Here is a 72,089-nt window from a genome sequence, read left to right on the forward strand (position 1 = left end):
ATAAATGTAAATGATTGAAAATAATATTTTCAAAAAAGACAAATAGAAAAAACAGTCATTTAATGATTTTATTTGCTTTATAAATTCATTTTTGGTTAGTTTAAGTATTTGAATCTGTGTTATGTTCCTGTGTCAATACCAAAGCACCTGAATTCATATTTTATTTCTTTTTTATTAAGTTTTATGAGTAAAATATTCTTGAGATAGTAAAATTAATGTGACATATCATTATATGGTTTATGCTATTTCATATTTTATTTCTCATCTGAGAGTTAACCAATAAATGTATTTAATTACTTGAAAGATTAAGTTTCTAGAAGGTGCTAATTTACCAATGACATAAAATTAATGCTTAAAATATAAATTCATAAAAAATGTTCTTTGTCCAGATATCTTTGCATTTACTCTTTTTATTTTATAATAGTAGATCCAATTATATGATATTAGTGAAGTCTTAATTTTGAATTAACTAATTCACATTGAGCACTAATTATGATTTGTGTCAAAAGATTATAAGGATTGTATAGGGATGGCATATAAACCAATGATTTAAAAAAATGTTTATATCAATATTAATCCCAGTATAACTTTGAAATTTGTTTATAGAAGCAAGTGACCTTAACTATAATTTCAAATTTAGACAGTTTCAGTAGTTATTTTTTTATATATGTGTGAGATGGAAGAAAATGACTTAATTTGTTTATAATAAAAGGGTGAAGTTCTTCATGCTTATGAAATAAAGGAGCCACCCAAAACTTAACTACATTAAGAAACTGAAGTGGCTTAACTGTTATTTATTATATGAAATTTTGTAAAGACTGACCTGATGCCAGAATTTTGAGTGACTGAAGGCATATTGTAAAATATTGTAGTGATAACTTGCGTAATTGTGCGTAATGTGTTTTGTAACTTTAACAATGTACTTTAACAAAGTCATTTGAATTTATGCCAAAATGTATTTAGCTTTAGTTTGTGATTAAGTGTGATTAATGTTTTGTAGTCATTTAAAATCACAATGGATTTTTTAATTTATTTTGATCTTGGAACTTTCAGTATTTTCTGCCACAGTCAAATCCATAATAGATCTTACTTTATTAAATGAAGCAGTAATTAATTAATTTTCCAGACCAAGTGAAGTTGAGACCAGGAATGAAAGCTTTACAGCAATTAAAAAAGTATTACTCATATTAATAAATATTAAAGCTAATATTTATTACTGAAATCGGAACTTTATGTATAGAATGGAATTTAAATTATTAGTCATCTATCATTAATATAATTCACCTGTAACTTTTTTTATGGTCTCATTTTCACTTTTCTGGAATTATATACTTATTAAATTGAAAGACATATATTTTGATGCATTTATCTTTTCTATGAGAATCTCACTGTTTAGTTTAATTAATTCATATAAAAAATTTTTAGAACTTAGTCTTTCATTTTATAATTTTTCAGCTAATAATGATGCTATTAATTTGTGGCTTGCTTAAAAGTTTTTGAGACTTAAATTTAATTGATTTTTAATGTGTGTTGCTACAGCTTATTTTAAATGACATATTTTATTTTAAGACATTTGAGTGAAAATCATTTTGACTTTATTATTATTTAAAATTAGAATACTTCTTAATTCTTTTAGAATTTGTTTTCTCTGTGTAACTGATGTATTTAAGAAAGAAAATTGACATGCACCTTAACTTATATATATATATACTGTAGCTTTATAACTTGTGCCATATTTCACAATGATTATTTTTCATGTATGTATCAAGTTTTAAATTGTGTCTGTGTTATTGTGAAGACATTAAACATTTTTTGAGAAATTTAGTTGACATTTTATTTGGCTACTTGCATTCCCACAAAGGAATATAAATTTTTGTGTTAGGCACAAAAGTACAAAATATTGTCACTTATTATTTCAGGTTATAGCATAAATTAAATTCAAACCCTTGGCAGAAAATTTGCCTCATATCTGTATTTGTTTACCCTGATTATTTACTATAACTCAATTTTTTTTAATTATTTATTTTCACATATTCTCATGAACGCTTTGAGAAAAAGTAAATATAAGAATTTTGCTGTGGTGTGTTATTTGTTTGTATTCCATCTAAAACAATCAATATTGTTTTAAAAAAAAAATGCCTCTTAATATTTAGGACATTTTATAACATAAGCTAGTTTCAAAAGTTCAACGTAAGAAATTATTTCTCTGAAAATTCACTTTAATAAGATTTTTTTTATACTAAATATTGATTCATTAAATGTTTGTTTTGAAATTTTAGAATGCAACCACTTTATTTTGGTATGGAATTTCAAAGTGGGGGGGGGGATCAATTTTTAACTTTCATCCTATGTAGTATTCCTTTATTGAAATGATGGGCATATAAATTTTCTAATTCCTTAATATTAATTTCTGATATTTTGAAATTTTTAATCAAACTAAAAGATTTTAATATTTTATAACATAATTTATATAATTTTAAAACTGTGTAACATTAATGCACATAAATAATAATAATAAATATATGTAATGTTTTATTTAAATCGAAAAAAATTGAATAACAATATGCATGAAAGATCTGTGTTTTAAATGGTGTTTTACTGTGAAATAGCATTTCAGTAATTGTGATACAGTAATTAGTGTTTAAAATTTCTCCTGGTTTTTGTAGTTAAGTGAACATTATCCATTAGGTGATCTTTAAATTTAAAGTCAATTTTTTTAAATGATGCAATATAAAATGTTTAATCTATTTATAAGTTTTTATGTTTATATTGGAACATAATTCATGTAATTTTGGAATAATGTATGTGTAAAGGGGAGTATTTATATTCTGGATTATTTGAAATTGATGTAGATATCTTGAAAATATAATTCTATTGATTCATATAAACATTTATTATTATTATTATTATTATTATTATAAGTAGGTTTTACATAAAATTTTTCATAATGCATAAAAATAAATTATTTCTTTTAAAAAATGCATATCTAAACAATTCTCAACTTTTCAATTCAACCTTCAAACAATTTTTTTTAATGGTTGCCTTGGTTTCTATTTTATGGTGATTTTAAATATTTAACAAATTAAAGAAAAATCTACTGTTAACTGTGATGCAAGATAATTACTATCAAATATAAAGAATTATAATTTATATTTAGCCTAAAAGAAATGGATAATTATTAGCAGAATCAATTATATGCATTATGTTGAGATAGAAATAAAATAAGAACAATAAATCTTTCAAACTGTATTTTAAATTTAGCTTTGTGTGTGTGTGGGGGGGGGGGGGGAATGGAATTAGTCTTGTTCTGTTCTTCCAATTTTTATTTCCTGAAATTTGAAATATGTAAAGGAATATATATAAATATATATATATATATATTTAATCATCAGAAAAATACAACTTCTACATTTTTGGTGAATCTGTTTTTAAATCTTCCTAAATAAATAAAGTTGATTTATCAAGTAAAAAACAACCTCAATACCCGACTGCTGTTTTGGGAAGAGGGGGGGGGGGAGTGTGTCATTTTTAGGGTAATTTAATTTTGTCCTGGACTTCTGCCTTGTAAGAAACATGTATTTGAACATAATCAAATTAAAATTGAACATTTAATTTTCTGTATGTTTTCTAATTCAACTAAAAATCATCGCAGTCCTGATTTCTTTATTTAAATAGTTGTCTGATTGATTGGCAAATCATTATCTTTGACTAAATAATTTTAATAAAAATTTGCCAATCTTTTAAAAGGGTTTTACTTATATTTATTTATTATTTTTTTTTCCCGGCTGTCTGGTTTCAAATTGCACTGAATTTTTTTTAAATGTATTTTTTATGCATGATATTGAAATCGAATCAGAGTAACCGACAATTAAATATTAATCCTGGATATGGTAATTGTTAGTTAAAAACTGCTCAAAAATTAAATAAATTAAAATCGTTATAAAATATGATTTTGAAAGGAGAGGGGACTTAACCGATGACTTACAATTTAATTCTGTTCTGTTGATGAATTATGTATATCTGTGAATATTAAATTGGAATCGGCTGATAAATAAAATTGGTTGTGCGTAGGCCAAAACAAAGAGGAACATCTAAGAAAGATTGTAAACTTTGTATTGAGTTGAAATGAATCCGCAGCTATTTTAGTGTAATATTGCTTCGAATTCAGGTAGTGGAAAGGAAACCGAATGCGAAATAAGTTCATTAAAAAAAAATCATGTTGAGATAAGAAAACTGAGGACAGACGCCACATGAGATGTTTCATATGTTTATCTGCGCATTTTGACTTCAGCGAACCATGCGCACAGGTATATTGCATCGCGGCGTTTGCTCAGAAGCTAGTAGAATTGGTCAACGAGTCATATAGTCTCGGTTAGTCTGCACATAGTGTTAAGTTAGTCTTATAGTCGAGTATTGAGTCGCGTGCTGAGTAGTTAGTCTGCAATAATTTAAGCGATGAGCTGTATAGTCGGAAGTAGCAGAGTCAAGAGAGTAGTTGAGTTCTCTCTGTGCACTTTGTGCTGTTACGGTTTCTTAATATCGATTTGCTGCACTTGTGTATGCTTCGACTGTGATTTGTTGTCCTGTTGAATAATTCACATTTTTTTTATTATTATTTTTATTGAATATATCAGGGGTGTTTGTGCTCCGGGGAAACCCCGGAATTCCGGGGATTTTGAACTTCGATACCCGGAAATTCCGGGGATCGTCGTTCAAAAGGAAGTAGTAATAATAATGAATTATTTATTTTGATCTGGGCGATTTTGTTTGCTTTGAAAGCAGAAAACGCAATGTCAGCGTGTGTGGTGAAAACTTTTCCTTTCTTTCTCCAAAGGCAGTGATAATGCGTGAAAAGGGGGAAAAAACTTCTTTTTTGTTCTTTCCTTATTGCGAGTTATGACTCATTCCCCCGTTTCTCGGACATTCTCTTCTGGATTCTTTTCGGCAAGTAGGCGCGGCAGAAAAAAAAAGGGAGAGACTTCGCGACCAGATGTGCGATCACGTGACTCTGGGTTCAAAGGTCTTATCTCTCCTGGCGTGGCGCCAATTAGTAGAGAAGGGGGATTTTTCGCCATATTAGCTATTTGTCATTGATCGCTTCGCAACTTTTTTTTCTCCGCTGTGTAAAATTTTCGTTTCTCTTATTGAAATATTTTTTTATTTATGTACGCAAGAGAATTTCACTTTGAAATTTCAGCATACGAAACAGAAATTACCCCTTAAAAATTCATATCTAATTAGTTTTACAGCATTAGATTCAGAGCTAAGAGGTAAAACCAGTACAATATTAGCTTTTGAAAAATTATCATCTTTTATGTCCCATATTTTTAGTGATAATGAAAAGTCAAAAGTAGAAGCTGAAATAAGGTTATACCAGAGTGATATTGATATCACCAAAGAAATGCTCTACACATCTAATGAAAGTGGAAATCAAGTCAAGTGTACAATTGATAAATATTGGTCTAAAGTTTTTAATTTAAAAGATGATTTCACAAATGATTATAAGTATCCTACGTTGGCTAAATTGGTCAAAGCCTGCCTTAGCTGCTTCCATGGCCCATTAGTGGAAAGTGCATTCAACTTAATAGATACACTTGTCACTGACTATAGAACCTCTCTTAAGATTGATTCCCTAGATGCAGTGCAGACTATTAAATATGATTTAATGGCTTCTAAAGAAACCTCATGTGAAAAATATGGCTCAAAAAATCCAATGACTGATCCAATTCACAAAGATCTCTTACTGAATATGTACAGAAGTTGGAAAACATATCAAGAGGACTTAAAAACATGTATTTCAGATGAGTCACCTATAAAAGTCTCTGAAAAACCTTCTACATTAGCAGAAAAGCAAACTGCTTCTACCTCTGCATGTGCAGTTCTCGAGGAAATTTCTTCAACTGTAAATGAGGAAAATAAAAGTCAATCTTCCTGCAATTATGAAGTTCACCACAAAAGAAAGACAAGCCCACAAACATCAGAAAATAAAAAAAAGCAGCAGAAATTAGATAATTTTTTTAAAGAATTAATTCAGGTAATTTAAAATATTTGCATAAAATGTAGTAGTTTATATGTTTGAAAATTTATGGTTATTAATTTTGCAAAAAAAGTAATTCATTGAACTTTTATAATTAGGTCATTCAATATTTCATAATTGTAATTTTTCATTTCTCTCCCCCCCCCCTTCTCGAAACTCCAAAATGCCGGTAGTAAGTCCGTAAAAGTTTCAGGGGATTTTTTGGGGTCCCACAAACACCCCTGATATATTGAATTTTTTTCACCATATACTCGTTATCTTGGACTTATTGATTTTGGAGGATTTTTTTAGAAATTGTCATAATGATGTTGAAATTTCACAAACTTAAAGTAGACTTATTGGCAGTCTCGATATTTAGACCAGTGGGTAACATTTTCAAAACCCCGTTCCATCCAGAATATTCAAATGTTCCTCATTATTACTACGAGTATTTTATTCTCAGTTTTTTTCTTCCGATGTTAATAATCAAGTATTGAGATTTTGCTTTTTATTTTCACGCATACGTAGTACAGAGAAAGTATAGTAATAGTCAAAAAATTCGAACTCGAAATTTTGATGAATCTCCATGTTTTAGATATCCCTGAGTTCAAAAAACACATTTTTGGAAAATGCCCGTCTGTCTGTTCTGTGACAAAGATAAATCAAAAACGCTTTCATTTAGACAGAGGAAATTCGGTGTACGGTCTTTACACCAAATTTGCAGATTTCTATCGCCTTTTGTGTAAAATCTGTTCAGAGGAAATCCGGCTGTTAGAATATAAATTAACATGATAATTATTAAACAAAGAGAGCTAGATAGATGAAATTCAGTACGCAGATGTAACCTCTATAGTGCAGACTTCAGTCAAATTGTGAGCCAAATACAACGAGTTGACCTTCTGTCGGTCTGTACTTTTCAAAAATAAGAAAATGCGTTAATTCAAAAACGCAATGACAAATTTATCAAATTTGGAATGAGAATTTGAGACCAAATGCGGTTTTGTATCAAATTTTTGTTTCAATCGGTTTTGTAAAACGTGTCTGAAACACAAATTCTATTTTCAGATACTATTAATGCATGTCTGGGGTTAATTGCCAAAGATCTCAAAATAATTTCAATAAAAATGCCATCTCAAATCCTACTAATTCACTACAAAAGTTAATATTTTAAAACTATTATATGCCAATGCCATTCAAGGCGTTCTCTGTTATAATAAGTTTATTCGAGAGTATGTGAGAAGTTTTGGGAAGATGACTCTCGCTATTTTTTCTTAATTTGGCGTATTATATGGTTTTTTTTTTTTTTTTTTTGAAATTCTGATTTAATAAAGTTTTTTTTTTTCCCGGTTAATGATTATTACAGATAATGTTAGAAATAGTGTGAGTGTTAGGGATGCAATTTTTGTTTTCCTATATCTTACTGATATTGAAGATTGCTTGGTAATTCAAATTAATTGCGTAGTCATAATGAGAAACTTTCTATTAAAATTTTTTCGATAGCTGCAAGCCTTTAAAAAGTAAAGGTTAAAAATTATTTTCAATCCTCTAAATTCGACTGAGTATGTGATATCTCCTTGAGAAGCTATCATCAATTGCATTTTTTTTTCAGTTTTATATCTGAGATAAGATGTGAAAATCGATGAGGGGATCGAAATTTTTTTCCCCTTTTGTATTTCGTGATTTTCCAACTAGCCGATAGGAGTTTGTTAGTAGATTCTCAATAAGAATTCTACCTGCTACAATAATTCTCATGGCAAGATTTTTGAAAATTTCTATATTTTTTCGCCAATTATGGTCCTTAGAACTCGTGTTGTGAACACGATAATTAGATAATTTTGATAGATATGGATTGATGAATTTGAGTTTGGCGAAGGATATGTTGGTGGTAAAGTGAAAATACTTATCGAGACCGAGAATTGGAACCTCCAACACAAAATTGGGCGAATGATGAGGAATTGAAATCTTTTAATAATGAAACAGTTCCTAAGGTTAGGTTCTTAAGCCAAAATCGAAATCAAATACTAAAAGTCGAAAATTAGTAATCATTCGGTTTCGAATATAGCTATTCGATTGTGATCTAATATTAATGAATTAACCATCTTTTGTGACAACTAGTTCGCCGTGAAAATTTGTGTGCTCAATTTTATTTAAATTTCTTATGCATAACTTAATGTTTATAATTATCTTAGCAAAGTGTTTTTTAACTTCAAATTGTGACAGGCATTAAAGTTGTTAAAATGGCACAGCTTCATACCAGTTCCATTTATTATGTACATAAACCTTCCTAATGGAGTTGAGTTACATAACATCATAGTGCCTTTAAAAATTTAAATTGTGTGGGTAATATATATCAAACTGGACATAGTCTTTAACCTGGCCAATTGTTAGCCACTTCGACCAATTATTCCCATTTGAGCCCTGCTATTAAAGGGCTTTGCATCGAAGTGCAATCTATGCTTCCTTCAGTTTAATAAGATTTCTGAAATGAGATAGATAAAACACGTATTCTGAGCACAGTTTGAAAGAGGGTTTAAAACTGTTATGAATTTAAGAAAACTATTCATTTTTTCCCCTTCAAATCACAGTCTTCGGAATCTTATTAAAACTGTTATGAATTTAAAAAAACTATTCTTTTTTTTTTTTTTTTTCAAATCACAGACTTCGGAATTTTTAAAAAATGTTTCTAGTTAAATCTGGGGGAAATTAAGGCATATAACCTGATCTTCGGCCTTCTTTAAAGATCCAAGATCATTTTTTAAAATTTAAATTCAAATTTACTCTCTGATTATTGATAAATAGAAAAATTCAAAGTTCTGTATGGACACATTACATTAAAAAATAATGCCCGGCCTTATTTTTTTAAAAAATATATATAAATAGGTATATCAAAAGATTTCATTTCGCGTGATCTTTCTTTACAAACCCAAAACGGGTTTTTTTTTTTTTTTTTTTCGTTTTTTAAAAAATTTATCCTTAATTTAAAGCATGGGTAGGGGAAAAAAAAAAAGCCGTGCAAGTTGTTTGAAAACCAGAGTGGCTAATATTGTTCGCACATGGACCAAGTGTCTCATAATTCAAGCTCTGGTCTTTACAAGTAATATAATTTCACGTAGTGATTCCTCACAAATGACACAGGTATTTAGCGGGATCCAGTCTTGGACAACAATATTATTCTGAATTATCACGGAAAACCGCTAGATTATTATTATTATTATTTAAGATAAAAAAAAAATGTTCATAGTAGAAATGTAAACTATGAAGGTAATTCGCTACCATAAGCTGCAATTTGCTTGAGGTTTCATTAAAATTAAATTCACTTATTCTCTGCCATAATATCCAGATTTCGGAAGATTTGAAATAGCGTTAATTAATTAGTTTTCATTCATTTTTCAGACAATTTATCAAACCACTAACGGTGCTCACAATGAATTATTTTAAATTGCAAAACAATTGATTAGAAATTGAAAAAAATTGAAAATTGATTGATTAATTTTGATTAGTTTATATATTATTATTAATAATGCGTAATAATGTAAATATTGATATAATAATTAAATTAATAGCCAAAATCTTTGTCCTTGCTTTTGGATAATTTTACACTTTTATTTAATTTGACTTGTTTCATCTTATAAAGATAGAATTTTATAATCTATTTTTCATTCATTTTCTGTTGAGTATTAAAATGAAGTATTAATATTTTGAGCATTTATGTATTCTTCATAATCAAACACTATTTTAATATTTCAATTGATTAATTTAATTCAGTTGTTTTGATTTTTATATGTGGCGCCATCTAGTATCATATATTCGAAAGAAAAAAAATGGATTTTAAGATCCCATAATGTTTAATAATAAATTATAAATTAAAGACTAAAAAAAATTAAATAATATTTTTTATTGCTTTAATAAAAGTGTCTTAAAAATGTTTTCAAAATTTGTTTGACATATTAACGAATGTGCATTTATAGAAAGATCGCATAAATTTAATAACCAGTTAATATGTATGCACGTCAATCCGAATTTTCGTATTAGCGCAGTTATGCAATTGTTTTTTATTTAATAAAAATTAAACCTTATTCCCTGCATTATGATTTTTTTTTATAAAATTTACTATGCAAACATGTGTACTGCGTTCAGTGTGTATATACGTCGTCACTGGACTTAAAAAATTAAATTCCGAAATTAAACGGTGAAAAAAAGATTCATAAAATAATTTGGGTAAATAAAAAAAAAAAGAATCCTCCCCGGCGGGGAATCGAACCCCGGTCTCCCGCGTGACAGGCGGGGATACTGACCACTATACTACCGAGGATGAGACGCTTGCCGAAACCCGGGATCGAACCAGGGACCTTTAGATCTTCAGTCTAACGCTCTCCCAACTGAGCTATTTCGGCACGTCTTGCGATTCAGAGATAAGCTCCAAGCACTCAAAGCCCTTTGTACAAAATCGATAATGGTAGGTTCAACGAGAGAATGTTGAATTTTCAGGTATGGAACTTTCCACATTCAGTGATAGTTAATGGAAATTAAAGAATAATAATTCGTTTTTCTTCTCTTTATTTTTTTAAAATTCTTAATATCAAATTTTAGAAAGATCGCATTGATGATCTTAGGAATTCTTTGTTCGAATATTCTTTATACATTATTGATTATTAATTAATATCTTTTATTCATTTAAATTATTTTTATTATAAAAATAATTTTAAAAATGCCTTGAACTTTCAAAACACTATTCATAAAATAACAATTCAGGTGTGAATTATCTTCTTAAATAATATTTGAATTAATCACTAAAAATAATGTAATTATCACTTATTGTAAAATGTAAGAATATAAAATATGTTTCTGAAGATGATTAAGCTTGTTAGCGCTGCATTCATGGGCTTTAGGAAAACATTATTCATATAAACCACGATTTAACTTCTTAGCACTTAAAAACTATGTAAACCATTCCACATATGTATACCTGTAATTCGTTAATAATTGTAAGCTAACTGTAATAATGTTTTTATTAACCGCTGGCTTATATACACATCATTGATCAAAATTGAAATATTTTCGTATTTAATATTTTTAATGTAAAAGTAGTACATAAAATTTCTGTATTGTCTGACTTATTTTTTTGACAGTGAAATGAGAATATCAATTGAACCAAACAATTTTTGAACACTACCAATAACTACTTTTCTCCGAGTGTTATTTATATTTATTATATTAGTACTTCAAATTTAGTTCACCAGTACCACCTGTGACAATGCTGAAATTTAAGAATGATTTAAAAATATTTATATTAGGTAGATAATATTTCATTAATAAAAAACATGAAAAGTAATTAAAATACTGGTTGTGCCTGATAAAAACTAATAATCGTCTGGTTTTATACTTTTGTTTTCTTTTACTTATCACTTCAAATTTTTAACTAGTAGAAGTAATTTTTTGATCGAATTAAATAAGATTTTAACTTTTTTTAAAACCATGAAAAATCATTGCCAAACTTAATGATTAAAAACATTTAAAAAATAATTTTGTATGAAAAGAATGAATAAACAGAAATGCCAAAAATAGAGTAGTCTGTATTTTGATAGTCTCATTGTTACCTAGCAAAAGAGTATCTGTACATTTATTTCAAAATTGTGTGCCTATGTATAATTATTAAACCTTGAAAAAATATTAAAAATTGAATAACAAATTGCACAAAAGATAAGTTTAATTAAAAAAGAATTCTAACATGCTATAAAAATATTTGTTGCGGGAAAATTGTAAATATTTTTTCTGTTGTTTTAACTAAGTATGTAAAATTTTCCTGAATTCGATCAGCTGCTTAGAATATACGGAATTGATAAATGGCCATGATAATTTTTATTTATGCTAATTTTATTTTATTATTGCATATTATTTATTTCTTATTAAATTAATTAATCCTTTTTTAATAACTGATATGTTTTCATTTCAATAATTCAATCATTTTATCTGAATTCACCGCATAAATACTTATATAAGAATAATCGAAAGAAATCAGAATTCGTTCTAAAAGAATGTAACTGTAATTTCTCTAAATATTACTATTGAACAAATAACTATTACATTCTATATAAACCAATAAGCGTAATAGGAGAATTAATTTAATATAAACATTGAAATATGATTAGGAATGAATGAAATAAAAAAGGAATACAATATTAAATATTTATAATATAACCAAAATACTTCATTTTCCCCCGTTTTGTCTCTTCTTGAAAAATCTTACTTTGTGATAAATTATTTTATTTCCCTTTCCTTTTCTTTAATTATTTAAAATATCTTAGAGGCATGACCTTTGCGTGAAAGAGGTTTTCAAAAAAATTGTTCTGCGAAGTATTTTTAAATTAAAGATTAATATCAAATTCCAAACATTCTAAAACAATTTTTTATTGTTTTAAATATTTCATTCTAATTTCTGCCTTTCTAATTCTTTTATTTTATTCTAATTTCTGCCTTTTTAATTCTTTTATTTCATTCTAATTTCTGCCCGATCTCGATAAAATTTGCCATACATGCTCTTCAAGACAAAAAGTTTGCTGTCAACTTTTCAAAGTCGAAAAGTTTATTAAAAATTAGGCACATATGTTTGGTGTTTTCAAAATATGTTTTCGGAAAATATTTCCATAAAAATAAATTTTACTGTATTTTAAAAATTAAAAAATTGCATTTCTTCGCCATTTTTTTCTCCAATTTAATATTTTTAAAGAATTTTATTGGATATATAATCTTTAATAATTTTATTTATTGTTATGATGAAATCTCTTTGCCCCATCAAACCATTCTTTAATGGAATGCAAATCAGGTCCGTTTGAAAATTTTAAAACTAATATTAAAAAAAAAAAAATCTTTCTTTGGGCATTATTTTCGATGCTGAGTTTTCATTTTCATTTTTAATTTGTAGTATATGCACTTTTTTATACGTACAGTAACTGATAGAAGACTGACTCTCTTAAATTCTTTTTTTCTTTCTTATTAAATAACAAAATGAAATTTTAAAAATAAATACATTTCATATTAATAGTTTAGCACCAAGAAATCCAATATTTCGGTGAACAACCTGGTCACCATAGACGGCTAATTCCGTAATAAAACAAAGATTTGGTGGCAGATTACTTTAATTAATCACGAATGATCAGCTAAAAATTTATTTTCGATATTTATAAGTTCCGTTAATGTTTAAAAAAAATTTAACGGAACATGAACTTGATTTTCCGAAAAATGCACGACTTTTAAATACATATAAATTGAGAAAATTTCGACTATTTTCTTTCGTAATTAACATGTTTCTTTAATAAAATTAGTAAAAAATATAAAGACATTGTATTAATTATGTAAAAAACACCAGTTATTTTTCAATGTTTGAAATATTTTTCGTATTTTTTGAAAATTATGCATTTTTATAAAAGGAAATATTTATAAGCGTCGGCCCTCTACAGGAAAAACCCTTATATCTAGAACTACCGAATTTCACACATATATAATATAGAAAGTTAGAATGTATGCAGTATGTATATTTAAAAATTATATATATAAATTAAGCAAAATTTGACTAGAAATGTTTTTTCGCCATAACTTTCAAAAATATTATACCATATTGATTATGTGTGATTTTTACACTATTTTAAAAAATGTCTTTTAATGGTATCAATTTTAAATGGTGTTTATCAATTTTTGATGAAATCCATTTAGAGGAAGTCTGAATGTCCGAATATTAGTAAACTCAATAACTTATAAACGTGAAGAGCTAGATAAATAAAAAACAGGTTTAGCTTCTAAAATGTACATTCTTATCAAATTTTGAAGCAAATCTGCTCAGAATTAAATGTCTGTTAAATGTAAAATTAAATGTTAAATTAAATGTCAGCATTTTTACATGCATGTAAACAAAATTATTTAAATCAACGAAATTTAGTATGTCCTCTTATAACAATAATTGTAATTCCATTTCAAATTTTGGCTCTAATCGATGAGAAAAAGTGCATCTAAAATATATATTCATGCAGTTGATTAACTGAATATGCTACTAAATTCAAGCCAAAGACTTATTTCACAATGCCATGCTGTGGCCAATTTTTAAAATTTTAAGCGGAAGGAAAGAGAAGAATAAAACCTTTATTTGTGAAAAAATATATGGGTGAACTATTTCTGTTGATTTGTAACATAAAATATACAAGATGATTCGAAAATGACATAAAATATCAATAAATTTTAAAGGAACAAATGCAGAAAGATGTTATTGGTACAAAAGAATAGATACGAACCCCATTTAGATACAGAGTTGGAATTTACATTTCAATTGGTTTATTGATAAATTTCATTGGTTTATTGATGTTCCGGGTATTAAGCATTTTGATAGGTATCCATACATAATTGAATATGTATTTTCTATTGCTATTGTTCGCAGTATTTTTTTTATTTCAGTATCTCTACAACCACACGCAACAGATATAGTCAGGAGACTAAAATAGATATGCATGACAGAAATATTGAATACATTTCAATTACATTCAATCGATGGAGAACGAAATTCTCCATCGATATAAAATTAATGCTATGACCCATGCATTAAGCTACAAACTATCTACTAACTTAGACAAATTTTGTTAGAGAAATACAGTTTGGATCCAAGAAACTGTGATCATTTATTTATTATTGCACTTGAACCCCATCCCCATTTATAATTCATAAGAAAAATATCTATTAATTAACTGGCAGCATTACAATTCCTAGTTCTGCTCATTCAAAAATAAAGCATTTGGAATTCTTTAAGATATTCTTACTTCAATGTCAAGTTTTTTTTTAATACTTTGCCAGCAAAAAAGTTGCTATTATTCTTATTTATATTAAATAAAAAAATTTTTTTGTTTGTTTCTTAAGGATTCATTTATATCCATAGATAAGTATTGTATTAGGAATGCATTTTTATAAAATATTTTGAAACAATGGTGAGGTATTTTGATACTCTGGGGAAAATATACATAAAATATTTTATTGTTATTAGTATATACATAAACTATACACAGTGTTCAGTCATCTTTATCATCCACTTCTGTTTGGAACACTTCATTTGCTGGATCTATAGGATATGATTTCTCAGGTCTTCTCATTGCTAATAATTTCTTAGCATCAAATTTGTTTTTATATCGATTCACTGCCTCAACCTTCAGATTTCTTCGATGCTAGGAAGGAAAAGCAAAAGCATGTTTTAATGCATATATAATAATACGCATACTATACATATATAATAACAATGCTTAAGCTTTAAGGCATTTAAAAGAAAATATTAAATGCTATCATTTATAAAATATATTTTAAAATGTGATTTTTGTTTGAAAATATATGCCATTGCATTTCAATTCAGTTTTAAATTCTAATGCATATAATGAGCATACAAGAATAAATAAATACAAAGCCTCTGATTATTTATTATATTATAGTTTATTTGCACAACTTTAATGTTATTATGATGAGTCAAAATAAATTTATAAATATTATTAAACTATTGAAAATTAAAATTCATTTAAATCTTATAAAATTTGTAAACCCTTTAGATTGTCTTTACATAATGTTTGCATTTACAATTTTCTTTTTCTCACTCACCACCACCAATTTATTTTTGTATTTATATAGCATAAAAATTGGCATACATTCAAAAGAATTATTATTCACATTCCAAGTTCTAGAATTTGTTCAATATTCATAAGATTTAGATTTATTAATAAATGCCAAAATGTATAGTACTATGCACTAGTAAAATATGCTCACATATGGCTAATGTATCATAAAATATAATCAAATCAGTAAAGATTGCTCATGAAAAAGAAATATTTCTATAGTTAAAAAAAAAAAAAAAAAAAACACCTACATTTCAGGGTTTTTTTGTTTTGTTTTTTTAAATATAAAGTTCACAAATGTAACCATATTTTAAAGACAGTTGTGATGTGAACTGATTTTTGAATCAAATATCCTCAGAAAACATTTAATTCTTGAAAGTTGTTTGTGGTAAAAAATCAAAAACATTTTAAGATAGACTAGACACATTTTAAGATAGACTATCTCCTATTTTCTTTCCTATTTTTCTGCACTCCTATTTTCTTTTTGGATAACATAAATACACCATCAAGATCAACAATTTATGAATGACACAAAAAAATTTATGACAAACATTTTACCAAAATTCAAATCTGACAGAATCTTGGAAAATGCAGAACAAATTCACAAAATTTTCAGATTAGTCCTTGTAAACTGATTCTTGCAACAATGCAATTAATGGTGCTTGACCAACTTTATATGATGTGGACACAAAAAATACAACTTCCTGCAAACAACTTGATATTAAACTTCTACAGAAATTTAATATCAAGAATTTACAGGAAAGTGATAAAAAAAAAAAGTTAAAAATGTCCAAAATATGTAATATTTTTATAAGAGTCTGAAAAGACAGTTGTAATATGGGTTACAGAATTACTCAGTTATAGGTTTCCCCCCCCCCCTTTTCTCATGACTGTTAGATATCCTTGTACATTTTGTATTTCCACAAACAGGAGATTAGCCGCATAATATTGTTTTCAAGTAAAATAAAGCAAAGCTGCTCAAAAGCTTCGAAGTCACAGCTATCTAATATTCCAGATAACATGTCTCTTTGCTGTTAATTTGTTCTTAAAAGCATAAAGATACTTTAAAACTTTTAACAAATTACAGAATTATAAAAATATATATTATTGTGCATCAAAATACTCACCATACTTGGTGTTACATAATTTGTATTGGTATATAAAACAGAACCACAAAAACTTCCATCAAATATCTTTATCAGATTCATAGTAAATCTTGGGCCTAAAATAATAAAATAAGCAATATATTACAACTGGCAGTTAAAAGAGAAGATTTTTTCCCTTTCAGTATCCTATTCTTATTAATAGAAGAATTTAAAAAAGTTAAAAGCAAATAAAATTCCACATTTTTCATACAAATTCTACTTTATTATGATTTAAATTAATTCCAGTAACTGTAATGTTACATCATGAGTTTTCCTGTAACTGAAGAAAACTGAGATTTCTTTTTTCAACTTCTATAATACCATGAAATAAAAAGCCACAAGCAATAATGAAAATAGACACTCTAAATATAGTGAGCATTGTCAAAGCATATTCAACAAAAGAATTCAAATTGCTGTTCTACACACACAAAATATCACAGATAAACTTATTGATATTTCCATTAAAAGAAAAGAAAAGAAAAGAAAAAACATAATATCAAAAATAGAATCAAGACTTCTAAACACCACAAGATTTTAAGTACATTATGCAGATGATATTACAGTTATAAATTCTATAAAATTATAGAATGGTCATGTTTAAATTAAACACAATCTACATTTAATACGAACAAAATATTTACATTATAACCACGTTTAGAGGAGTAATCCTTTTAATGATTACTACTATTATGAAAATAGCAGTCTAAAAAGCTGATTATAAAGACAAAAACTATAAATAATAGAAATATATTTATTGAAAATACTTAATTCATATGCAATACAAGGGAAAGATTATGAACTCAGTTTAAAAATCACTTATATTAAATCAAATTTAGAATTCTGGCAGAAATTTTAAATTAGAAAATACTGATTTCTTCTACATGTTGAAACCAAAATTGCAAGAAGAAAGTCATAAATATATTCAATATATATGTGTGTGTGTGTGTGTACAAAAAACCCCCCATCTTATATTAAACACTTAATTACAAAATGTATATTTTAGAAATTTGGACACACGCTCACAAAAAAATTACAAGGAAAAAAAAATGCAACTCACCTATTTCAACTAAGGATGCACCATCATCTTCAATTTGGTAATTACGAAACCATATTCTATTATCAAGAAATTTAAAACTGAATACATGATCAAAAAAGGGTTGGCTTTTGGGATGATGATTAGGTGTACCAAAAACCTAGAATGAGTGTAATATCATTAAAAAAAAAAAAAAAAAGACAAATCTTTCAATCAATTATATACATATACTATAATACTTTATATAATAATTTTGAAATGCAACATACTTTAGATCTGAATTTAGAAATGCAAGGTTACTTATGAGTAAAATTACATTCTTTTTTTTTAATGCAGTATCTTAAAACATATTTTTTGCAACATTTCTCATTTCTGTGCCTTCACTGCAATTTGTGATACATATTAAAACTAAACATTTTAAAATTATTAAATAAGTAGTATATGATATAAATTCCTTGTAATTTGTGCAATAAATATTCTATATCACTTTTTTTTACAATAATTAATAATCTTTTAATTTGAAAGACATTTCAGAAAATTATCCAGACATCTTTACAAAAATTAATGTATCTGAAGTAATTGTACAACAGCTTTAAATAATTTTGTAATTTTTCATAATTTTAAGTAGTAATTAGTGATAAATATTTGGAATACAAAATTATAAATGGCTATTGCTAATATATTTTTAAAAGCCACCTTATTCTCAGTGTCTTAAAGGAAAGTTAAAAAGCTTAAATTCAACAGTAGATTGCAGATATAGAAACTCTTCCTTTTGACTGCAAATTAAGTCCTTCAAAGATTCAGATATCATAGACAGAATACTGTCCTTATGAAACAAAAAGACAAAGCAAGATAGATGTACAATAGTTAGCATGCAGTAAATGATTAATAATATCTGAATCATCAAAAGTACATTAAAATTATAAAAATAAACAATCCATTGTAAAAGAAATTACTCTCTAAATAATGTAAATGATCTGAACATAATCATTATTTCTAATTAAACATTTGAAAATAACCAATAATAGTCTTCACTTATCATATTCAAAAATTATTTTAAGTTACTGTATACAATATGCAAAAATAATGCCTTCTTAATACAATGAATAAATTTTTGTTGTTTTCATAGAAAATTATTATTATATATCTTAATGATTGAATACATTAGTCTCTTTTCTTACTTGTTAAAACACTAATAAGCTTAATGATGTGATTTTTTTTAATTGCATAGTTTATTGGATGTAAAATAAATAAAAATGTAAAAATTAAACAACCTTATTTCTTAGCTCTACACCCTCCCTCTCCCCTTCCGTAAAAAGAACTATTTAAAAAACTAAGAAACCTTAACATACAGTACACTCCCGATTATCGGCGGAATTGGGTGGCGCGGCCGCCACGGATAATCCGAAAAAAGCTAAAAACGGATATAGCAAAAGATAAAACAGTCATTCCAACTTTGAAAAATCGTTTTATGTACAATAAAACGTAAAATAAACAGCAGGAAATGTTTAACTAATGCTTAATGTTTTAGTATATCACTCAAAATTAACCTAAAATGCATTTTATTAATGAAAACAGAAAAGTGCTTTGTATTTACGAGAGGCGTCAAGGATACACAGAAAAATTAATACATATGTACTGTTTTAATACTGTAATGTATTATGTAATTACAAAAGCATAACTGTAAAACTGCACCTTTTTGAAAAAATGTCAAAAAAAAAAAAAAAAAAAAAAAAAAAAAACTTTGTGCGACAGGCGCGGATAACCCGTCCGCGGATAATCAGGAGTCTACTGTATTTCTTTTCCATAATCTTTCAGAGCAAAATTTATAGAATGATATGCAACAACAAAAGTTTCTGCAACTATATTGGATGGCATTCACTTATAATAAATGGTGCATCATTCAATTTTATAATAAATTTCATATAATGGTTAAATTTGTCTAATTTTGAAAATTTAATTTTTTAAAAACCAAAACCTACTTGAATTAAAACTTCTTTCAAAAGCATGAGGTGTGGCTCTGATTCAAAAGTCTAAAAAGGAAATAACATTTATTAAAATTTACATTCATTGATTTTTTTTTTTTTCTTATGAGGAATTACAAGCAAATATATAAATTATATCGCTATAATTTCAATAATCACAAAGTGGCAGAATTAACATTAAAAAGTTAAATTGTAAAGATACTACACAATGCAACAATATGAGGTGAAAGAAAAAAAAAAAAAAAAAAAAAGAAGACTTTTAACACTTTTATTTGTTAAATTTTTTTAAAAAAAATAATAATATAATAATAATAATTGCATCTATGCATAAACATCTTAACCTGTTAGCAGATCATTAAGGCAAACATCAATTACCAGTTTTAAAACCAGTGCATAACAAAACTAAATCAATAACCTAAGTATCATTAGTTCATGGATGCTTAGTATCTAAATTTATTACAAGAAGAAATATACATGATTATTTTTGTAAACACCGTAAAGAATAATGAAATTTCAAGAAGTAAATGAATCTTTTGCAGAGATTTATAGTTTATTATTTGAGCACTGTAATAATCAATGAAAAATAAATTTAACTAGTAATAAAGAAAATAGTATCCATAAAATGAATTTGTGTTTCAGACATGTTTTTTCAAACTGATTCCAAAACCGAAATCAAACTGGAAAACCAAAATTTCATACTGAAATACAATTGTAGTCATAAAATTACATACAAAATTTAATATAATTAAGTCATTGCAGTTTTGAGTGTTTACAAGCTAATGAAATTATGTTATGGAAAAAAAATAAACCTCTTGATGAATTTGGCTCCAAATTTGATAAGTAGCTACACTTTAGATGTCATATCTGTGCCTCAAAATTTATCCATCTAGCTCCTTTCATTTCATAGTTATTGAGTTCAGACAGATTTCCTTTGAATGAATTTCATTCGAATCAACAAATTTATAATAAAGACCATATACTAAATTTCATCGCCCAGCTCAAAGCATTTTTGAGCTATCTTTGTCACAGACAGTCAAATAAAACATAATACTAAAAATGTGTTTTTTAAACTCAGGAAAGTCTGAAATGTAAAAATCTTAAGTTTCATTTTTTTAACAATTACAAATACTTTCTCTGTACTTCATATTCCAGATAGAAATATGTAAAAACTGATTAAAATTTTAAAAACTGAATTAAAAAATTACTCCAAAATCCATATGATGCATCTATTGTTAAAAGATAAATTATTAAAATATGTAATACTTACGTTATCAAATGACAAAATTGGTCTTGATGCTTTCAAACAATTGCCAGTCAATTTCAATTCTTCCATTGTATGTACTGTTTATATGAGAACAAAAATAAATAAGCTATATTATTTGAAATATATATATATATATATAGTCTAAATATATTTAGGACAAATAAATACAACAAAAAGTATTCTTTTTATCACAGAGATTTCATATAAAATAATGTCAGTTATTTTCTCCCTTATTTTCTAATATTCAGTAATTATGATAATGTTATAAAATAACCAATCAGTTTATATGTTACTTAATTATATCATAAAATATAAGCATGATGCAATTAAAAGAAATATTTAAAAATTATCAGACAATAAATTTTATATTTGAAAAGACATGATAATTTTATACTTGAGTTGATGATCAATATCATAATTATGCTTGCTATATGTAATTATTAATGATCATCATTAAAAAAATACAGAAATTTTATCATAATATCACTAAATGCCATTTCAAGAAATATGCAAATTAGATTATAACAGGCCACAACTTTATAAGAAAGGAAAGTTTCTTAATTATATTGTCTGAAAATTTCAAAAATTCAAATGGGACAACATAGAAATTACATGTTAATTTTGCAATGTAATCAAACAATTCGATTGACTTTAAGAAATGTTAGATGATATATTGCTTCCTTTTTTTTTTTATAAAACTTTCTTGTTTATTTCTCTATTGAAATGAATAAATATATGATTTGAAGAGAATCAAGCAATAAGATAATCCCCCCCCCCCAATTAAAATTTCAACCTCAAGGATAGACTTCTACTTAAAAATAATCTAAAATCTTATATAAATATAATATTGTCAAAACGTTTAAAGAAATTAAAATAAAATTAATAATAGCAAACAAACAAATTGTAAATTAAAGAATGATTTGCTATGGCATCTTAAGACTAAAAACCCCTTAAAATATTATAAGAATTGGAACATTAATATTAAAGTTAAATAATTACATTAAGTTTCTTTTTCTTTCCTTTTTTTTTTTAATTACAGGTACATCTTTAATAATATTGAAAGAATATGTGTGTATATATATGTCTGTGTACTGGTTCTCTAAAGGAAAGAATAATAAATCAAGTGTTATCAAATTTATTATAAGTATAATTTGGAAGTTATGATCAAATTAATCTTCTTGAAATTTTAACTTACTAAAACTTATAAAAAATTAAATTTTTTTTTCCTTTCAAAAATTTTTACACTATTTTAGATATTGTCAAGAAGTTAGTTCCAATAAGACTAGTAATTAATAAATAAATTATATATTTTTTAAATGGTTATCTCTCTTAATTGCTTTAATCATAAACATATAAAAAATAGGTCAATCATAAAGAAACCAAAACCGTTTAGGTTTTGCAACTATAATTGACGAGGTGAAAGTCTAACTTACCATTTTCAACCAAAAATTTAGCAGAGGGCCCATTAGGCACTTTGGAAATCCTAAATAAATATTCAAAATAATGCACTTTTAATGATTTGTTTACAGTTACAGAATATAATTTTATATAATATATATATACATACATATACGAATCTTTCTTTCAGAAATAAATGGAAGTTTATTAATTGAGTATATCGCAATATACTACAATTTTTATTTGTCATTATACTGCTAAATATTTTACAATGTAATTACTAATAACATAACAAGAGAACTATCTTTCAGATTTAGACATTATCCTATTTTATTATTAGTTACATTTTGGGACCAGCTTGTTGCAAGAAATATTGGTCATGCTTCATCTGAAGTAAATTTCTCTAATCCATGCTATTCAAAATTTATATAAACTTGCACTATGTGTGAGAACTTGAACAATTTTTGAAGTTTTTTTGTCTAAAAATTTTCTAAACAAAAGTTAATGAAACGGCAGATAAAATTATGTACAATTAAGGTGATTAATTTCAATTGCATTAAAAAATAACAGATTATGCCTGAAGACCTATGAATTTCAACATGTATACACTAAATATTATGAAATTAACAATTAAAAGATATTACTTAAAATATACAAATATGAGTGCATTTGTATATTTTAAGCACTAATTTATATTTGCATATATTTATTCCAATTGGACGAAAGTCAAAATAAACACACTATCACAGAAACTTCATAATTTTTTAACAACCCCATAGCATCAGATGTTGTAAAAGGAGCCCTTATACACGTATTAACACCAGATAAGTAGCAGGAAAAGTGCTATTTGATATCAAATTTAGGTTTGGTACTAACAACACTAATAATACCAGCTAATTTTTGCTACTAATGACATTAAGCTAACTTAAATATTATTTTAAATGAATAATTCACAATATGAAAGAACAATTGCATTGAAATGGGCGTGTTTATATAAATGAAATCAACATATATGCAACAAATAGAAATATAAAATGTTACAAAAATAAAATAATTACCACATGTACAAATCTTTATGTTTTTTATTCTCAAAGTAAATGCATTGATTACAATTTTTCATTTCACAGATCTGTAAAAAATAAAAATAAATTCTAAAAATTTGAAAAATTACAGTATTGTTTACATATATCATAAAATTGCAGAGAAAAGAATATGACATCAAATTATTGACAAGAAATTTTTTAAAGAAAATTTATACCTCATTAATCATAAGCAGGGAGCATTTCTTATCCATTTTTGAATCTACATAAAAGAATTGAAAAAAATATTAAAACATTTGCAAGAGTACATAATTTTCTGAGGGAAAAGAAAAAAATAATCTCTAAATTACCTGGTTTAGAATGAGGCATCAAAGTTCTTAAATTATTCATCAAATGACGATCTCTGAAAGATATACCCCTAGAGGCAAAAATTAGCACTCTCTGCTTATTTATCCATTTTGCCTGTAATAGAAACAAAAACAAATTTAGAACAGACACATCACAGTCAATTTTTAGTTTTAAATAACGTAAATGTATTCTCAGTGATATAAACAGTACAAATCATTTTAAGATGATGGAGCTTTATTATTTCATTTTATTAGCATTCTAGCATACAAAATGAAAATATAATTTGAATAAATTTCATGTGCAATTAACAAAAATAATAATAAATGAGCAGCTTTTCGGCAATCAAAAATAATCCCAAATTTCGTAAGCAAAAATGAAGCAAGTGACAGAGATCCCAAACCTTGAAAAACTTTTATATACTAATTTTAAAACTTTGCCCTTTTTTTATTATTATTTAGAATATCATATATTTAAAACAGTTGCAGTAGGATTGTATGTTGAACTATTAGCTAAACATTAAACCATTCCCAAGAAATTCTCCATGTGAAAAAAATCTAACATTACTTATTCGTGAAAATCGAGAGATCATCATTAACATTGTAAGTAATAATAAAAAAATAGTGTATTAGATGCTACTTTAATATATTTAGCTATTGTTTGTATATTTGAATGGTGAGAGTGTTAAAACATTTAAAAAAAAATTTATTTTGTGAAAATGCCTTAGTCTAATACAGCAGATTTAATTTTTCTACAATAAAATAAATATTTTCATCATTTCAATTATTCTATGTCATTACATTACTTAAAATAATTGAAAAATTACATCAGTTTAAAAACTCCAAGTAAGAAATTTTGTTTTTCAATCCGCAGAATTAATATGTACTTAATGTTTTAATACTACTATGATAAAATTTTTAAATATAATTACTTTCAGATTTTTTTAAGTATAAAAACAATTACAAAGGTTACAAAACACTTTATTAAAAAACTAAAAAGTAGAATTTTATATAATTTGCTAACTAACTTTTGGTCATTAGTTTATTCTATATTACAAGTTTTATAACAAGTCTATATAACAAGTACTATATTTACCTTCAAATCCACTAATAGGTGATATTACCCATAACAATGTTTAACTAAATTGATAACTAAGTTATAAAATATTAAAATACTATATTGCCATTAAGTACATACAAGAGTACCGAATCACAGAACTTTACTATACATGGATGTGAGAGAAAAAAGTATATAATAAAGTTTTGGGCTATTACATAACAAAAATAAGATTCTAAAGCAGTCTATCAAAATTCATCATAAAGAAAAACTCTACATACTCTCTTTGCTTCATTTTCAACTTCATTACTTTCAACAAGCTGTGTTTCAGTTCTCTTCCTTTTAACCATGTTTTAAGATCTAGAAAAATACGACATAGATTAGATGCAAAAATTATTGTTATAGACGCAGAATCTGGGAACTGCTTAAAACATATACCATATTATTGAGAATTATAAAATATCCTGAAATTTATGGAGCTGTATTCAGGATTGTCAGGAAAAACTAGAAACTCAAATGTTTATTAAATTAAGTATAGTTACAGACTAAAATTAAAGTAATTATCTAATGAAATAACAATTTCATGGCTATTCAATTGAAACTACAAATATAATTAAGTTGGAATCATTGATAATGGCATTTAATAGCTATTCATAAAAAAATTCGCTTAAAATTTCGAACTATGTAACTAAACAAAATTGAATAATAAAATGACTATGGTATAATTCACAAAATTCTATTACTTTCATCAATTCAAGAGAAAAGGCAAGCATATTAAAATTAAAATATGTTCTTTAAAATAAAAGTGTATTATAGAATTTCGGATTATCCTACCTTCTGTTCAGAAATAATAATAATAATAATAAAAAGAATGGAATATTACAATAATACCGAAGTGGGGAAAATTTATCTCACGCACGCTTTTACTGTTTACAGACAATTTAACAGTTAACATTATGAAGTAAAAATTTGAGAAATAAAAGTAGTAAAATTAACAACTCTAAGATTTAATGTGGGAAAATCTCAAGATTATTTAACTATATATTTTTTAAAAAATTTGCTCAAACGTACCAAAAATAATAAAAGTGAAAATAATGCTTGAAAACAATTTCAAATTGATAGCGAATCGCTATTGCTAACAGATTCGTAACCGTAATTGCTTCGACTTTCGGAAAAACTGATGGAATATGTTTACAAATTAAAATATTGACATTGATTGTGGATATATTATAAAAGATTCATTCGTATCTTTGAGAAAGGCTTAGGAATTAAATTACTTACAATACCAATATGCCAAATTATCGTGCTATGAAAGCGGAATTTTTTGTAAGGCATTGCAAATTTATTACAAACCATTTTTCAGTATATTTTATAAACATTCCTAATTTTCTGATTCACTCCTTTTTCTTTTGCAGACAAAATTCAAGGATTCCGTTAAAAAAGATAATCTCTATGAGTTTCTTAAGGCTTCGAAAGCAATTTTATCAACATGGAAGTATGTAATAATTATATCACTTTATGTTTTCAGTTACAAACATATCATGATGTGTTAAACTTCATGATTTTGTATATATTTGGTCTTATAATGATTAATGATATATATATTTTTTCATTTATAGAGAAAGTGATTTCAAAAATCTGATTGAGCTGACGATTCGAGAAGTTCTGTTAGATTTCATTGTGAGTTATTTGAATAAAGATCACTGTTTAAAATTATTAATATTGTTTAAACTTATTAGTTAAATATAACTGCTGTTTCAATCTCTATTCTAAAATTGTTTATGCTCTCTTTTCTTAAATATGGCATGTACATATTCATATTAAAATTTAATATCATTTTTAAAAGTTATCAATTGTTATTGTTTAAAAATGGCTTATTCATGTTTATTTGAATGTCAAGGTTTGATTTTAATAATGCATTTAAAACTATTTTTTGATTTCATCAAATTTTGGAGAAAATTTATATGGAGGTTTAATGTACTAAGATGTTAGTTTGATAGTATAAAAAATGCATTGTACAGTTTTTCTATTTAAAATGAATTATTTTTCTTTTAAAATAACATAATGCAAAATGTGTGAAAAATTTATTTGTTGCCAATAGTTCTGATTTTATATTATCTAGGCCAAATTCATTTTGTTGTTCTCAGTTTTGTATATTGCCTTCTGTTTTTGAATATGTGCTGTCGTTATTGCTCAGAGAGGCTAATTTAATGAATTAACATGTTACTTTTGTCATGTTCTGTCTTCTTCTTAATTTCTTATTTAAAGTGATACCTTTAATATCCATATCAATATTTCACCTAAAAAGACTACTTCCTGTTTAAAAATTTTTAGTTGAAATAATTATTGCAATTCTTAACAAAATATTAGGCCTACTCACTTTAAAAACTCAGAAAGCTAATGATGCACATGCATAATCATGCATTGTAGATTTTTGGAAAAATTTTGATATTTAATTCTACTGCTTTATTTTAATTTTATTTTTAAATATATAATCAATACTTTGTGAAACAAATACAAAATATCAATTTTTTAGAGAAGAATTGGTGAATAGTAAATCTTTTATTTTAAAATCTGTCTTATTAGTGCGATTTTTTAAAAATTTAGCTCCCCCCCCCTAGATTATCTGATATTTATGTAATCTAATATTCACAGTTGGTAATTTTACTGATATCATTATGACTTCATTAAAATACATTAATTATAACTAGCAAATCTTTTTAGCTTAAGGGAAATGCTTTTATTTAAAATTGTTTGTTCCTTGATGATGTTATAAATTTGTTTACAAGCTCTTTATCCAATCTGGTGCATTTTATTCGATTCATCTTCAATGTACATTATTATAAACGATCTGGGTGTAATATTTGAATAATGCATGCACCAATCCATGATTGGCCAGATTTGGTTTCATTGTTTAGCCTATTTTCTGGGAAAAAGAAGTTCCATTATTATATCAACATTGCAGCAATAGTATACAATTATTTTCTGAACATGTTTTGCTATTGCATTCTTTCAGAGTTTTTAAAATTAATTTTTAAATTAGAGATATTTTTTTCATATCATTTATTTAATTGTAGAAGTGTTATTTTCATTTTATATCTTCTCTCTGTACTTCAATTTCTTTTAATTCTTTTCCAGAAAAGTGGAGCTGATATTGTACTTTTGGAAAGAGTTTTCCAATTTTCAATTGATGCAGCTTTACAAGGTAAATAATATAATATTATATCATATTTAATATTATTACATTTATTTATGTGATTTACATTAAAAATATCTTATGTAACTATGTGATATATAATCATTACAAAATAATTAAACCTTATCATTCTTTCTTTTCTTTTCTTTTAATTGCCTTATTTGTAACATTGTTTTTTGTAAGATGATAACTTACAGAAAGTTTCTTGTTGAGACTAGAGAGATTCCTGTGTCTATCAAGATCAACTCTTTACTGACCCATCCCAACACTATCTATTAGTATTTTTATACATTTTAGCAACCCTTACTCTCTGGCCTATACATTCAATCAAATATGCTTGCATTGCATTGTGATAGTTGCTTGCTTGCTTTATGACAATGACAATCACTTGAATGCATTGCAGTCAATAGCTTTATATTTTGTTATGTTCTTGCAGATGCTGCTGCTGGTAATATACCAGTTCTTGTCATTGGAGATATGTTTGAATCCTCTACTATTATTGAATGTGAAACATATTTTTCTTTTGTTGAAAGCAGAGTAGATATATTCAAAAAGGTATATTTTTATTAATATTTTATGAAATTTTTATTAATGCTATTCTGATCAATAAATTAAATATCTTTTTTATTTTATCTGCCATAGGATATATTCTTTAAAGTATGTAAGAATCATCTATTGAGGTCTTGTAATGGTAAGTAAGTTCTTACTTCTCTAATGATTAAGTTTCATATAATATTTATTATATTAAATGTTTATTATTTTTGATTTCATTACTTTAAATTTAATTTTTTTTAGTTTATTCTTAATTAACTATTTAAAAAATTTCTTTATCAAGTTTATTGAATGGAATTTTAATTTCTCCTTCTTTTATCTTTCTTATTTAAGAAAGCATCTTTTGTTTCTGAGACTTTTTAAATGTTTTTCCCCCCTCATAAATCAAATCAAATTTATTTCATCAAATCTTGTGTTAAAAGGCATACATTTGCAAATGCATTGTGTGAATTATTCTCTGAATACACTTTAATTTTCTCTTTGCCTCTAATAAATAGAAATATTTCTAGTCAATTGTTGAAATTTGCTACATCTTATTATATAAGTTAAGCAGTTATGAAACAATTCTTTCTACATACTATTATGGATTTTTGTTTTATATTAGAGAAGTTTAAAGAAAAGCTTCAAACATTTAATACTTATTGTTAGCTAATAAAATTAATGTATCTTATTATTTCTGCATTTTATGAAACAGATTTCAATGTGAACAATGTTGCATTTTAATGTAAAAGTATATCAAAAGCTGAATTTGCTGAAATTTTTTAGGTATTTTTGATAAATGGTGATTTAGAAGAACTTTAATATTTTTTTGGTTTCTTTGGTAACTCAAGTTTAAGTTAAGGATGAAATTTTACATCTTGTGATCCTTTTTCAGTTCCAAATGGCTACTATCCCATCTATATGCAATTATTTTTTTCATAACTGCAAATGTTCATTTAAATAGGAGAAAAAAAATGGGAAAACTAATTATGAAATATATATATATATATAAATACAAAGTGAATGAGAATTGAGAATAAATTAAAATGGTTGTTGTCCAATAGAAGCCTTCATTGTCAATAATTACATGATGTCAAATTATAGATCTGATTTGAAAAGGAGAGCTACAGTTTCAAAAGCTTCATTTTTAAGCTTTTTGTGTTTATATTTTATTATTTTTGTAAGATTTGTCTGATTCTAATCCTCCCAAATACTTGATTCTGCTATCTAAAAAATGTAAAGTAAATTCTTTTTTTTTGTTACATTGAAAACAATATGAGAATTATTAATCAGTTGTGCTACTTATGTAAACAAAATATCAATCTTCTTTTGCAGATTTACTGAAAAGGTTGTCTAGATCACAAAATACTGTGTTTTGTGGCCGAATTCTTATGTTCTTAGCTCATATATTTCCTTTATCAGAACGATCTGGTGAGTAAACTTTAGCATATGGTATTTACTGAAATTTATAGGTTTAAATATCATCATTTATCTGGTAACAAGTACTTCTTGGTAATTAGTTTTGTATTTTTATTCATGATTTTTATTTGACTATGGAAAATTTTCATAATTATAGATATTATTTAAGCTATGAATAATTTATGCTTATTGCTTTTAATTCTAATTGATTTTTTTCTCAAATCTTTTTTTTTAAATATGACCAAATAGGTAATTTAATTTTTTATATATATTATGTCAGCTGTATGAAAAGGTTTTGTTTTTTAAATGCTAGAGATAAGAATAAAAGGAGAGTTAGTAAAATTAACAGAAAGACTTTTTTTTTAATAGATGAGGCATAAAATTTTAATCTACAGATAACTAGCAAACAACACCTTTTTAAGATATATGAACACTTATTCACTTTATTTCTGTATGAAATACTTTATTCCTATAACCAGCAAAACTTACTACGTGTTTCAAAATTTGATTGTAGTTACAGAAATAATGTTAAACTTTATTATAAAATATTAAGGCTAATTTCCTTATATGTTCCTTTGTAGGTTTGAACATTATAAGTGAATTTAACTTGGAAAATACCACTGCATACAACACTAATGATGATATGTTCAATGATATTGCTTCTGAAAAAGGTGATGCAGCAGAAGAAGGAGAAATTTCATCACAAAATCAGAGGTAAACTTTGGTTTTGTAAGTTGTTTTAGAATTAATGGATAATGTGAAGAATCACCTACTTGTTTGGCATGTTCTTTCTTAAATGAAATCATTTCTTGTGATGCTATGTACTAAAATTTAATTTAAAATTAAAAAAAAATTATGTTTAAAATATTTGTTTTGCAGCTCTTTTGTAGTTGATAAGAATTTGTACCAGAAGTTTTGGTCGCTGCAAGATTATTTCCGCAGTCCAAATACTTGCTATAATAAAATGCAGTGGAGACAATTCACTAATGTAAGTATTTTTGAAAAAAAAAATGTCTAGTTAATGATTTCTGTATTCATTTGTGAATAAACAGTTGTATTTTTCAGTGAAATAATTAATTAATAATTAACTCTTAATAGAGGAAATAATTACTTGAAAAACTGTTATTTTTTCCCTTTGTTTTACTTTTAATAGATGAAATGTTTGCAATTCATTTTTATTAAAGCATTGTTGATTTTATAAGTTTCTCTGCTAAAATGTAAGAATAATTATTTATAATCTGGTATTAGAAAATTAAAAATGTTAGGAAAGCTATTTTATTTACTACCAAAATTCATGAAACAAATTTTCAATTATATATATTAAATTAAATATACATATTTACATACATAATCTTCAAATTGAATATACATATTTACATACATAATCTTCAAATTGAATATAGATATTTACATACATAATCTCCAAAACAATTCATGATTTCAATTTTTTTTAATGTACCACAAAATTATAATAAAATTTATTTTGAGGACCACATTTTTTATGTATTTATTTGACAGCATAAATTTGTCTTTATTCTTTAGTTTAAATTCTGTTTCTCAACCTTGTTTAAAAAAATGAATCAAAAAAGGAATCTTTATGCAGTATTTTGATACTTATATGAAATTTCTTATATAATGAGTGCCATTAACATGAACGAGATAAAAATATTTTTTTTTTCATGCTTCATTTATGAGACAATAAAAATAAAAAAAATGAAGAAAAAAAGTGAGTAAAATAAAGAGAGAAAAAAAAAATCTATGGGGAGGTCATTAGTTACTTTGAAATATAAATGTTCTCTATATGATTATTTTTATGAATTTTACATGTTTTAAACTATATTCTATAACTATTTGTATTAAAAGCATATATTTAATTCATATAGTGTACATCTGATGTCTTAACTGTATTTGGGAGCTTCAAATCGGATGATGCAAATTCATCAAAATGGAAGCAGGCAAAATTGCCATCGCCAAATGGATCTTGTGTTTATTTTGCTAAATATTTGACAAGCCCTAAGGTATAAAATTTTTTAAAGGTCTTGTGTTATCAGTATTATTGTTACTATATTTGAAATGCTTAAAATTATGTTCTCTTTCTAGTTATTGGAACTGGAATTGAGTGATAGCCATTTTCGTCGCTATGTTTTAGTACAGTTCTTGATTCTTTTTCAGTACTTATCACTTCCAGTGAAATTTAAACTGTAAGTAAATATTTTAGGCATATTTTTTTAATTAAAAGCTAGCGTCATTTTTAGTGAAGTTTTAAGATAATTTAAAAATGACGGTTCTGAAATTCATATGCTTCAACTATTGTCATATTATTTCATTTTTTTAATTATCTGATTTTATTGTCTTAAAGTATTTAAAATACTTGGAAAAATTGATGACTGCATAGCTTAATATTTAGCATGTGAGTCATCACTGTTATTAAATAGATAATATCTTGTTGAAAGCTTTCACACTGAAAAATAGTACACATATGTATTTCCATTTTGGAGGATGTTTTGGTAGCCACTCATGTGTTGGATTAAATAAATGGAAAACTATATTGAATTAAAAATAGTTCATTTATTCCATTTGCAGATTTTCTAATTCTAATGATGAATATAAATTGATTTAAAAGCATAATTTTACTACCAAGATTGATTTCTCTGTTGTCTATTGTGAAAACTGAACTTCTGCAATTGAGAGAATTGTTTAAGAATCAATTTTACTAAAAATCACCATTATGTGAATCAGATTGATGCATTTGAAATTTGTGTAAGTCTGAGTTTGAAAAATAGATTTCACAGCTTTTGAGAATCAGTTGCATTGTTTTATTTCTCCCTTACTTTTTGTGACAAATTTTAATACACAATAGTAAAATTCATAACTTCTTGTGTATCTTCAAAATAGAGCTCTTAGGAAATAAATCAGTACTGCAATTTCATTATTATTCATTTTATAATTTGCTAAAGTTCAGAACCATTGTTCACCATTTGGATCATGGTGAATAAAAAATTAGTTCATATTTTATCTTGGAATAATTTATGTTAATAGTAGACATACAGATAATTTAATGATAATAAAGGCTGATACAAAAATGTATTCTTTATCTTGATATTTATTACTTCATGCAAAACTTTTAATTGTTTGTTTGATGATTGCAAAGAAATATTCATTTCAAAGAACATTAAAAGTATATTAAAATGTAAGCAGCTTATAAAATATATGTGAAATTTAATTATATATATATTTTTATTTTTTTAATAAAGTTATGTAGCAATCTATGAATTTCTTTATTTTATTGTACTTCATTTAAAATCATCTTTTTTTCTTTGTTAAAGAGAATCATATGTATTGACAGAAGAACAGCAAAACTGGGTTAAAGAAACTTCTAAGAAAATATATAAAGTAAGTCCTGTAATAACGTTTTTTTAATGACTAAAAGAAGCATTGCAACTTTTTTACTTTTGTGTAAATGCAAATTATGTTCCATTAAAATAGAATTTCCCCATGCTTTAAATGTTTTGCAATCATTTCTTATTAAATGGGTTACTCACTTAGTAACCCATTTAATATCTTTCTGTAATATATTTCATGCTTGTTTTCCACTTGTTTTATAAGTAATTAAAAGTGATATATTTTGATTTAATTTTTAAAGAATTATATATTTTGCTATATTTATATTATTCTTTTATGCTGAAATACTTGCTACAACTGTCTCTCCCCCCCCCCCCAAATAATGTGTGAATTTGGTTCTGAAAACAATAAAATATAATCATGTTTTTCAAGTGAATTAGCTTCCTGTATCATCAAGTTTTTATAGTTTATTAATTTTTAAAAACATGAATGAAAATCTTTTTTTTTTTTTTTCAAATGCTTGTTTTGGATTCTAAGATTAAATTATCATTTATAATTTTTATGCCACAGTTAAATTAATATAAGAAATTACATTGTCTTAGAAATTTTGATGGTATTAAAATTATTTCAAAAAAATTAATTTTGTGTATGATTGATAAAAAAATTTTAAATAAAAAAACATTTTATTGAATTTTTGTTAAATCTTAGTTTGTTTTATGTAAAACCCTCCTAACATGAGCTTCAAATTAAATATTTAAAGAGTCTTAAAATTTTCTGCATTCAGTGATTTGAATTTCAAATTATTTTGATCTTATAGCTTTCAACTTATTAAAGTTAGTTTTACAAATGAATGAAACATTTTTTTCTTATATCTCTTTAATAACGCCGTTAAATCCTAAGAATATACTTTATATTTAAAAAATATTCACATAAATTTAGATAGTCTGCTTTTGAGCTAATAGGGAAAAATGTAGAAAATTCTACTCAGAGTGTTAAAGAATTATGTTACATGAAAGTAAAATTATATTTCCATTTATACTGGTAGTTTTAATGTTAAAGTATTTCAAAATTATTTCTTTAGTAAAGAATATATGTTTTATTTCATAAATGTGTATTGCATATTAAAGTATATTTTTAAGATTTTTTTTTCTTTCTTTTTCTGAAATTCCTGTAATTTTTTTTTTTGAGATTTTTTGAAATTATCATTATTATTTTTTATTGTATATTAGAAAATTTTAATCTTATCATAGAAGAATTATCAGTTAATAGCAGCAAATTTCTAGTCTTACTCTTCCATTTTAATTTTTATTATTTTACAAGTTTAAACTTTCATTTCTTTTGCATAAATTTTCTCCATAGAAATTCAAGTGTTTGAGCTGGTTATTAAATAGATCATCTGTTAAATTGATTAAAAATAATTAAATTTGCAAAATCCTCAGCAAAAGATTCATTTTTTTTTGTTATACTTTTTAATTTTTAAAAAATTGTAATTGCATCATCATTATTATTATTTTTTTAGTTATTGGAAGAAACTCCTCCAAATGGAGAAGCATTTTCTCGTGATGTCCAAGTATGTACCTTTTTGTGTATTAAAGTATTTAAAAATGTATCTTTTTCATAATTTTATTAATATTTGTATTTCAAATGTTTGATTTATAAAGACAGCTAATCTTACATTCCCTATTACACATTTAATTTTTGTTAAAAATTCAGATTATTTATATCTATGGTTAGTTCACATATTCTATGGATAGTTTGATTTCTCTTGTTTTCTCTTTTACTAGCTGATATTTATACTGTATCAAAAAAATAATTCATTTTTATTTTCCTTGCAATTTTAATTTTAGATGAATTATAATCACTGTAGATAATATTAATCATTTATAATATATCATGGCATACATATTGAATTAAGGTATTTAATAAGGTAAGGTATTAAGGTAACTTGACAAACATTCTAAATGAAATGCCGAGCTTATATTCCAATCATTTATAAAAAAGAGGGAAATGTATGTAAATGTTTCCTAGCTAAAATTTCTGTTGTTCGACAATAAATTAGATTTCATTTAGTCCTTATTCAGACATTAAATACAGAGTGTGGTATTTACAGATAATTTCTTCATTTAATGTAGTATGTATGATTGAATTATAGTGATTTATTACTTGGAATGTTTGACAAAATTATTTATTGTTTATTTTAGCAAATTCTTCAAAGAGAAGAATACTGGAATGCATGGAAGAACGAAGGATGCCCTGATTTCAAACCCTTGTCTGATAGAGCTGAAGTTGAAAAAAAGTATAATTAACTTTCTAGCTGAAATATTATCCCTTTTCTTTATTTTTTGGTTACCTAAATTAATTGCACAATGAAATGTGCATGAATCTTTCCTATAGAATTTTTTAAGTATATATATATATATATAATATGTAATGCTGAATTCATGTGTGCTTTCAAATTTTGTTTGTTATGATGTGTTATTGATATGTTGTTTGCATTTCAGATTGACAAAACGACCCATTGAAGATATTCATACATATCCCAATAAAAAAGCAAGGTAAGTTTTCATTACTTTCACTGTTATAAGCACTTTCTTCTTTCTTTTTTTTTTTTGCTAATAATCCATATGAAATAATTCCCCTGGTTTTAGAAATACATTCCATATATATAATCCCATTGGTATATTATTTAAACAATTATATTTGGGAGATTTATTTTTTTCTTTATTATTTTAGTGCTGAAGTAACAAAAATTTGGAACACGAAACCAAATAACTGGGAAGCTTGCAGATCTGCTAAAAGGTGAGTTTTCTTTTTTTGCCACTAATCTACTGACATAAATTTTCCTAAAAAGCACATGATTCAATTTTACTGTTGAAAATAATGGTAATAAAAGGTTGTAAATAGCACAATAATACAAAAAAAAAAAAAAAAAAAAGAAAGAAAGAAAGAAAGAAAAATAATACAAAATTGTATATATTGTTAACTTGATAGCCATTTAAATATAATTAAAGAAAAACTATAGTAATTTGAAGGACTACATTTGCATTGAAATAAATTATAATAAACACTACTCTTCTAATGTACTACTGTTCGTCAATTAGCTAATTATGATATTTTTACTTTTTTTTATAATTATAACTAACAATAGAAAAATATTTGAAAATTTGAAAGTTATGCAAAAATTTTTGAGTTTTTAATATAAAAAATATTTAAAGTGAAATTATAAGTTAGTATTTTTATTAGAAATCTTTTAAGTTGATTTTGAAAAGCATCTCATTTACAAAAATTCTCATTTTATGAGATATTTATGGTCATGCCTTGTATTTATATCGCGATGCTGTTTAATGAACTGATCATAGTAAGATTTCTTAGTTGTTTTTTTAAATCTGACATGAGTGAATGAAATTGATATAATTAGATAAAAAATTATTTAAAATGGTTATATATTTTATATGGATAATTATTTATGTAATCTTCACTACTGATTACTGTAATAAAAGGAAAATGGTTGCTTGACACCATTTTTTTTATAGTGATTTGTATTTCCTCTGAGTATTGGGCATTCTGTGTATAAGAGAATCTAATGGCATAGCAATTGGAGGATGAGATGGGATATATATGGTTTGGCTATTAGTGGTTGTTTATGCATGCATGCTTTGAAGTCAAAACATTCATGCAATTATACCAGATTTTAAAGCTAACCATGATGCTGGAGCAAAAAACTAATACTATGCTCCAGGTGATGTTGTTAAGTCAATGGTGATGGCTGGGGGTAAAATATTCGTATGCCACTGAGAGGATAAGTCCATTTTGGGTCATTTTGAAAGTATTTCATTTTTAAGAAGCCTGATTTAAGTTCCCTAGAGACTTATAAAAAATAACAAATAATACAAAATAAAAGGACACTTATAAAAATGACTTATATTCATTGTCATATTTTCAAGCAGTACAAGTTTTCTCTATAATTCGCTAAAATTTTATAAATTTTAATCGCATATTTATTAATGTGATATGAATGCTTTGTATGACTGTAAAGCAGGTTTAATTATTTTTACAATGGGTATTTGTCTCTACTTCACTGTTGCAAGTAGAACAGATCTTTGTAGAAAATGATTTATCAATAAAATTTCTTAACTAATGTTAATCATTAACATGAAATACTTAAAATCATTTAATCATCTTTACTATTTTATAAGAAGTTTGAATTCATGTAGATGATATATTTCTATTTTCTGAGGATTTATAAATTAAAAATAGTGGTGTCTTATCTATAACTTGAAGTCTTTCAAAAATTTGACCAAATTTTTTTATTTTTTTATTATTATTAATGTAATATTATATTTTTGCAGGAATTTCGTTCCCTCTTTGGAAACTTATTTTGGAATAACTCCTAAAACTGAAGGTGGACAAGTAATTCAGAAAAGGTAATTATTTGTTTCTAAGGATGTATTTGAATTTTTCTATTAATTATCTGTATGTATGTGATAAAGTGTTCTTAGCTAATGCAAAAATAATTTTTTAATTTCTGGAATTTTTATTTCTGATGTTTTTATTCTTCTTTTGAACATAAATTTATTTAGAGTTGGGAATAATATTTTTCAATACAGAACTTTGTAACTTTGATCCAGTTGAATAAGTTAATGCTCTGATTTCCTTTGCCAACATGGATTTATCTTATTTTTAGAACCTGAGATTTAAATTATGTTTTTTGACTAATTTAAATCTCTGTCAATAGAGATTTGACTAATTCAAACCTCTGTCAAACTTGACTAATCATAGTCAAGTTTGAGTTTATGAATCAAATTAACATTTTGATTCTTTCTGTCATTGTAAATTCATCTGGTTCTTAAAATAATGATTATCTAGATTTTCTAGAAAAATTGTTAATTTGTCTAGGACACTTTCAATGAATATTATTAAATCTGTTAATTTTCTCACTTCTGAATCAGCTGCAGAAATCAGATATATTATTAACCAAATATGTCATAAAAATATAATAAATTGCCATCTTGCCATTATTTTATGCATGCACAATGTGCGCTTTAATTAATCTAAAACTCTGAACTAAAATAACTTGCAAGTTGTTGTAGACAATGTGCCACAAACTTTTATTTATTGAAAAACACATAGAAAAGAAATTGAACAGATAATATTTTCAAAATGAAAATTTTCAGTGGCATTACATTTACATTACCTAATATAAGAGAAAAAAGCCCTCATTAATTTACAATCATTTTACACATAGTACAATTTTGAAGCTTTCTATTCAGACGTCTTACCATAATTCTAGAAGCCTATTTTTTGAACAAATAACAAAAATTTGGTTAAGAAAAATATATTAAAAAAATATGGAAGTATTGTTAAACAGTTTCCTTTTATTTTATCTTTCATTGCATGCATTTATAATTACATTTAGTAGATTTATGAATTTATTATGGTTCAAAGCTGTAGTTTCTTCAATTCACAATTTATAAGAATTTTTTTACTTATTATATTTATTATTATATTTTGCTTATTTCTCAAGTTAATATGTTGTAAATTTCACATTGCAATGCATCTTTTTTAAATTTTTTTTCAAAATCAAAATGGTTACATAATTTTGTCATTAATCTTAAATATACAAGTAATATAAAATGGATATTTACCTATTAATTTGACAGCAGTCAAAATATAAGCATAATGTGTCATTTTTCCATTTACAAATATAACAAACTAGGGCTGATATAAGAACTTTCTGTTTTGAATATGTTTGACCACTTGGTGTAATTCCTATAATTGACATATTTATGTGTATTTTGATGTGCTGACATGAAAATGGTACTTTAAGCCAACATTTATGCTTCATGGTAATTGCTTTTGCTTATAAATTTTGTTGTAAATTATTAGAAAAATACCATTAACATTTGAAGTTAAATATATTCTCATGAGAAATATTTGTTGTATTTAACTTTTCAGAGATACAACTGATAGTAAATATACATGGAAAGCTTTACGACTGTTGTGTATGAAGTCACCATATATTTTTACTGCCAATTCAACTCCAGCTAAAAGTGTATCCGAATACTTGGACACTATTATACAAAAAGTAGCAAAAGAGAAACCTCAAATTGTAAGTGTTATATTCAAGTACATTCAGCTATATTTATATTAATAATTATTTTCAAACATAAAGAAATATGAAAAATCAAAAATATTCTTTTATTTAAGATTTTATTTCCAAAAAGTGTGAAATTGGATATATTTTATTACTCACCAAAACACATTTTTCATTTACAATATAGCAAGTTCAAAATTGAATCATACTATTTTATTTTAATGCAAACGTTTAATTTTGTTGTGGTTAAAATAATTGTAGTACCTGAGGGAATTTTTCACTTTTTCCAACTATTATTTTTTAACTTTATGTTTATTGGAAGGTAAATATTTGCTTAAATGCCCTTTCGTTATACAAAAATTTAAAATTTTTCTCTAATATTATGTAGGATCTTTTAAAGATTCATTGAATTTTTTTAATTATTCTGTATAAATTATATTTAATGTTTGATAAAATATGAATGTTCTATCTGCTGCTGTATTGTTTTGAATTAAATTGATTATTTTAATTTTGGAGCATTTCTTTTAATATTTAATTTCTATACTATGAAAATGTTTGTTTTTAAACTAATATATTTAATAGTTTACCAAAACATATTTATTAACTGAATAAATAAATTGTTTAGAATTATGCATCTTTTTTATATACATTTTTCACTGATTAGAATTTGAAAATTAATGCAATTTGTTTTAAAATATTACTTAGCATGGATTTAACTTTTACATTTCAATAACAAAATGAATAAACCTGACATCTTTTCCATAAAATTGTTTAAATTTGTAATGAACAAAGTTGAAATAGGTTCACAAAATTTTAAAGAGCATGACAGAAAGTATAACTTTTTTAAACATAAATTTTTTTTTTTCAATTTAAAGCAGTGCATCCAGTCAACTGGCCACACTTGAATCTTTGTTGTGTTGAAAGGAGATGACAGATATTAAATTTTCTTTCTTTCTTTTTTTTTTGTGTGTGTGTATAATATAATATACTAATTGTTTTTAACTGCCCAATAATTTTTTTTTTGTACTATTGCTTGTGAACTCAAATACTCTTTTATAGTAACACACTATTAGTTCAGATAAAGAAAAAAAATGCTCTAATTTGATTTCAAATTAGTATTTTCCGTAATATTTCTCACTAAATATAAAAGACACTTTGAACTTTATGAGTTTTCATGCAACTTATCAAAAGAAATGCATTTTTTTATCATTAAAATTTTTCTCATTCAATAATAACTGCAACTTTTCAGATTATTCATCTAAAGCCTTATTGTCTTCACTAAACTCATACTATTTTAATTTTTTTTTTTTTAAATCTGTATAACATATTTTTGTTTTTTTCTTTATTTTTATATTTAAAGTTTATTTATTGCATGCCAGTTTCTATTTTTTTAATTGTTGAGTCTCTTTATATATTAGAATGTATGGGCTTCTCTCTTGTTTTTTCTTTATATGAATGTGAAGAAATGTTTATAGTATTTAGGAACATTGTAGAAAAGTACAAGAATGCATATGTACAATGTTTTAAGCTCCAAATGTTACATCTTTGAATAATATATTTTGTCGATTTCATTATATTTAAAAGAAATTTTAATAGCTAAAAGTAACAACAAAATCATTGATTAAGATTATGAAATTTTGAAAAAGTTGCTGAAAATATATTTCGCGTGAATTAAGATTTGAAATTATTGAATACATATTTGTGAAATTAAGAATTTTTTTTAGATATTTGTAATTTAATTTAGATAATTACCTTCATTATAAATTCACAATTTACATATTTATTTATTGTACTTTTAATAATCATTACAATTATTCTGATATAAGCAATTTCTAAATCAGTTTTCTTTTCAATGTAATTATTTATATATCAGCAACAAGATAATATGACTGTGGAGACAGCTGTGGCTGAAGATGAAACAATGGAAGATACGAATGAAGATTTTTTTCCTAACTCAGAAGAAGATTCCAAAGATGAAGGTAAATATATTCATTTGGAAGAAAATCTAAAATATTCTGATAGCACTTTCTAGATCGGGGACTTTTACATATGTTCATTTATAAAACTAAATACTATGCTAAAATATCATTATTTCATAAATAATAAATTATTTTTTCTATCAACTTTCAGAATATGAAAGTAATAATTTTTTAAAAAATAAATAAAGCATTGAACAAATTGAATGATGTATTATACTAGATTATCCTATTTCTTTTAATGTTTGATTTATTATTTTGATATGATAACTTTCATTTCTGACTTTTAAAACTCATAAGTAAATAAATAATTTGAAATATGGTTTATTTACTTAAATGTTTTTTAAAAAATTTTGAAGAATTATTTAAAGACTTTTTAACTGCAAAACATTTAGCAATTTTATAGCTGATCATGAAAGATGGAGTGGGAGTGAACTCGAGTTTCCCCATTTGGAGAATTAAATAATATCTTTTTGCAAGATTTCTGTTCTTCAACAAATGCGAGGTTTAAAGTAATTTTTATTTTCATAATATAGAAATTTATAACAATTATTTCAATTTCCATAAAAAATATTATAAATAAAGTTTAGAAATGTTATATTTTGAAGATTCTTACACGTATAGTAATATTTATTTTTCTTTAATACTATCTGTGATTTTACAATAATCTTGACATTTAATCAGTAAATTTAATTATATAATGATGAGTTGAGAACTTAATACTAGTGCATGTATCATGATTTTAGGATGTACATTTTTTAAAATCCTTTTGATTATTCAGAAATTCTAAACTTTCTGAATGATTTTTTCTCCTTATAATTAAAATGTAAAGGCACTTATTATGAATACCCACTTCCTCCCCCAATTTTCAAAATAAAAACAATTGGATTTTGAATTATGTTGGTTCTTTTTATAATATTAAATTAATAAATGGGAAAAACGATTATAGCATACCTTTTCTATACACATTTCTGTTTACACAGTATTGACAGATATAGAACAATTAAACAATTTTCTTAATGCTAGCAAGGATTAAAATTGTGAACAATTCAAGATTCATGTAAGTATGCTTCATACTTTTTTTAAAAAAAATCTTTAAATGCATCCTAAAAATGTGTGAAAACTTCAACTTTTTATTGAAGTTTAAATAGTTTATGAATAATATAAATTTTGATTCACATTTCTTTATGCATGCATTTTTTTTAATACTCATGTTTATTTTTTTAAAATTTTTTTTTGCCTTTAAATTATTTCTTACTGCATGGCATCATTACATTTGAATAATTTTTCAGATTTTTAAGTTTTATTCAATGAATTTTTTAAAATTCAATTTCAATCTTGCATTCTTAAAATGGTTGAGATACACCAGTTTATATGAAGTTAAAAAAAAAAAATTCTGTACATTTTTTAATTTGAGAATTTATTACTTTTTAAATGAAGGATTCACTTTTCTTTCAGTAAAAAAAGAGAATGTTTTGACAAAAGCTTTGATCCAAACTATATCTAGTAAATTACAAGATAACTGGAAAACTCTTGCTGTAAAATTAGGATTCCAGGATGATGAAATCGAATATTATGAAACATTTCCTGATACAAAAGCACAGACTGAGCAAATGCTGACTGTTTGGATGGAAAGAGATGGAAATTTAGCCGCATTTACAAAAATCCTGCAAAGTGCAGGATTATTAAGTGGTGTATTGTCATTAATTACCTCATAATTTTGGTATTCTTCATTTTGTATAGATATCATTTTGTAAATAAAGTACTTTATCATGATTAGAAAAATTATTTACTTTTCAAGATCTTGCATTAAAAATATTTTAAAATTACCTTTATTATGAAAACTGTTATTATATTAACAAGGTGCTAATAGACTTGGGACACGAATGATTTATTGTATTGTTACTTGTGTATACTAAAGATATTTATGATAATTTTTGAAAGATATGTCACAATCCTGTCCAAAATTCATGCTAATATTCTTGTAAATGCCTTGGAGTTGCCCTGAGGATCATTCATAATATTCAAGTTTGGAAGCATTGTTTTGTGAAAACCTACTTCAGTTAAACCCTGAAGTCAAGGTATAAAGTGATTCAAATCCTCTGACTTAAAATTCTTGAATAGGCAAACTCTGAGATACAGAAAAAGAAGTTTTCCATTTTTTATCAACTTGCATGCAAAACTCACCAAAACAATCCGACTAATATTAACTCATTGGCTGTACCGTTTCTTCTAACATCAGCTCACATTAAAGGGGGAGAAGGGAGATTATTTGACATGAATTACTTTTTTGATTATTTTCTCCCTGTTTATTTGAGCAAATTGCATGCACTGTGTTTTCTCTGATCCTCCACCACTTCTCTCCAATATATGAATGTCTTTCACACTTCATTGAATGCTCCATATGTTACATAATATATAAAATGCATGGACATATAATTCCTGCTTATTAAAGTTTGTAATTTAATAGCAGTAACTGACTGAAGTCTTAGATACAATTCCAAAACTACAAGTAATTTAGTAATGGATGATTTCAGTTGTATATCAAAGTTTTATCTGAAATTAATTTTAATTTTCTAAAATTCCAACAAACATGGAATAAAAAAAAAACTGAACTACATGAATTATGCTAAGCATAAACACCCAGAAGTAGAATAAGTTTATACCAAAAATGCTTGAAATAGTAAAAAGATTATAGAATTATTACATAAAAGAACATTAATCAATTTAAAAAATGATAAAATTCTGAAAATATTGAAATGCACCATCTGTTCTAAGAAATACCAGTTTTTTTAAAGCAAATTTCTTACTAATTTTATTCTAATACAATATAAATGTGATTTTTGCAATTGATAGTTTAATTATTAGAAACAAATGACAGTGCATTAATATTTAAATTTGTTATCCTAAAATTATATTATTGAGCACAAACTTGTCATAAATTATGAAGAACTGCTATTAATTACTTAGCAAAAAGTAATTAATAGCTTTATCAATATCATTAAAATATTATCAATAAATCTTTTTTTTATTAATAATATTTTTAACTAATAATTAAATTAAATTTTATTGATTATAAAAATTTGAAATTTGCATAATTTTCAGTTTTTTTCCCCCCTTGTTTAATCTGTTTTATATGTGATAATATTAACATGTTGAAGAAATTGTGCTGTAAAAAAAGCACATATTTTAAGTCATAAATAAAACAATTTGGAAATAGATGGATTAATTGATCTTTATATAAAATATTTATATTTTATAAAATTTTAATGGTGTATTTAATAATATTCTTAATATCTCCTTTTTGATGCATACACAATATTAGCTCCTTGCAATTAATTGTTTTCCGTTGTCAACAATTTTCATGTCTTGTTATTTTCTATTGCAAGCAATTAAGTTATAAATAATATTTTATTTAATTAAAATATTTCTACTAAATGTTTAGTTTAACAGTTTAGAATAGATGTAATGCATATACCATTGAAATTCATTTAAAAAGCACTTGAATTAGCAGATAAGATGAAATTCTAATTTGTTGTATTCTATCTGTTACAGATAAATTTATACTAAGATAAAAAAATAGATTTCCAAGTATAGTCATATAATTGCTACATTTTAAATCAATTTACCCCCTCTCTCCTTATTCCTGCATTCAGTTTTTAAATAAAACTTTTTTTCTACTTCACTGTTTGATACAATAAAATCACTTCAAGTTCTAACAGTTATGAGTGAACTTGAATTTCAAATCAACTACCTGCCTTAATATTTATTGCAAGTCTCTTTAAAATGCCGATTAAGCAAGTTATAACCGAAATTGCATTATATTTCCTTTCATAATCAATATAAGCTAATTGCTACCAATAACCATCCTCTTAATGCATTTGGTTGCATGAGAGTGTGATGTTCATATTGTCATTTGTTGTAAAGTGCTTCTAAAATTTTAATCCTTGAAACTCGCATTTTTAATTTACTGAATGATCTGCAATATAAACGGCACTATCACTAGAATAAAAGTGAATCATTTAATTTTTATTTTTCTTTCCCTTGTTTCAATGGTATGGTATTATAGAAGCATCACATATATACATAATTTATTCTAATTAAATGATATTTACAATGATCACAAATGATATTTTCTGAAAAAAAAAATGACTGTATGCCCCTCAGATTTCTTATTAGTCTTCAACTTCTTCTTCATCACTAAAATAATCACTCTTCTTGAACTTTTTCTTTTTGAGGGATGATTCTTCATTTTTATTTTCATACTCGCCAGTAGCCACTTTTATTCGATATTCTTCTTCCTCTATTTTCTCTTGCTGAAAGATGTAAGTAATTCAGTAACATTAAGTAAAGTAAAAATTCCAATTTATATATTTAACAACAACAATAAAAAATAAAGAGGAGCTATTTACTTAAACAGCACTTCCCTCTCCTTCCATACAAACATTTGTTTGCAGGGTGCTCAAAATTTTTTTTGTGGCATTATCAGGATAATTTTTTAAAATTTCATTTGGAGTATACTTATTAAATTTAAAATCAAGTTTTATTTAAATTTCATAATATGTAGAATTTTTCTTCATACTTTCAAGTTTACTTACAGAATTAATGTGATCCATTTAAAAAAAAATTTTGCAGGTGACTGATTGATGCAAATTTTGTATTAAAATATTCAAACTCTGATAAAAAAGTAATTTATTTTAGCATACTTTAAAACTAATTTAGTCATAATATTTGGTAATTTAAAGCTGTTAAACAGAAAATAAATTAATATCAGCAAAAATCTGGTTTTGCAAGTTAGAGAGGAGAAATTAAACACAAACTTACGTTACCTAAATATCCCTAATAGGCTTAATCTGTTGCTGACTTATATGGAGGAATAATGGGTTAATTTTAGATAAAAGGTATGAAGAAAAAAATGCTCTGAAATGAAGTTAACTTAGTTTTTGAAAAGTTTTGTTTTACTACTAATAATACAGAATTATAAACCAAATAATTTTGCAAAAAAAAAGTTTTTATTTTTACCTGATATCGAATAGCTGCACTTAGACTTTCAAGACCTGGATCCTCTCCTTGTTCTTCTTCTGATTCTTGTTCACTTTCACTTAAAAAAAATAAATACATAAAAACAATTATCTTTGATATAATTAATTTTAAGAATGTAATGTTTTTGGAAATGTACAACAGAATATTAATGATGACAATTTTTTAAGCCAATACAGAGAAAAATACTCCGTAGAAAAGGAGTGAATTATCATTGTAAATTTACTTCAAATGTATTCTAAATTGTTTATATTTAACTTAAAATACATGATGTTTTTATAAAACTTAACACTAATACATATTTTCATTATATTCTATTCTAACTTTAAATACAGGATTGATTGCGATCCGATTTTAAATATTCCTTTCAGCAAGTTAGAAGCTTATCATCCAAGTTAATAGTTTTAAATTCTTACACAAAAACAATGAAATATAGTATATAGTAAACAACCATAGATAGCAACTTTATTGATTGTTTAACATGGACTGTATTACCATATTTAAATAAATAAATGATTAAAATCATATGCATTTAAAAGAACTAAAGCACATGCAACTTCCAAAATTTTTTAAATCTGACTATTTTGGTATAATAACATTTCTATCTATTAATTAATCTCTGCATATTTTTAAAGTGAACCAATATCAAAGAATGATTTTTATATTTCATAAATCTAGAAATGCTGGATCTCGGAATGTGCAATACTTGGGATTCCAAATTTATTTTGACCATAATGATTCTTTTTACATCATAATATTTGATTTGCCACTGTGGCAGAGACCTCCCTTTTAATAATTTAACTAATCATAATTATTTAATCTTCAGAAAACTTCAAAAAAGTTTAGATCCTATTTTTTTTCAATACCTTTAACACTTCTTCAGCTATTACTTATAAGTTATCTTTTTCTAAATACATAATTGACAGATGCAATGTAAAATATTTTAAATTCTTATCAAAGTTCTTTACATGGTGGTCACTTCTTTGTCAATTTATTTCATTCAAACTAACAATAAATATTCTAAAAAATAAAAGAATAAAAACAATCAACCATTATTTGCAATACTACTTACGGATATTCTTCTTCATTGTGAAATTTTCTCTTCTTTTTCTCTTTCTTTTCCACGATTCTATCACCCAATATATTTTTTGGACAATTGTAACTTAAGTGACCTTCTTCCTAAAATTTGGGAATAGTAAAGATATTTTTAATTAAATAAGAATGTAATTAAATTTTGTTAACATTCACAATATGAATAGAACAAAATACTTTTTTTTGATGATGATACACACATTTCATATTAGAATCATAACCAATAACCAAAGAAAAAAAATTATATTTTCAATCTTTAGCCAATAAGTATTAAAAAGAAACTATAGATTTTGAGACATTTGCATTATAAAGCTTATTATTACACTGAAATATGCACTTTATGAGGGCCATCTAGAAAATTAATTGCTTCAACCACAAACATAGTTTCAAACATTTATTAAAATAGGTACAGCATTCATTAAGTTACTTTTCAGCACAATCATCAATGAGATCCATCTACTGTAGAATATTGCCCTTTTACATTTGTATGTTATTGAAGTCTGCTGCTTTTGAACAGGAAACAGTATGTATCATGTTTCCAGGCACAGGGACCATCTACATTTTGGCATGCTTTGACATCACTAAAATAGAGGCGATATAAAAGACAGAAGAAGAATGATTTATTTTTTACTACAAGTTTCGAGTTAAAACAAAATAATGCAATTACATAAGGGGATAAATATCAACATTAGGAAGGACTACAGAATATATAAACTTGCAAAATAAGAAAACTTCAGAAAACAATGCTCTTCTTATTCACAACATATCACAATTCTGAAAATGAAACTTCCCAAAAGATTCCATCCACTTGGTGCAAAATCTCCAGAACAGCAGTAGCATCAAAGTTGTTTCAACTAACAAGGAGTATCACATATCTACCCCAATAATTGTCAATCTAGTTCTCCAAAATGTCTGTCTTATCAGTTCCAAATTGTATCATTAATAAATGAATGTCATCTACTGTGTTTTAGCCCATGGGCATTTTAATAACCTTTGCAAAATTATTTGCACTGTTTTTGATGATATCCATTTAAAGTTTTCTAGCTTTATTACCATGTATTGCTTTCAATCAGTGGGGGAAAGAAGAAGATATGACATTTTTTTCTTATTAAACCTTCAATTAATCAACTGACCAAGAAATATAAACAATCACATATGAGATCTTGAATCTTTCATTTCCCTTCACTTTATATGTCTATCCTCTACTGACAAAGTGAGAAAATTATTTTTTAGAAGAGCTTCACAAACATCAGTAAAAAAAAAAAAATAAAAAATAAAAAAAAAACAGTATAAATCATCTGATATTTTATTTTGTACCACATTATTTGTATTTAACAACATTACACACAAATCACTTCCTGTATCAGTTGTTTCACTAAAAATAATATTTGATTTCAAATAAATCATTTAAATAAACATGTCCACTATTTTGTCAAATTACCAGATATTAAAGTTCTGTTATTTTAAAAGTCTTACTTAAGTTCTGTTTATTATGTACACAGACCTTTCTAGCAGAGATAGTCTTATATCATAGCTTTATTTAAATCATGAATCTATCTTCTAAATTTTGCGATACTGTAATTTCATTTTTCTTCCCCTTCTAAATTACAGATATTAAATAGAATTCTTCTTCTTTAGCTTTCAACAATGGAAGAAAATCAGATGATTAAATATTTGATAAAACAATGAAAATAGTTTGAGTTCCTGGCCAACAATTTATTTTTGAAAATCCATTAAAAAAAAAAAAACTAAAATTCAGAAATATCTGCATGAACATTAAAGTAGTATCATTGAAAAGATAAATTTTTCAACCTTATGTTAAAATCATTTTTGTGCTGAGATAATTTCTGAAATTATGGCAGTAAAAAAAAAAAAAAAAAAAAAAAAAAATCAAAATTTGGCTAATTTTTAATTAATTAAAATTTAAAAAAATTACTCTCTTTCAAAACCTCTCAAAAACCCACTCTTTCAAAGTACACATGCTTTAAGTGTAGTAGTTCTAGATCAAATGATATATTCTGTATAGCATCAATACACATACATTCATCTTTATTTTTAATAGAAATAAGACACTATTTTGATTTTTTAAATACATATAACAAATATATTAAAAATATAAAAAAATTTTAAAATATAAATAAATATTCTAATAGGTTTATAATATATTTAATAAAAATCATTAAATAATTTCAACCCCCCCCCCCCGCTTGCTATTTAAAAGTTTATAAATAGAAAAATATTATATATATTAAGAAAGATTAACTTACTCCACATTCATAGCATCGAGATTTATCTTTATAAAATTTACGCCGAATGAATTCTGTAGCCCTGCCATTATCTTTGGCAATGCTGCATTTTAACATTCTTCCAAATAACTGTTGTTGATTCAAAGATCGAACACATTTGTAAGCACCTTCTTTGTCCAGAAACAAGACAAATGCAACACCTTTACTCTTATGAGTAACTTTATCTTTCACTAGGGTAACTCTGAAAAGGTCAAAATAAACAATACATATATTAATATTATACATTGAAAATAATTAAGCATGTTCTTTGGGTTATATATTTCTCATAGAAAGAAAAATAGAAATGTTACAAAATAAACTTACTTAACAACTCTTCCATATTTTTCGAGGATTTTGTGCAAATCATTATTAGTCAAAGAAAAAGGTAAGTTTGAAATGTAGACAGTACTTTTACTAGGACAAAATCCTCCGCTCATGTTTGATGGATATTATACAAACTGACAAGAGAGTAAGCATATAATTTATTCTTGGTTGTTTATACAGTTACATAAAATGTAATAAGAATAGTAATACATTTACTGTGCAGTAAATGATGTTCAATTATTTACAGGCAGCAAGTTGCGACAACTGTTTATTTACAAAAATTTGACACATTGCAGTTACAGTGAAGATAATAGAAAATTTAATATGGAAGTTCGGTACAAAATGCTAAGGATCAATCAATTGGCACAGTGGTTATTTATATGTCTATCGAAATCATTATATTCGAATATCATACGATATATTACTTGCATAAAATAAGGATTATATGTTTTGTTTAGGATTGATAAGTCAATCAGATTAGTTCTTTGTGTAAAAATATTCTTTCCCTTGAATGAGTATTTAAAATGCGATGAAGTCTCGATCCGAATTTTTAGATATATATGAAAGATCAATAGTTCCAATCTTCACTGTTTTGTATACGAAGATTTTTTTTTTTAAAGATTCAGTGGCACAGATTTTGATTTGAAAGGAAGAAACTGTAATATTTGTTTCCATTATACAGATATTAGTATTCAAATGCATCAAACTCTAGAGTGAATTATTTGTTAAATTTCCGTCCATTTTCAGGTTTCATGAGAGTAGTTGATGACGAATCTCATAATTTTGCATCCAAGCTGAACTATGAGAAAGAAGTTTGAAATATCACTTTACTTTTTAAGCTTTTCAACTACATGAATCTTCAGAAGAATGTCCTGTAGGGCAATATATTTGAAATGGATTTGCGAATTAAAAGTCGAATATTTCCAAGAAAAAAATCCCAGAAGATTGATTTTATTATTTTATTCAGACTTTATTTTGAGAAAAAGACTTTCAAATAAAAATAAGATCAATATGTAGATGCTGGACGGAGAGAAAGCTTTTCAGGTAATTATACTTCTGAATAATCACAAATTTTAACATATTAAGGAAGATTAATCGAAAGAATAATTCTTAATTCATATATGAGAAAAAGAATTCAATTTTGGGCATTTTCAGAGAAAAAATAAATTAAGATATTACATAGCATACTTTTTTTCATATATGCAACAATATCCGTTCTAAATGCTTTTATCGAACAACACTGAAAATATATGAATTTCAAAATTTGTGTTGAAAGGAAAAAAAGTATCTTGAAATATATTTCGCAGAAAAATTAGAATTTAATATAAGATTATTTAAATGCCTTTATTTTTACTTTGCACTAATAATTATTTGACATAAAAATCCTTTAAAGACCCTAGCTGTAATTTTGAATGAAAGAAAAGATTAGAAAATTAGTGTTATAAGCATTTATTCTATAATATTTTTTTTTTGAAAAAGTATTTCTGAATGTAGAAGTTTAAAACTTATTTTCCAGTATTTTACCAAAATGTACACAAATATATCATTTGTGCAGATGTTTATATATTATGTATCAACAAGAATTTCTCAAACATTTTTACTGTAAAATCTTTTATATATGCTTCCTTATAAATTTCTTCTCAAAAATTTATATATATATATATATTGTAATATCAAGACATTCATGGTATGGCAAAAAACTCATGACAAACGTAACCATGAAATTTTTCAAATTCCTACTTTTATTAGGATTTCGTTTAATTCTTGTAATTAGCTTACATGGTGTAGTGATGTTGTATTTTTTTTATCAACAAGCTTAGTCGTAATAACTAGAGATTTGGGGACCGATGGTCCTTAGATTATAACGGTCCCCTTTGTTTATTGTTTGTTTTAACCATAATTATTTTTATAGTAATGATTAAATTTTTTAATAATTAAAATACTTTGTGATCGTTTAATCAGGTAAACATTTTTTTTTATGTATAGATCTCATTGCGTATGCTATATATTGTTTTATAAGTTCGTGTTTAATCTTGTTACATCAAAAAAGAAAATGATATCCTAAACTATTTGATATTTTCTAATCTAATTGTTCGACGATGTATTCGCAGGTATTAGTTTTATTTAATTAGAAATAAACCATATTTTTAATTAGATAAATACTCTCTCAGCTTGGAAAGTAAAAATACGATTTTGGTCAACAAAGTTTAATTTTTCAATGTTTTGAAAAATAATATATATAAGAAAAAAAAATATATGCATTATGAAATTTCAATTAAAATTTATTTCTGAATAAAACTAAAAAATATACAATTGTATTTATAATAAGAGAAAAATTGACTTCATACTTATCTGTTGGCAGGGCTAAAATTAGATTTTTGGTTACATATCAACTAACTCAATAGATGGCGCTGAAACCCTCCAATTGTTTATTGCTTTGAATGACGTGGCGTTTTTATGCAGTGAGGACGCGGGAAACGTGATGAAAGCCTTTTTTGTAGAGATTTTACCTGCTACTGGTATGTTCTTTCCTTTTTGTTTTTATAGTTGGTTGTGAGTGTTCTTTTATAGTTTATATTATGTTATTATAATTTTCGCTTAAATTGGAGATTGTAATTTGTTTTATTTCTTTAAAAAATGGTTTTTCTCTAAGGCCTCAATTTCAGGGAATTTTCGGGTCATGAGGGGTCAATATTGTTGGATAAAGGCAGACCCTTCACAGAAAAAATCCCTTGTTTGAATTACTGCCTAAAGGTGACCCTTGAGAAAGACTTCAGCCCGGAATCTTAATTTCTTCATTTTTGATTCTATATTTATTCTTTTCGCTAATATTGACTTGATAGTTTTAGTGATTTGGTTATATATATAGTCCGGTGGCGTAGTCTTCCAACGCGCAGATCCTCGGGCTGGGTAAGGTCGATTCAGTTTTTCATCCCTTCAGTGGATCGATAAACTGAGAACTAAGCATGCTTGGAAACTAAACATTAGCGGTTTCGCCTTAGGCTGACCACCTAGCTCGGACATATGCCTTGCACCCCAGGACTCTCGGTCAAGAAAGTAGATATGGGCATTGTATGCCTTGACCCACACGGGCTCTCGTGTCATTGATTTTAGTTATAAATATATATATATAACCGATTTCTTTCTTTCTCCTCATTCAAGGGCTCGAGGTTTCGGACAATGTACTAAGGATAGGTTTGGGCCTTACTTACAGATGCATTGTTTCAAAAATGAGCTGTGCCATTTTATGTGTACCAAGGGAACATGAAATTATTTCTTTTTTAGAATTGTCATAAAACTGTGATTATTTGTAAAGACCGTCAAAAAAGTATTCGGACTCTGCGTTTTATCCCGAAGTTATCACACGATAAAAGTTTAAATGCCTATCATTGCAGAAATATATTCTCTACAAGCATACAAAGTATTTATGTATGTAAATTATCTCACCAAAATCAAATCCGATTTTTTCAAATGCCAACATCCTATTTTTAGTACATTTCTGAAATCTCCGAATTAAAATAGATCAAAATCATGCAATATTTTGTAATTTTGTGTAAATGATTGATGACTTATAAGCAATTGGAAATTTAAATTCCTAATTTTAAATGAATTTTAATTGTTTCAATATATTTCAAAATCTAAAGAATCTTTGCAAATTTTCTAATTATTTATTAAAATGCTAAATTAACAAAATTAAACATAAATTTTTAAAAATATGGAACTAATTTTAAATGTTTAATTTACTTTTAAATTTGCAATAAAATTTTGAATAGAAGCTCAAAAATTTTGATACCAATTCAAAGAGCAAGATCTATAACATTATTATTCGAAGGTTTATCAATTTCCATCAAATAGCTTTTACGATATGTTGTAATAGTTAAAAGCTTTCAAAACAGAATGATTTTCACATGTTTTGGAGAGCATTTGAACTTTTCTAAAGGATTTTCTGGCCAGAAAAAAATATTTGAGATGGAATGGTAAGCAAAACATGTCTTTCAATGTAACTTTAAATAAAGATATTTTTATTCAAAAGAATGCTAAAGTAAGTGAAAAAAATCAATACATGTGACGGATTTATTTTCATTACATTTCATGTGAAGTTTCATTTAGAAAAATTGGGAGCCAATTGCAATTGTAGAAATGATTTGTGGGATATTTTATTGATGAAAAACGCATGAAAAATTAATTACTTTTCCTTTAATACGTTTACTAGTAAAAATAGATTAAGAACAAAGAAAAAAATTGCTAAAAATTATTCATATGATTATTTGGCGGAAATTTTAACATATAAATCAATATCATAATGTTCATTCTTTGTATTTCAATTAAAAAGGAATGTTTCAAAAAATAAGCATCTAACCTTCATTTTTCAGTTTTATTAAAAACAGATGGGCGTGACCTAGAATGACATTTTCGCCTCTTTTTATCACTAGTTGTATAACAAAGCGATCGGTGATGATATAGTTTTTCGTTCTTCCATCATATTTATCTTTAAAAAATGTCATAAATGAGTTTAAACAACTGGATAAATGATAGAATGAGCATTTTGTCACAATCTTGTATCCTATGATTGATACCTGATGCATTTATATATTCGCGTATCTTCCTGGTCACTACGTCGCTGGCTGCCAGCTTCAGCTTAGTATTGTCCTAATAACTGATGGTAATACGAAAACTTCAATAAATAATGGTGGAGAATGGTTAGTTGTTTCGAAATTTAATAATATACTAGATGAAAGATTATTGCAAATATTTTAATTTTTTTTTTTTGTTAAAACTTTATCTGAATAAACTTCGCTTTCATCAATAATAATAAATAATGAATACTAAGACTAAAACTCAGAGTAATTGTGAAATAACCAACTTGGCCATAATATAAATACAGAAAGAAAAGTTTTTTTTATTTCTATTTGATTACATTAAAATGACTTAAGTTACTGTCTCTGCCAAAGAAGTACTCAACGTCAGAGTCGTGTCGTAATGGGACTTTTATTAGCTATATACATCCACATATCTCCCCAGAGAGAATGCTTACTTATATAGTTAAATATAGTTAAAAAAAAGTTGCCTAGAAGTTTAAGTTATTTTTAACCCTCTGACAGCGTAATTTTTAAAAATCACTATTGTTACGAATCTGTAATGCTGCTTCCCAGCATAGTTGATTCCACCATCGGAAAGAATGTTTTACAGTCATCTGTATTGGATGGAATCCGTGTGTCGCGTCGGAGGTCCCAGAGCTTGGCGACGAATTTGGCGACTTTGGCACCAAAATAGGTTATACCCGAAACATCGAGAATTTTCCCAATCCGTCCAGTAGGAACCGAGATACGCCTCGAACGTTCCTGATTGGTTGAGAGGTTTATAGCCCCGCCCCCTGAGACCTATAAAAGGAGGCGGCCGCGGCTGCCAGGGTCGTCGTAGTCGGAATCGACGATTAAGAACTCGCCTTCCAGAGATAAGCGGAGCAGCGACGGAGTGAAGCTAGTGCTGAACTAAGCTGTGCGCTACTTCTGCAGTAGAGTCTGGTTGTATGCTGTACGTCTCGGCTGAAGATAATCGTCTTCTGTGCTGTATATAGTTGTCGTCTTTGTGCTGTCCTGTGTGTCTTCGTGTAAATAAACGTCGTTGTTTTATTTTCTACTGCCGCCTGCTGATTGAGCGTTCTCCACACTATATAACTTCCACTATCCAAACGAACCCCGGAAATTTCGTAATACTATTTAGATGCGTGGTTTGCAAATATTTTTCAAACAGATGCTATATATTACACGATAATAATATGATATAATAAAAATCTATAATCTTAAAAATAAACATTCTAAATTATGAAAAACATGGGATGCAATAGAAGGCTTGACTGTCAACCCGAGGAAATAGCGGGATAAACAGCTGGAGGACTAGCATTAGACCATGAGGGCGCAAACGCAATCTTTGACCGTTACAGGTGGTCCTTAGTAAATTAAGTAAAAGTAATAGATGCATGAGATAAATTGTACATGAAATGAAAATTCCCGAAAACACAACAATCCAGTTGTTTGAGTAAATTTCGGACGATAAAATAGTTTGAAAACGCTCTTTATGTACGACAAAAACTAGTTCTGAGAAATAAAGTCCAAATTCGAAACTCGATTTCACCAAAGATGTATCATGTGCACAGCCTTGATGCATATTAAATTTGCCATAGTGAATCGGGCGTAATCTTGTTGGAGTGGTGTAAAACTCTGATGAGGGGAGAGGACAGATAAGGTGTCCTTGTCATTAGATAGCGGTTCGAAATTGAGGCTCGACTCAAGACAACTCAAGCATTGCTTCAGAACGGAATGTCCTACTCAAAATGTATCTCTCAAGCTGAATACAATTTGTAATGTCATTATTCTTTTAACTGTGTTGTGCTATTGTGTATTGACACCCAAATGTCCAAATAAAAAGAAAAGTAAGTATTCTACAATAAAATTTGACCGAGTTATGAAGCTCTGAAAAATCATTATTTTAAGCCATTAAAAGTTTCATTAGTGAAATTCCAGGCGCTAAGAAGTGTATTTTCTTCAAAGTGATCAATAGAATGGTCTAAATACGCACTTTTTTTAAATATAAAATGGCGATAATCAGATTTTCAAAAGTCGAATAAATTTTTGTCTCAAAAAGGTGGAACTTTTTTTTATTAAGCAGATTTCATTAATTCAGATTTATAGAACCGAAGCTCTGTATAAAAATTTAAAATACTGTAATTCATCTGGTTATTTAATGATTCAAACTACATAAAATATAATTATTTACTTTAATTAAACCATTTTTCTTATTAATTGTGAACGCCTAGTTACGGGGATTTAGAAATAAGATATTAAGCCCTGATTTGAGAGGATTACACAATGTTTGCCTTAACTACCATATAATTATTGAATTAATAATATAGATATTTTAAAAGCTACAGATTTTTTTTTTGCAATTTATTTTTCTAGAAAGTATAAACAGCTGCTCGAAGTTACACATGTAAAGAAAAATAATCTAAATTGCCTTAGAGGAAGCCGTAGAAATTTATAATTTTTTTTTTTCCATTTGAAAATAATTAGCAAAAGTTCAGTTTTTTTTTATTTGCAATATTTTTAATATTGTTCGGAATTATTGCTTTTTTATGTCCATTTCGCTGTCTTATTTTCAGTTTTTCATAATCTGCAATTTAATTTTCTACAAACAAAGAAGAAAAGGCTAGAAAACTTATCATGGAAAGAAACAACAACTTGATAAAGAAGTTTTTGTTGCCGGACTGCATTGTTTGAAACTTATTTTTCGAAACAAAATCTCTGTTGTTGTTATCCCAACCCCAAACTGACATTCTTTTCTGTCAAGAGATCCGGATGTAATATGCTTAGCAGTCAGATACTTACATAGAACTGAAGAATGAATGCACTAATTTGATAATTTTATTCAGCTTCAAGGACAAAAGGATTTCAAATCCAAACAAATGTCTAGACGGCTCTAAGAAAAGACGAAAGGAAACATTAACATGAATTTTTATTTAATTTTTGCTGAAGTCATTAGTTCTATTTTGCAGAACATATTGTAGTTTCAACACAGGAGACCCCCCACCCCCTCCTTTCGATTCTAAAAAAATTACGCAAAAAATACGCGATATGTTAAAAAATTAGAATAAAAATTGCAAAAAATTTATAAAAATAAAATACTTATGAAAACAAAATATCAAACTGCAAATACTTATTTATACAAAGAACGATTATAAATCCATTTTTTTCCACACAACTCTACCCGTATACAAAAGTCTTATTATGAGAAAATCAAATTAGAAATTTTAAATTTAAATGCAAAAATGATATTAAATAGAGTAAAAGAGAAAGAAATGGTGAATCTGTCCTGAAGATTTTCTCAAGGATCACCCTCAGGCAGAAATTCAACCAGGGATTTTAGTTTTGACTCAGGAAATATTTACTTTAAAATTATTTTCATATAGTTTGCTTTAAATTTTGGTTGATAGTTTCTCTTTTATGAGGGGATTAATTCATACAAAATTTTTGAGAAATAAATCACAATTTGATTATTTATTTAAATTTTAACTACCTTTGGTGACCAGCTGGTTTGTCGGCAATATTGGTTGCATTTAATTTCGGTTGAATTTCTTATGTATGATGTTATAATTACCTCAATAAAATATTTCTAAGCATCAGATTTTGGGGAACATCAGAGTCGTGTTATTTTAACAAGCTCATACCTATTTTATTTAATGTGAGTGCTAGTTTTCCTATTAGAGTGGAATTCTATGGAACATAGTGCTGTTAAAAATTTATTTGTTTTTATATTTCAAATTGCACTATTCAATTGCACGCTGTCTTTTACGTTAATGAAATTTCACTTTCTGATTTCTCGAGAAATTTGCGTAGATAATCAGAATGTTTCTTCTTTAGGGTTCAACAATGATAGAAAAACACACGAGTGTTTATTTCATGAAACAATGAAAACTGCTCGAGTTTTATTCTAATAATGAAATTCACCTCTGAAAATTATCCTAGAAATATTAAAAAAATCCAGGAAAAAAAATTTCTTTGCGAATAAATTGATATCATTAAAAAGACATTTAAAAAATTTTAAACGGTATGAAAATCAGTTTTGTTTTTTAATATTTTTGAATGTTATCGCTGAAAACGCCAAAACTTTGCTTCATTTTTAATTAATTAAAATTCTAATCAATATTTGAAAAATCTGAGATGCCCTTTTTAACCCTCCAAAGTTTAACCCTGCAAAAAATTTGGAAGCTCTAGGACAAAGGTCTGTCTAGTAGAGTGAACTTCCTCTCCAAATATACATTCTTCTTCATTAGTAGAGGTATTTTTTTGCAAAGAGTGCATTTACACATTTATAGAATGATTTCGATAAAGATAAAAAAATAAGATGTTTTGGATTAACACGTTTTGGCAATACTTTATTATTTCAAATGAGAAATATCGTCTGCTTCTTTTTTTTTTATTTATTCATCATTCAAAACATCGCATATAAAAAAACTGTGGATTAAAGGGTATGTTTTTGTGTTTTCCGAAAAAAAAAATATTCCTGTTCAATAAATAAATAAATAAATACTAAAAAACGTTATGAAATGCAAAGTATTAAAATTTGAGTGCAATTAAATGAAAAACCGTCAATCATTACTCCTAAATGGAAAGATGATCCAACGAAGACGCGTACTGTTCAAAGATTTTTCATGTGAAATTGCTAACAATAAGAGAAAATATACCGACGAAAAAGAAAATCAGTTTCAAAGATTTTAATACTGTAGCAAAATAAATGAAATAATAAAACGGGATGTAGAACTTAAAAGAAAGGAAAGAATAAATATTTAAGATATTTATTTATCTGCCACTTAAAAATAGGTAACGATAAGTAACTAATTTTTATTCATGAAGTAAAAGTTAGTCATGGGTTTTCAGATTTTACATTTAATTTACATTTTATTTATGCTGGATTGTAGCAAAAGTCAATGAGTTGAGATCTACAATTTTTATTAGATTTATGTTAATTCATTGCATTCTCACTTCACGGACCTTCTGGAAGTTTTTATTAATATTTCCTTTTATCATTGCTATTTAATTTTGTGTTTGGCATTACTTTTTTGTCAATGAATCACTATTCGTTTTAGGCAGATTTTAAAGATTATCCTTCATTTGAATGTTCTTGAATATTATGTATATTGAAGTTCCTCATGGAAAGAGAACAAGGCTATCAAGAGTGAGAATTTGAGGATAGTGAGACAAAGCCAAGAGATATTGTTAACACAATAACAACACGTCTTTACGGGCATATCTTCTAGTTAGCAAAAAAATCCAGCACACTAGTACGCCTCGAAAACTTACCACTTCACATGTTCCAAATATCTTTTAATGCAAATCTAGACAAAGGTATTTTATTGCAAACTTATTTAAAACTTTGATAAAGTTTAATTTTTATGAAAAGTGTTTCAAAGCGAGAAAATATTAGATTCCCTCTTTCCGAAGAAATGTCTCTCCCTTACTTCAAATCAGAACTTTTCTAAATTCTCTTGAGATGTATGCTCATATCCTTTCCAAAAATAACCCAAAAAAACTTTAAAATTATTCAATGGATGTTATCAAACACAAAGAACGGTTCGAAAGATTCAAGTGCCATCAAGCGTTCTTGAAAAAAGTATCAACTCGCTTAAAAAAACTTTTTCGTGTCTCTGCTTGAAAATCTCTATCGCATTTAACTCGAGAGAAAGGTAACTTTTTTGAATGTCGACGTCTTTTCATTGATTAAACTATTCCTTTCCATCTTGGAATGTTCCGTTCTTTTTTGCTTAAAGAACTAATTTTAGCCACTCATTCGCTTTCTCGGCAGATGTTTAAGCCGCAAGCATCACTCCCTCTGCTTAAAGGAAAAGATGGTCTCTCTTTTTTTCTGTAGTAGCAGACACGCGAATGGAATTGTAGCTGTAGTATCTTTTGCTTTTTTTTTACGGCGAGGTTTTTATTTCTTTCCTTTATTCAAGCATTCATTGATGGATGCGAGACGGAATTCATGTTCTAAAGGAAATTCGAACATATCCACTTCTCTGTTTAAGTTTTCGATACATTATGAATTGAAGGGTTTTACTCTTTGTTTGAAAGAAAGTATCGGACACGCATTTGAATTTATGCAGAAACGGATAACTTATATGAACTACTTTTTCAAACACCAGTGAATGTACAGTGGCTCAAAAAATTGAGAGTACACCTTACTTTTACTTGATAAATGCGGCTTTCAATATAAATAACACATTACCGGGAAGTGCAAACATGTTTTTATTTTTACACATAACAAATAGTATAATTTAGAGTAAAAATAAAGAAAAATCGACGAAAAACTTTTAAATTGAAAAGTTTCAGAAGCATTTTACATAAAGAATACGCAAACTTTTGCTTCAAAAAATTGAGAATATACCAAAGAAATTTTTGCAATATCTCGCATAGAAACAAAGTGTCACTATTAAATTGCATGTCTTTTGGCTCTTATAATGGCCTCTAAGCGTCATGGTACCCGATTTGACCCATTTTTGGTGGTATCTGGTGGAAAAAAAAATACAATCTTAGCATTTTCCAGAAAATTTTGAAACCTACTTCCCTTTCCCTTTTTAATAAATATTTTAAATTAAAATAATTTTGAAGAACTTTCTTTTAACCCTCCAGCTACGTATCCAGCGATTTCCACGTGTTGGCAATCAGTCCATTTTCTATTGCAGCCCGCGTTTTTCGCAGTTTAGAGTGTTTATTTTTACGATTACAGATTTTTATTATATCATATTATTATTATGTAACATATAATATCAGTTCACTTTGTTTGAAAAATATTTGAACCTATTTGCAAGCATTGCATTTAAATATTGATTTAAAAAAAATGACGCAGTCAGAGGGTTAAACGAACAGTTTATTTTATAGACGCTTCACATACTAAGGTAAATCCAAAAATATTGAAATATTTCCTTTATAATTGAATTCTATTCAGAAAAAAAACAATAAAACTACAAAGGAAAGTGCACTAAACTCGATGTTTATATAGTATAAGAAATGATGCAAAATTTTCAAATGCTTCTAATAACTCATTTTACAAAAGGCAAAAAAAGAAATATCTTTCCTTTCATTTTGATTACTTTTCATATTTCTATTTTTAAGTTTTTTCGTGTATAAAGCGAGAAAAAGTTGCAACTTGTTTTTTTTTTTTTTTTTTTTTTTGCCGTACCATCTACCTATTGATTGAACCATTCCTTTCCAAATTGGGATATCTCATCTTCTTTTAAAGAACAATCTATTTTTAGCCACTCAGAGTTTCGGACCAGCAGCAGATGTTTAAGTCGGAAGTACCACTTCCTTCTCTTTGAGTGAACGATGTACTTCTTATTTTTTTTGTCAACAGTAGTAGGAAACACGTAATTTGGTTTACAATTGTAAACATAGTTTTTTTACGTTATTCTGTGTTTAATTTTTTTCTCTCACTATCTCGTATACGTAGTATAGAGAAAGTATAGTAATAGTTAAAAAATTCGAACTCTAAATTTTGACGAATCTCCCCGTTTTAGATATCCCTGAGTTTGAAAAACACGTTTTTGGAAAATGTCCGCCCAGTTTGTCTGTGTGACAAAGATAACTCAGAAACGTTCTAATCTCAACGGATGAACTTTGGTTTACGGTTTCTGTACCTATCAAATTATGAGCAAAATCTGCTAAGTCTGTCTGTCCGGCTGTAGGAATATAAACTAACACGATAACTATAAAATGAAGAGAGTTAGATGGATAAAATTCGGTGCACACATTTAACATCTACACTCTAGAAACCTGTCAAATTTTTAGCCAAATGCAACAAGGAATGGATCGCTTGTCGGTCAGTTAGTTTAGTTGCATGTAAACGTGATCATTTAAAGACGCAATGCCTTTAATATATCAAATTTGGTATTAGATTTTGTGATTACAATTATAGTTCAGTGTCACAAATTAGATTTTTGGATGCTATTAACCGCATGCCAGGGAGGAATCGCCAAATAACTCGCCAAGAATCAAACGATAGGTTTAGAAAAAATGCTAAATTCACAACAAAGGTTCATATTTCGTAACTATTGTAAATGGATGCCATGCAAGGTGTTCTCTTGGATAGCACCTTTATTGGAGGGTATGCAAGAAAGTTTCGGTGAGACCGCTCCCGTTTTTTTTTTTTCTTTTCTTCCCAATTCATGGAATGTGAATGAAATTATAAGTGAATTATGAATACATTTTTTTGTATCCTTAATGTTTCAATATTTAATAAACAAGAAGATTGGTGTTTAGGGTAAAGAATTTTTGATTTGATTTGATTTGATAGTTAGATAGATATGAAAGCTCTAGTTGAGTTGACGCATTTCTTTCTTTGTTCCATACTTTGATATTAAAATTTAGATAAGCTTACTTTTCTGATTTCCAAAACTGTGACTGTTTTAATTTTTTTATCGGAAATTTTAAGTCATCATTTATAAATTTTAGTTAAAAATAAAACATATTGAAAAATGTTGACTTCTAAATCATGAGTATTTGAGAATCGAGAATCTGCAACCAGTTCTTAAGAGAAAGCTGACAATTCAATAAGTTAGACGTATGTTTAATCGTTTGTTGAACGTTAAACTGTAACTTTTTAAATTCATTTCTGATAATTCTCGAAGATTATGGTGATATTGTGAGGTCTTGTGGAAATTGGGGCGCGCATTCAGGTACTTTCAGTAAAATCCAGAATAACTTTTTTACCTTAGTCCAACCTATACCACTTTATTTTTAATTTTTTATTAAATGCACAGCTATGTCATCGATTAAAGATAAAAATTAACATTTCATTCCGTAAAACTTGAAATATCTGAAACATTTATCAGATTAATTGAAAAAGAAAATATGTTTATTTTTACTTACCAAGTATTAAACAAATTCTAAAGAAATATAAATTATTACTAGTTTCACTTGTTATTTTCTCAGTTAGCTTAAATTTAAATGCAAAAAAAAAAAAAAATGCATGGAGTAATTTGGAGGCTGTGAGCATGCACTGAGATCAAGGATTCCAGCAAATAATTGATCCTTCGTCATCTTATTTTCAACTAAAGAAATAAAAAGAAAGCGATATAATAAAATAGAAAAGTCTGGAGAAGAGCAAAATAAGTAAAAATGTCCAGAAATATTCGAATAAAAAAAAGACTTTTCTAAAGAAAGAGTTTGGTAGGAGAAGTTTAGCCGTTTTTATTTTCTTGTATACGTAGTACAGAAAAAATTACAGTAATCGTCAAAAAAAAAAAAAAAAAAAAAAAAAAAACCTTGGTCCCCCTGAGTTCGAAAAACGCATTTTTGAAAAATGTCCGTCTGTTATAAAGATAACTCGAAAATGATTTGAGCTAGATGGATGAAATCTGACAAATGGTCTTGACAACAAATTTGCAGATTTCTTTCAAATTTTGAGTCAAATCTATTCAGAGGAAGTCCGTTTGACCGGCTGTTAGAATATAAATTAACACGATAATTCAAACACGAAGAGAGCTAGATAGAATTTGGTACATAGATAGAAATTCGGTACACAGATTTAAATCTATAGTGTACCTGTCAGATTTTCGACCAAATTTAACAATTGGTTAACCCTTTGTCCGTCTGTACTTTCAGAAATATGTAAGCACAGTAACTCAAACGTAATGATTTAAATATGTAGAATACATTATGGTATTTTGTGACAATAAATTTTGTATCTTGTTTTTGTTTCAATTGTTTGAGAAAAATGTGTATAAAACACAAATTCGATTTTTTGATGCTATTAATCGCCAAATAACGGCCAAGAATGACACAATAGATTCAGTAAAAATGCTAAATTCACGCCAAAACTTAATATTTCGTAATTATCATTCAAGGCTTTCTCTGGCATGACAAGTTTATTAGAGAGTATGCGAGAAAGTTTTGGGGAGACAGCACCCGCTGGTCCTTTATTTATCAGTTTTTAATTCTGCCAAAAAATACTTCAGATTTTTAGAGTATTTTATATAGTATTTTTATTTATATGTAGTTTATATTTTAATATACAAAGGGTGTTCAAATTAAAAGGTACGAAAAGACACTGTGGGTATAAATGAAGACTTTATTCAAAGTATACACCATAGGCCTGAGCACAACGATCCCATTGATTAAAAAGCCGAAGGATTCCTTGTTCTCAGAATTTCTGTGGCCGTGACGAGACCCAGTCCTTCACAGTGTCCTTGAATTCGCCGTCCAAGGCCCGCTACTTGTTGAATTCCTCGAACACAGAAGAACCATTAACCTCAATGTGTACTGTGAGACACTCCTAAGACTACGCAAGTCCATCAAGAACAAAAGACTAGGCATACTCACGGAGGATGAAGTTCTACTCCATGATAACGCGCGTCCACACGTCTCCAGGGTTACGCACGCGGAATTGGCCAAGTTCATGTGGGAGCAGCTCGACCATCCCCCTTACAGCCCGGACATGTTGACTTGCGATTTTCATGTGTTTGGTCTCCTGAAAAAACATCTGAAAGGGAAGCGCTTCAACTCGGACGGCTAACATAAGGACATTGTGAAGGATTGGGTCTCGTCACGGCCACAGGAATTCTGGGAACAAGGAAACCTTCTGCTCATTAATCAATGGGATCGTTGTGCTCAGGCCTACGGTGTATACTTTGAATAAAATCTTCATTTATACCCACAGTGTCATTTTGTATCTTTTTTTTTGAACACTCTTTGTAGTATTATAGTATTTTTAATATTTCGTCAGACTGCAATGAATTTATTATTGTTATGCAAAATCCGTTTGGTGAGTAAACAGTGAGAAGTTCAACCAGGTCAATAACTGATAACAATGATATATTATACAAGGAATTATGAAATCATAAGTAGCAAAAACACGGCAGAAGCGACACAAAGCCCTTGCAAAAATAATCAACGTACTTATAGATAATAAACCATTGTTAAACAACCGTATCAGCACAAAGCGCTCAATTATAAATATATTCTACAATGAGTATTCCAAAGAGAAAAATTCATAGACTGACTGATTTTCAGTTCTCCCTATCTCCAGTTTTTATAGTCTCCCTGCCAAAAAACCTTTCCTAAAGGAACTGTGAATTTTGTCTCGTAATAAAGATAATGCCAAAATCTCTGGCCGTTCGAAAACTATTTTTGTCGCCAAAGTCATCAAATTCGTTGCCAAGACTGAGCCTTTAATCTGGATCCATTAGAAACATCTGTAAAACTCTCTTGTTTACTGTAAGAATAAGTATTCAGAAGAGCAATAGCATAGCTTCGTCACATTATTTATAAAGAAACGATGCCAAAAGAAGTACTAAGCCTTATTTTATAAGCAAATAAGCTGGCAAAGGTTTTCTTGAATTCGAACTTAAAGCAGAAAAATGGCACATGTTTAAACATTTACGAACAAAGGATAAGAAACAATTTTCTTTTGCTGAATTGAATTATTCAGGAATTATCTACTTTTCGGAATGAAAACTTTAGACTTTTCTGAATCACTAATTGCTCTTTTTCCAACAGATGCGCTTTTAGTACGATTACAAGTCGAATATTTGCCTTGAATAGAAATCGGAGAATGTGAATTTGATTCAATTACTCTACTAGATTCAGAAGAAGATCAAATCGAGTTAATTCAAGCATGCAGACGATTCTGAAAAAAAAAAATTTTTAACTAATTTCATGCATGGTTTTATTTAGCAATATATGCAGTTCCAATGAAAGGAAGAATCAACGCAAGTTGATTGAAAAAGATAAATTGCATAGTTTCTCTATGTGGCTAATTTTACCTAGAAGTTTTTCGCATATATAAAACACTGACAATGTATTTTAGCTTCATATACTAGCTGCTGATATCGGGAAAAATGTGTCTAATTTATCCATTAATAACAATGAATTTATCCATCTTTTAAATTGCCAATATATTTCAATCAGAGTTTAATCTGTTATAAAACTTTTTTGAGAATTTCAAACAATGAAATTTCAATTTGAACCTGTCTCTAATCTGTTCTCGATTCTTTACTAAGTAATTTTTACTTTCTCCTATACGAAGAAAGAGTTAATCGTCAAAAGATTTGAAATCGAGAGTTTCATAAAACTCCACTTTTTAGCCTCTATATGTCTTAAAAACACACTTTTAAAATTACATCTGTTCGTCTGTGAACACAATAATTCAATAAAGCTTTGATCTATAAATAAATGAAAATTGATATGCGATTTTTACACTGAATATATTGATTTCTATCAATGTTTGGACGAAATCCATGCCGAGGAAGTCTGTCTGGTTGTTTGAGCATAACTACCAAATGAAAAGAACTAAAGAGATAAAATTCAGTGTAAACATTCTGAATCTAAATTGTTAATCAAATTTGGAACCACAATTGTTAAAAGATTGAACATCTGTCTGTTTGCACTGTCATATGCATGTATACGCGATAGTTAAAAATTACACAATTATTTATATAAATGAAACTTGGTATATATGGTCTCTTGTCTATGAACTATAACTTTATTTCGAATTTTAGTTTCAATGTTGAAAAAAGGCGTTCAGTATATATATTCAATGTTTTTTGGTACTTGCATATAAATAATATTTCAGCAATTTGTCGTTACACCCCCCTCCCCAAATTTTCCCTAAAACACAGAATAGGCCTTTTCGAAACTATTGTTCGCTAATAGCATTTGGTACTGGTTTTGCTTATTATACACAATTTCCATGTGCGCTTCGAATGAGAGTAAATCAATTCACATGTGTGATACAACTCTGAAAATAAATATCTGAGCACTCATGGGCAAATATCTGAGCATCATAACCTTGTCCAAGATCCACAATTTTATGCGGGACTGCAGAAAAGGACGATGCTTTTATTAGAGAATATGCAAGAAAACTTTGGGAAAACCATCCCCAATGGTTAGAACAGAAGACAAATAGAAGTAAACAATTAAACAAAAAAAAATGCGTTAATGTTGTATTTCCCATGTGCACTTCGAATGAGAGTAAATCAATTCTCATAGAGTATGAGAGTAAATCAATTCTGAACAATAGAAAAGTTATGTCGAAAAATTGCTTTTATACGAAAAAGGCATTTCGTGATTTTATTTGTCAACAAACCAACGTTTATTTGAAAAAAAAAAATTAAGAAACTTCCAGAAATTTGAGAAGTTTTTATTTTTGAAACAAAATATTTACACGGCAGTTCAAAATAGTCCAGTACTTAACTCTGAAAGTAATATGACATGAATAAGTAGTAAGAAATATCCTGGTGACATAGAACATTTCAACTAATTCTTTTTTGAAGATATATGGAAGAATATTTTACTTTTTCTAATTCATTTTTTTGTTTAATTATTTAATGTGTAACAGAAAGTTACTTTTTCTTTGGATCGATGTCTCACTGATTTAACTATTCCTTTCCAAGACAAGCTGTCTAAACCATTTTCTTTTCCGAAAAAAAAAAAAAATCTAAACTTAGGTATACTCATTCGTTTCCCTGGCTGATTATTTAAGTCGGGCAACTACTCCTCTTTCTTCTATTTAACAATGCTCTTTCTATCTTTCTTCATTTATTAGCAGATACGCGAACTGGAGTGTAGTAGTAGCAGTCGTGTCTTTCACCATTTCCCCGTGGTGGTGTTTCTTTCTTTCTTCTTCTGTCTTTCTCCTCTTTATATTGATGAACTAGAAACGGAATTCATGTTCATTGGAAATGCCGAGTATACACTTTTCACTCTTTAATTTTTTAGTAAGTCATAATTAAGAGGTTTAATCTAATTTATAAAAAGGACATGCTAACACTTTTGATTGTATAGATTGACTTAGTTGTCTTTTCCTTTTGAAGGTCATGTATATTTCCAGAGGCATCTCATCATTATAATCATCATCGATATAAAAGGAAAATGAAAAAAAAAAATGAAAACAAGGAAGATAGATACAAAGTGAATCAAAACTTGAGATATGCAAGTTGAGGACTGCAAGGAGACTAACCCCTGAATGCGTCAAAGATCTTTCACCACACAACAGTTGAGAGTTAAAACAAGAATCCTCTCATTGACCTTAGTGGTTTTTGGGTTGCTTATGGGTGCAGATCAGATTTGGTTTTCGACTAACAGAATGAAGCTTTTTTTAAAAAATATCTCTCCCATGCAAAGGTCGATTTTACTCTCTTGATTTTTCTTGCTGTTATATGGTTTTGGTTTGGGCTTAGACAGAACTCACCTGCTTTTATATTCTTTTCTTTTCTTAGAATTCACTTTTTGATTTCAGCTGGAGTGGCTTCCGAAATTTTCTTGCATACTGTCGCATATTAAACATAAACCAGAGTGCATTATTAAACTCAGGCCACTGTCGAACTATAGTTAGGAAAGATCTTCATCTTGGTGATTAATCACTGGGAATGAGGTTGACCATTGGAAATCAAACAAATGAAAACCAGAATTTGACTCAATAACTATAATTGTAGTCGCAAGATCATATATCAAATTTCATCTATTCAAATCATTATATTTTTGAGATACCGTATTTACTCGCTTGCAAAAATGTAAATCAACAGAATGGTCAAACCTTTGCGAATTTGATTCCAAGTTTAATAAATATCTAAATTTGAGATGTTAAATAACTATAACAAATTTTATTCGTTTAGTTCTCTTCTTTCATGTTTATCGTGTTACCTTATATTCGGATAACCGGACAGAATTTCACTGAATAGATTTTGTTCAAAATTTGGTAAAAATCTAAATATTCGTAAAGATCACCTATTGCATTTCCTGTATCTAGTTCAAAACGCTTTTGAATTATCACTTCCATACAACATAGACGGTCATACTTCCAAAAAAAATGTTTTACTGACTCGGAGAAATCTGAAATCTGGAGATGCATCATGATTTCGAGTTCGAATTTTTTGATTATTACAATATTTTCTCTTTGCACACTTCGTATACGAGAAAGTAAAATTAAAAAAAAAAAAAAATGAAAATAATTTTCTATACACGATTAAGAAGTTTGGGCCATTTACAGGTAAGGCTGTATTTTCAGAATTGTATTTTATTAGGTAATCAAAAAAAAAAAAAAAAATTCTGTCGCTTTTTGTTGAAAGAAAACAAACATAAAAATGAATGAATAGAAAATAATACAAATTATTCATCATAATAACCAGCCTCACATTGATTAATCTTTCCCCAAAGAGAAAAAAAAACTTATAAAATCCATTTTTATAAAATATGCAATCTTTAGCCGGCGTCCTGGCATAGGGGTAGCGTGTCTTCCTCGTGATCTGGGCGTCCCGGGTTCGAATCCCGGTTCGGGCATGGTTGTTCTTCATCTGCGTTCTATCTGTGAGGTGTGTGAATGCGCCCATCCTGTAAAAAGGGCTTGTGCAAGCGAATGTGTGAGTTTCATCTTCATATGAGCTAGAAGTCAGACTTCTGCCCTTGGGTGCTCAGGCTCTTTACCCTCCGAAGCTACTGCATCCCCTTTCCGTGGTAACGCGGACACGCGGACACATCATCATGCAATCTTTAGAGTTGGAAAAGTTCTCTAACTCCGTTTCCATAGGCTCTTTATTTCTGATCTGTCGATTTCGCAGATGATTATCTAGGCTTCAAAATAAGTGATAGTCAGAAAGGCAAATGCCGAGGGAATAAGGGGGATGTAAAAGAGGTTTCCATCCAAGAATCTGAATTGTGCTAGAGGTCACAATTCAGAAAAGCATTTGCGGTTCACTAATGCTGGATGTTTTTTCAGAAGCGATTGGTAAACTCGACGGAGTTGGTCACTTTAGACGTTAGCAGTTATAGTCTGTCCAGATGGTAAAAGCTCACAGTGAACAATTCCATTTGCAGTTCACCTTACGCAGAGTACAAATTTTTGCCGATGAATATTGGGTTTGCTGATCTGTGCAGCATCTGTGGATGACAACCAATGATGCGATCTTTTGGGATTGCTGTTGAGAAGTCATTTCTCACCACAGATTAATAAACGGTCAAGAAAAGGTCCGTTTGATGGCAATGAAGCAATCCCAAACAAATGTTCAGGCGCTTTAGCTTATTATTTTGTCAATTGATGAGGTACTCTTTTGTTGAGGGTGCAAACGTTCCCAAGTTTATGCTAATATAAACAGACAACTTCATTTCTTACGGAGAGCCTTTGTGATAACATCTGACAACTTAGTGCGGAAACTTCTTCGATTGTAGCCTGTAATTCATCATCATTAATGACATATGACAGCCTTTCCCGTGATGTATCTTTAAGCGACTCATTGATGATAGAAAATTTTCTAAATCACCTTTGGGAGGTACGTTCTGACAGAACTTTCACCGAAAGTCTAGGGTGTTTTTTGAGCCGTGTTCACATAATTTGTTCCAAGTGTAAACTCATATAACATATAAGCATGAATTATAAAGTACTTATTTTCTGGTCAATTTTTATAATGTTAAGACGAGTCTGCATTAAATCTTGTTTAGAATATTGTTGGAATTTTAAGGCCATGTATTGAGTATCGTGTGTAACATTCATTATAGTTTCACAAAAACGAAAGAACTTTTTGGGGCACCTAAAGTCACTTTTGGGTCACCTTTTCATCTAAAATATATCCTTGCATCTTTTGCTATTATTTTCTGAACAGATGGGTCACCACTGTATATTTCTATCCTGTTTCCAATTTGGTCAATTTAAATTTAAACAACCGTTAAATTTATAAACACTACCGAACTAGAAAAAATTAATATAGCTGAGAATAGGAATTACAGACTATAACTGTTGTAGAAGATAATTTTTATCACCAAAGGTGTAATAAATGCAGAAATTTGTGAATTAGCCTTCTGTTAGTCGAAATCATTGATTAGACACAAAATTACGGATGGTTTCGTCGCCAAGCTAGAGAAAAATTCCCCAGCAATGAAAATTCTTGCCAACTGGCGCCGTCTTGGATGTCAAAGTAACTTTCTATCTTCGTTTCTTTGGGTTGCAATAGAAATTTTGTGGATTGCTACAATTGGCAAATGATTGCTTTAGAAAAGGAATTTTTTTTTTTTTTTGTTAGGTATGAGACCAGCGAGGATTAAGCAAGGTAAAAGAAGTCCCGGAGTCTCTGTATCAGTATTTGATAGCTGAGAGAATCGGTTTTTTTTTTATTTTGCCTATTATTTTAAATATATAGATGGTGAGTGAATAGCTGGTTGCCAAAGGCGGCTATTTCATTAAAAATTTATTCATATGAAGGAAAATTCTTTCAAATAATAACAGACAATTTTTCATTTTTTTACTAGAACTTCATGTTAAGTGAAATATTAAACAGATACTCTTACAGTTAAAAATTGAAATTTCTTTTAAATATTAAAAATTTATAAA

General features: G+C 27.0%; 3 protein-coding genes and 2 non-coding genes across 6 annotated transcripts; 1 reads left to right on the top strand and 4 right to left on the bottom strand.

Moving 5' to 3' along the window:
• Positions 1–10,256: 10,256 nt before the first annotated feature.
• Trnad-guc (transfer RNA aspartic acid (anticodon GUC)) lies at positions 10,257–10,328 on the bottom strand. Its single transcript has one exon. It is a non-coding gene; the product is annotated as a tRNA-Asp (tRNA).
• Positions 10,329–10,337: 9 nt separating this feature from the next.
• Trnaf-gaa (transfer RNA phenylalanine (anticodon GAA)) lies at positions 10,338–10,410 on the bottom strand. Its single transcript has one exon. It is a non-coding gene; the product is annotated as a tRNA-Phe (tRNA).
• Positions 10,411–15,010: 4,600 nt separating this feature from the next.
• LOC129981224 (ribosome biogenesis protein BRX1 homolog) lies at positions 15,011–25,853 on the bottom strand. The gene is made up of 11 exons (XM_056091975.1): positions 25,752–25,853; positions 25,199–25,277; positions 23,867–23,978; positions 23,735–23,778; positions 23,535–23,605; positions 22,512–22,561; positions 21,082–21,155; positions 19,812–19,862; positions 17,854–17,989; positions 16,779–16,873; positions 15,011–15,216 (listed from the first exon to the last, which is right to left on the bottom strand). The coding sequence occupies exons 2-11, from the start codon at positions 25,265–25,267 to the stop codon at positions 15,064–15,066; spliced, it is 855 nt and encodes a 284-aa protein (XP_055947950.1). The 5' UTR covers positions 25,268–25,277; positions 25,752–25,853; the 3' UTR covers positions 15,011–15,063.
• A 229-nt stretch (positions 25,854–26,082) lies between these two features.
• LOC129981103 (THO complex subunit 1-like) lies at positions 26,083–43,252 on the top strand. 2 transcript variants are annotated; one of them, XM_056091776.1, is made up of 20 exons: positions 26,083–26,243; positions 26,333–26,412; positions 26,537–26,597; positions 28,056–28,122; positions 28,550–28,668; positions 28,756–28,804; positions 29,980–30,075; positions 30,645–30,777; positions 30,943–31,051; positions 31,947–32,081; positions 32,164–32,264; positions 33,390–33,456; positions 34,925–34,975; positions 35,607–35,701; positions 35,907–35,960; positions 36,139–36,204; positions 37,755–37,829; positions 39,361–39,514; positions 41,373–41,478; positions 42,934–43,252. In XM_056091776.1, the coding sequence occupies exons 1-20, from the start codon at positions 26,208–26,210 to the stop codon at positions 43,191–43,193; spliced, it is 1,914 nt and encodes a 637-aa protein (XP_055947751.1). In that variant the 5' UTR covers positions 26,083–26,207; the 3' UTR covers positions 43,194–43,252. The 2 variants fall into 2 exon arrangements, with proteins under 2 accessions (XP_055947751.1, XP_055947752.1); XM_056091777.1 differs by lacking the exon at positions 42,934–43,252 and adding an exon at positions 42,502–42,554.
• Positions 43,253–45,495: 2,243 nt separating this feature from the next.
• On the bottom strand, positions 45,496–50,495 carry LOC129981361 (zinc finger CCHC-type and RNA-binding motif-containing protein 1-like). The gene is made up of 5 exons (XM_056092184.1): positions 50,217–50,495; positions 49,875–50,094; positions 47,588–47,694; positions 46,498–46,576; positions 45,496–45,791 (listed from the first exon to the last, which is right to left on the bottom strand). Exons 1-5 carry the CDS (start codon positions 50,327–50,329, stop codon positions 45,651–45,653), a joined length of 660 nt encoding a protein of 219 aa, XP_055948159.1. The 5' UTR covers positions 50,330–50,495; the 3' UTR covers positions 45,496–45,650.
• Between the last annotated feature and the right edge of the window lie 21,594 nt (positions 50,496–72,089).

This window comes from Argiope bruennichi, chromosome 8 (genome assembly GCF_947563725.1).
Source record: "Argiope bruennichi chromosome 8, qqArgBrue1.1, whole genome shotgun sequence".
Lineage (NCBI taxonomy): Eukaryota > Metazoa > Arthropoda > Arachnida > Araneae > Araneidae > Argiope > Argiope bruennichi.

Excerpts from the sequence above, each read along its gene's own strand:
- LOC129981224 (XM_056091975.1), bottom strand. The coding sequence starts at position 25,267 with ATGGTTAAAAGGAAGAGAACTGAAACACAGCTTGTTGAAAGTAATGAA. Across the intron at positions 19,863-21,081 it reads CAATTTTGTCATTTGATAAC|ACTTTTGAATCAGAGCCACA; the intron begins GTAAGTATTACA and ends TTTCCTTTTTAG. Across the intron at positions 17,990-19,811 it reads TGAAAGAAGTTTTAATTCAA|GTTTTTGGTACACCTAATCA; the intron begins GTAGGTTTTGGT and ends CACTCATTCTAG.
- LOC129981103 (XM_056091776.1), top strand. The coding sequence starts at position 26,208 with ATGCCAAATTATCGTGCTATGAAAGCGGAATTTTTT. Across the intron at positions 30,076-30,644 it reads TCCTTTATCAGAACGATCTG|GTTTGAACATTATAAGTGAA; the intron begins GTGAGTAAACTT and ends GTTCCTTTGTAG. Across the intron at positions 37,830-39,360 it reads GGACAAGTAATTCAGAAAAG|AGATACAACTGATAGTAAAT; the intron begins GTAATTATTTGT and ends TTAACTTTTCAG.
- LOC129981361 (XM_056092184.1), bottom strand. The coding sequence starts at position 50,329 with ATGAGCGGAGGATTTTGTCCTAGTAAAAGTACTGTCTACATTTCAAAC. Across the intron at positions 50,095-50,216 it reads AAATATGGAAGAGTTGTTAA|AGTTACCCTAGTGAAAGATA; the intron begins GTAAGTTTATTT and ends TGACCTTTTCAG. Across the intron at positions 47,695-49,874 it reads CTCGATGCTATGAATGTGGA|GAAGAAGGTCACTTAAGTTA; the intron begins GTAAGTTAATCT and ends CCCAAATTTTAG.